This window comes from Falco peregrinus, chromosome 3 (genome assembly GCF_023634155.1).
Source record: "Falco peregrinus isolate bFalPer1 chromosome 3, bFalPer1.pri, whole genome shotgun sequence".
Taxonomy (NCBI): domain Eukaryota; kingdom Metazoa; phylum Chordata; class Aves; order Falconiformes; family Falconidae; genus Falco; species Falco peregrinus.
This window is the reverse complement of record NC_073723.1, coordinates 117952372-118017783: the sequence shown is the minus strand read 5'-3', so window position 1 is coordinate 118017783 and position 65412 is coordinate 117952372. Positions and strand designations below refer to the sequence as shown.

At 51.2% G+C, this 65412-nt stretch overlaps 2 protein-coding genes across 8 annotated transcripts; one reads left to right on the top strand and one right to left on the bottom strand.

The window, feature by feature from the left end:
• Window positions 1-1108: 1108 nt before the first annotated feature.
• On the bottom strand, window positions 1109-6827 carry RIMS3 (regulating synaptic membrane exocytosis 3). The gene is made up of 6 exons (XM_013301068.3): window positions 5397-6827; window positions 3789-3930; window positions 3547-3659; window positions 1802-1903; window positions 1545-1684; window positions 1109-1321 (listed from the first exon to the last, which is right to left on the bottom strand). The coding sequence occupies exons 1-6, from the start codon at window positions 5614-5616 to the stop codon at window positions 1109-1111; spliced, it is 930 nt and encodes a 309-aa protein (XP_013156522.1). The 5' UTR covers window positions 5617-6827.
• A 14768-nt stretch (window positions 6828-21595) lies between these two features.
• On the top strand, window positions 21596-58723 carry NFYC (nuclear transcription factor Y subunit gamma). 7 transcript variants are annotated; one of them, XM_055799205.1, is made up of 11 exons: window positions 21596-21769; window positions 38170-38274; window positions 40094-40206; window positions 43963-44034; window positions 45550-45663; window positions 48036-48131; window positions 52082-52255; window positions 52574-52732; window positions 56376-56483; window positions 57232-57291; window positions 57824-58723. In XM_055799205.1, the coding sequence occupies exons 3-11, from the start codon at window positions 40102-40104 to the stop codon at window positions 57941-57943; spliced, it is 1008 nt and encodes a 335-aa protein (XP_055655180.1). In that variant the 5' UTR covers window positions 21596-21769; window positions 38170-38274; window positions 40094-40101; the 3' UTR covers window positions 57944-58723. The 7 variants fall into 7 exon arrangements, with proteins under 7 accessions (XP_055655180.1, XP_055655177.1, XP_055655176.1 ...); XM_055799202.1 differs by having other exon boundaries at window positions 38090-38274; XM_055799206.1 differs by lacking the exon at window positions 21596-21769 and adding an exon at window positions 25662-25819.
• The last annotated feature ends 6689 nt before the right edge of the window (window positions 58724-65412 follow it).

Sequence of the window (65412 nt, the reverse complement as noted above, 5' to 3'; positions counted from 1 at the left end):
GTCCTGCCGCGGGGTCTGGCAAACCCTCTGCTCCTACTTGAAATTCAGGTATCGAGGAGAGCATCCCAGCCCTTGAGCTGGCCCTGGTGGGAGGAAGGGGCTGGAAGGCAGACGATCAACCAGCATCACGGTATTCCTGCTCCGTCAGGTCACCTTCTCCTGACTTGAATTTTCACGTGAGGCATCACAGAGTTTGTATTTTGGGTCTTGCTTTGGCCGTGCAAGACCACGGTCAGTGGTGAAACACGAGGATAAGACCAGCGTATGCGTGGGTGAGGTGAGTACGCCTTTTTCTGTTCTCTCTTGCTTTGGCAATGTCACTGGTCACAGGCTACATGCTACCGAAAAAAAAAAAAAAAAAGAAAAATGGCCACCAGAAGTGCTTGCTCAGTTCAGAAAACGAACAAATGGGAAGTGACTGGCAGATGTTTCCGGACAATCCGGAGTCTCTTCGATATTGCAGAGAGTGAGTGTGTTGTTAGCACGTGGCAAGCTACATAATAGAAGATGCTACATTCCTCGGAAAAAAAAAAAATATAATAGTGCTGAGTTGGATTTTTTCTGAGGTTTGTTTTTTGTTTTTTTTTCTTTGAAAAAGCTACCGTTTCCTCAGAGGCAAGGAAATGAAATCAAAGGAAAAGAAACCTCGTCGACACACTGCTGGCAGCGGCGCTGCATGAATCGGACCGAGATGCTCTCACCGGGTGGTCAGGAGAGAAACGCGTCGCTTCGATTCCTTTCCGACGGGGTGCTGGGACGAGGTGCGGTAACAGTCTCGGGATCGGTCGGCATTCGCAGCCCTCGGTCTGCCTCATGGGGAGGGGGGTGGGTTGTGGGGTGGTGGGGTTTTTTTGCTTCTCCTTCCCCCTGCCTCAAAACACACGGCCCTCGCTCCCTCTCCGACATCCCCCTCTGCGCACCGGGATGCGTGCTTGGGGAGGAGCGTGGAGAGCAGGTTTGTTTTGGGAAGGAGATTTTAAAAAAAAATAAAAAATAAAAAAAAGGGAGGGGGTGGGGGAAAGACAGGATATTTACAGCTATCCACTAACAGTTTTGGTAGGTCAGGACGTCTCCTTTCCCCTCCCAGCCTCTCCCACCGACCCACTGCCTACGGGCAGGAGGGACTGGTGGAGCTCTCCAGGGAGGACTGGGAGAGGCGGCGCGTTAGAGGTCCGATGCTGGAGTCGGCCAGCGAGGAGGTGGGGAAGAGTTTGTACCAGCCCGTGACTGCGCTGGAGAGATCGAGCTCCTCCAGGATGATCTGGGCCATCCCCATGAAGCACTTATGGTCCATGCGCCCGTAATCTCCCCAGACAATCACCTGCAGGGCAGAGAAGGCGTTAGGGGAGCTGCCCCGCTCTCCAGGTGGGAGTTTTGGGGAAAACTCGGCGAACCCAGCGTGCCTGGCCAGAAGGACCTTGCCACCATTGGGGTAGGGAGCCTGCGGTCTGAGGGACAGCAGTGAGGATGCTGCGTCTCGGTGCCCTGTCCATGCTCCCCTAATCCCTCCCTGTCCCCAGATATTCGTGCGGGGAGTGTGTCACCTGCAGGACTTTGCCCTGGGGGCTCTCCTCAAAGAGCAGAGGCTGCTGGTACGACGGGTCGCAGGTTTTCTTCACCACCTTGGTCTTCTTCTTGGCCAGGCAGATGCCGTTTTCCAACAGGTAAACTTTCACATAGGTGGCTGCGTTGGGAAACGGGTGAGAAGCACTTGGAGCAGGCTCCTGTGACAGTCCCAGCACGGCGCCTGGCCCCATCGCTCCCCCTCCATCCCCAGCCCCCTCCCTCCCCAGCCACCTACCAGGGATGGACTTGGAGCCCATCTTTGGAATAAGTCCCCTCGCCTGGATCACCTCCACCTCCAGCTGCCCGTTCCGGTCAGCCATGCCGACATGGACATCACCTAGATGAGGGATGAGACGTGCTCAGCACCCTCCCTGACAGCCACCTCCCCCCAGGGGTGGCCGCAGCCCTGCATCCTCACCAGCTCTCCCTTTTGGTGCTGCCAAAAAGCAGGTGGGAGATGTCACCTCCAGGGCTGGCAGCCCCGGCACTCCCACGCTGCTGCCTGCTCCCCACGCTCGCCCAGCACACTGAGCATCCTGCCACCTGGTGCGTGATTTATTGGGACTTTAGAGGAAGGACAAAGCCAAGGTGATGTGGAGGCATCTGGATCTGAGCAGCGAGGAGAGAACCAGGTGAGAACCTTCCTCCTCCCTGCCAGCTCCATCCCACAGCACCCTTGCAGGAGGATTTTTTCCCTCGTGATGGGAAAAGGGGCTGGGATTAACCGGGGCTGTGCCTTGGTCAGGCGATGCCCTCAGCCGGGGGGTGACAGGCGAGACCCTGACAAGAGCAGGAGAGGCTGGGGCAGGAGGTCAGTGGCTGAGCACCCCACCAGGGCCAGCACCCACCAACCCCATCTCCCTGGGGTGCTTCACCAGGGTCTCCCCCACTCCCTGCAGAGGGAGAAAACGTGGCGGGGCACCTCTGGAGCTTGGTGTGAAGCTGTTCTCGCACTTACGCTGTCCTGCTCTACGTACCTATGTCCCTTGGCCAGTGGGTCCCTGTCACTTGTGGCCTTGTGGCCCCGGGGGGGGAGTGGGGGGCGGGGGGAAGGGGCCACCTGACATCCCAGCGGGGTTTAATAGAAGCGAAACAAACCTGGATGTTCTCAAAACACACTTGGCATTTCAACAGCAAACGGGGGCCAATGCTGGGGGCTGTGCAAGGAACAAGCTGATGCCATGGGGGGGGGGGGACGGCAGGATCCATAGGGATTCGGCATGGCAGGACCTCGCCCCAGGGGGAGCGGGTGGTGTCCCCTCCCAGGACAGATGGGCAAACCCAGAGGGGTCCAACTGCCCCCTTTCCCCTTCCCTTCCCTCCTACCGGGAGCTTATGTGGGGCCAGTGGGTCCCTGTGCTGCAGGAACTGGGGGGCCCTGGTTCCTGTGTCCCCCCCTGGGGCAGCTCTCCCCATTGCCAGCAGCTCCGGCCCCTTAGCGGGACACCAGGCAATCACCTTGGTGTGCCCTGGGCACAGCTGCGGACACGCTGCTGCTGGCTGGAAAAAAGCATGATTTTCTAAAGGCATTTTGGATTTAAAAGGGAAAACCGGACCAAAACGCCGTTTTGTTGGGTCTCGTCTCTCAGCGGGATGCTGGGAGGAGCTGGTGCACAGCAGAGGGGCAGGAGAGGCCTCGGGAAAAGGCAGAGCTGCTGCTTCCCCCCACGGGTGTCCTGCCCCAAGCCCTGCACGGGACATTCCCTCCCATCGCGCAGGCGGCAGCGGGAGCAGCAGGGGAAGGCCAGAGCATCTGCAAACCGTGCACCGAGCCGGCACGTGCTCAGCACAAGGGACACTGGCAGGATGGAGCCTGCCGCCCGAAGCCAGTGCCCTGGGGAGGAGCACGCAGCCCCCTTCCACCCCACAGCCCCTTCCCTCTGGCTGGAGCATCCTTCCGCAGTGCCCAGCCCCACGCCAGGCACGCACAGCGCTCGCTCTGTGGGGCTGGAGATGGCACCCAGCTCCCCGGGCACTCACCCATCGGTGGGGTGGCCAGTGTCTGCCGCCCCACCAGCTGGCCTGGCCCCAGCCCGTCGAGAAAGTCGCTGAATTGGCTCTCGGCACCCAGCCGGGTCGTGGGGAAGATGAACCTGTGCCGGGGAGAACAGAGACAGCAAAGGGCTTTTATGGAGCATCGGGCTGCCGGGTCTCAAGGGAGATCCCCCGGGAGCATGCGGAAGGTGCCCAGCCCCAGCTCCCGTCCCACCACGGTGCCTTACGTGCCGTCAGAGCTGTTGCTGTTGGTGCTGCCATCGGTGGACTCCCGGCTGCCTTGCCGGGTGACCCTGGTCCTCATCTCCACCGCAATGCCGGTCTCCGTGCTCCTCCGGATGTTGCTGCGCAGCTTTTTGGGGCCCCCCTCTGGAAGACGAGACAGGGGGTGAGCCTGGGAAGCGCTCGCTGCCCCCAGACCCTCCCATGGGACAGGCACCAAACCAGACAGAAGAGCCAGGGCGCTGTGCATGGCCAGAGCCTTCCCACGTGCTGCTCCCTGCCTTCCTTCGGTACGTTATTCATCGGGCAACCTTTCCCTGGGGATGGAGCCCTGCAGGACCCTGCACGGGCACGTATCCCAGTGCCACACACACTGTGCTGGAGAGCCATGGGATGCCCGCACCCCTGCCCTGTGTCCCAGCCCCAGCCCCCTGCAGCCCTCGCTCAGCACTGATGCCATCATGCCCTTGCATGGCTGAGAGCCCCACCTGCACCTTCAGCCGTCTCCCACATGCTGAGACCTGCAAGACTCAGCTCACAAATGCTGACACCATCCCAGCCCACTGCCTGGCCCATGCTGCTGCAGAGCCACATCCCAGCCTCCAAAATCCCCAGGGCACTGTCGACACATACCAATGTTCCCACACCACAGGGGACAGGCACCCCCAGTGCCACAAGCGGGCACAGCCCCAACATGGACTGATGTCTCCCTTTCTCCACGCAGTTACACCATCCCCACCGCCACGTGTCCCAGGTGGGGGCAGATGGCAGAAGGAGGAGTGTGGCATGAGCATCCACCCCTGGCATCACCAGCAGCCCTGGCATCGCTGGGAGCCCTGGCATCGCCGGCAGCCCTGCTCCGGCCACGTGAGCATGTGTGTGTCAGCACCGCGCCACGGATGCTCCTGGGGAGTCAGGTTTGTCCTGCTAATTCAGGGCTGCCTCCGTGGAAGCATTCCCTCGAGCCTGGCAGCCCCCCGCCCCGGCATGGATGCTGCATTGGCAGCCAGGAGGGTCCTGATCCTGCCATCCCCAGGTGTGGTTCTGCCTGGCTCCGGCACTTTTTGCTTGGCTTTTGGGGATAATTACGCCCCTTCAGAAACACCTCAGATGCACAGGGCTGGAGGGCTCCAAATTAACTTTTCCCAAATCACAAAATGCCAACGTGAACTAGAATAAAAAAGCAATAACTAGAGAAAAAGCCTGCACTAAAATGAGCTTTTTGCTTCCCCCGCCCTTTAAAAAGCTATTTTAAGCATTTAAATATTTCCCAGAGCCAGACCGTTTGACAAGTCCTTTCTCCAAGTTCCCTCCGTGCCCGCAGCTCTGCAGCCAGGACTGGCCGTTACTTCGGGGGGAGACACACCGAGGGCAGACCCCCCAGGCAGGCAGAGCTCCAGCAATGTCCCCACCTCTGGTCTGCAAATGGTTTTGGCACCTGGAGAAGCACCAGTGTGCCGGGGTGGGGGTGGGGGGGTATTGACAATGGGCTTTTGTAGGTGTTTTCATCAGACACGGGTGGCTAGAGCATTGCTTTGGGCAGCCGGGAGCGTGCACCTCTCCTAAAAGCAAAGGGGTGAGCTGGGGGGGCTGGCAGCACCCGGGGGGCTCACCGGTCTGGTTGAGCTGCAGCGTGCTCTTGCTCCACTGGGACAATCCCACGATGGCCACCATCTTCGCACCCAGGCTGGAGCGCCTCTTCTTGCTGGCAGTGATGGTGACAGAGTCGGCGCTGCCCCGCGCACTCTTCTCAATGTTGTACATCTCACCGCTGATGCTGGAGCTACGGACGACATTCCTGGCCGCCGAGGAGCTGGCATCCCCGTTGAACATGGTCAGCCGCTCACGCGCTCGCCGGCCCCGGCTCTGCTGGGTGGGATCAGCTGCAGGGGGGAGGCAGGGGATGTGTCAAGGCCAGCCACGCTGGGCAGTGCTACTGGCCACGGCACTGCAGCCACACCCAGAGCAGCCCCACAGGGATGGACAGTCCCCCAAGGCACTTATAAACCATGAAATTCGGGCGGCACAACCCATCGGGACCATTTTTCCCCACCAGTGTGGGCAGGAGTTGGCACAGGCTGCGGTGAGAGAAGGGGTGCAGGACCCCCGTGCAGCTGAGTCATGGCGTGGGCCCTGCCAGCCCGAGCTCTGAGAGAGACCCACCGGTGGGCAGAGGGCTCTGTGTGTCCCCAACCTGCCTGGCTTGGGAGAAGGGGACCCCAAGGCTTAGGTACGGCCCCATCCACCCCTGCTGAAGGTGTCCAAAATTACAACCAGCAAAGTTCCTCCCGTGGGTCTCCTCCTCCGAGAGGCTGCAGCATCCCTACGTGCTGCTCCGCGTGTGCCTCTGCTCCACCCCGAGATAGCTGACTGCCACGGGGGCCGGATCCTGCCCCGGCCCACCAAACCACACCGGGCTGCTGCTGGGGTCCACCACGAAGCCTTGGCAGCAGACGGTGCTCAGAGGGATCCTGCAGATGTGCTGAGGTTCCCGGGGTGCCGGGGTGCCAGGGACCAGGGTGCCGGGGTGCCAGGGTGCTGGGGACCGGGGTGCTTGCTGGTGGCAGAGGCTGTGATGTGGCTGCCAGACCTCCCGCACAGCACAGCGGTTGCTGCCTTCCCTTCCCCATGAATATTTAAACTCCAGCGGGATGGGAGCATCCATCTTCCAAGGAAAGGTGAATTATTAACTCCAGGCCAAGTGAAGCCACTTTATGATAATGGATGGAGGCAGCGCCTGGAAAAATATTTCTCTTTCAAGGGAGAGAGATGGCTGCAAAAGTAGAGGATAAGTTATGGCTGGGAAGAGGGGAGTGGGGCAAGGGGGGGGCTTCTGCTGCCTGTTGCCATCAGGGGAGGGAGTTTTGCAGGGACACAGTTGGCCTGGGACCCAACAGGAGCCACGGGCTTGGCTCCAGCGCTGCTGAACTGAATTGATTTATCAATTACAGAAGGGATGCAAACAGGGGCAAGTGGGTGATTAGTCATTAATATCATTAATGAGCTCCCAGAGAGCAGCAGCCGTCCCATGTTTCCCTTCTGGCTGGTGTTTTCCTCCCCTGCTCTGCCCCTGGCTCCCTCGGGCGAGCGTGTGGTGACCCACTGCTTTCACCCCCACTCCTCACACCCAGCCACGCTCATCCCTGCGCAGGACCCCGGCATGGCCACGTGCATTCAGCAAGATTTGGGGTGCAGCACGACCGTAGCACATGCTTCCCCTCGTGCACACACATGCACAAGGGATTTTTTCGCCTTTGCTGCTGAACAAACAGTTGCACGAAGGCCCAAGCCCCTTGGATAAAGCTGTGGGCATGGGGTGAGCACCGGCTCCAGAGCCACCCCGGCAGAGCCATGTGCCGGTGACAAATGATGCCAAATTCACAAGCTGAGACAGGCGAGAGCAGCCAGCAGCACTTGTCGTATACTGGCATCTGCTCGAGAGTGGGGTCGGTGCCGAGCTTTGGGATCCTTTGGGACCTTAGGGATGAGCATTTTCTGAACGCCACTTGCCACTCTCCAGGCACCCTCCAAGCTCCAAACCCGCTGCAGCTGCTTGCAGGGGCCAGGTTTTCTTTTAGGAAGCGCCTGCCACAAGTAATGGATCCCAACCGCCTCCCCAACCACTTCCCCAAGGCCCCCTCTGTTGCACGCCGCTCCCGTTCCCCATGCCTCAGTTTCCCCACCTGCAAACCTGACGTTAGACTGTGCCTAAACAAACACACATCCCTTTGCACGAGGGCTCAGCTGGGCACAGCACCCAGCTCGGGCCTCTCTACACAGCGTTACGGGCAAGAAAAGCTGTGCCACAGCCGAGCCCCGTTATTTGTACAGCCGGGAAAACACACCAGGCTCCTGGCTGCTGTTTTCCCTGCTCGATGCTTCAGTCACCCAGAGAGCACCCGGCTCTGGTGGAAGCAAATTAGATCAGGAGAGCACCGCGCTAATGGGATCATTTCCAATGCAACACACATAAAGATAATCCACCGCAAAAGAAGCGGAGCGCACGCTCCTCAGCCCAAAGGAAGGATTTTCTTTACCCTGCCTGTAATTTCACCCCTTATCCCTTTTCACAATCTGCTTCTGGCCTCTGTGGAGAGCGGGTGCCAAACAGGGCGATCAGGGAGGTGCCCAGCGCTCGCTGCTGAGAGCAGCTTGGCCGGAGAGCGTGCCCAAGCACCAGAGCCCATAGCTCCCACAGCCGAGGCGGCCTCAACACCACGACAGCATCCTCGGCAGGCACAGACGGCCCTGATGCTGCCTCTGCCCCCAGCTCCCGTTCCCCAGCAGTGGGTGGGGGATTCAGGGAATGGCACCAGGTTTCCCTGCACCTCCCACTCTGCATTTCATCTATTTTCTATACTGCAAAACACCTGGATTCCCAGAGCAAACAACCGCGACACTCCAGCAGCGGCTGGATCGCATGCAAGCCCCCTCCTTCCCTGCCATGGAAGCACGTCCCCGAGCCGTGGGGTGGGGGGCAGCGCCCACAGCCCCCACCAGCGCTTACCGCTGTCACACTGCAACGACAACAACCACCGCGAGTGCCGAGAAGTTCTCCAGCAAGCCAGCCCCGTTTTGCCACCGGGCTGGGATGGCTGCAGGATGCACGGAGCCAGCGGGCACCGGCTGAGCAGCTGGGAGAGGTGTCATGGCTGTAGCATCCCCCTGGCTGCTCCGCTGCTTGGTGGACACGCAGCCAGCCCCTGATGCTGATGCACAACACGCAGACAAGCACCACCAGCAAGAAAACAGCTTCCCTGTTGCATTTCGATCTCTGCTACGGCTGCCTGGGCTGAGCCCTGCCCTCCCCGCACATGGCACCCCAAAGGAAAAGAGGAGACGGAGGCATCTTACCGTCCTGCGCAGGTGGAGGAGGACTGGGCAGCGCCCACCCCGCTCTGCCCGCCGAGAAGGCTCAGCCCCCCAGCCCCATCCCCGGCTGGAGATGGAGGGTGACGGGTCTGGTTAATCTTTAAAGGGCTCTGGAGAGTGGGGCTGTGCCGATGCTGCTTCAGCATCTCCTTCAGCATCTCCATGGTTACATCGCTGACCCAGTTCTCCTCCCAGCCCCAAGCAGGGGCAGAGCGGTCCAGCACGGTGGGATGCACCTCAGTGATGCTGGGGGCATCCCTCTGCCAGGCTTTGGGTGCCTGATGATCCTGCTGGATCCCCCCAGCCGGGTGTCACGGGTCTGCCGGGGGACGATAGATCGGGGAAAAGCGGGATGCAAGGCGGCACGGAAGGTTGGGGTTGCAGGTGACCCCAGGGAGCAGATGGGGCTCTACAGCCCCACGGCTGGTGCATCCCAGTGACCAGACAGTGCCAGGGTCTGCACATAGCAAAGGACTGTCTGGGGCTTTGAGGGAGCGCTGGCCTCAAATATCCCACCGAAATAGAAATGAGGGGCAAAATATTGATGGAAAAAATCGGGTGCTTTGGCAAAGGCTCTGGGGAAGGAGGGAGGAGCCCAGGAGGGACCCCACACAGGTGGGGATGGGTCCCTGACACAGGTGAAAAGAGGAGGGTGGTGATAAATGAGCATGGTGGGGCTGGCTGGGATGCTGCCTTTGTGGGGAAAGAGGCAGAGGGATTTTAGGGACCATCTGCTCCCTCAAAGACCTCAGTGTGGGTATCCCTAGGGAATTTCCTAGGTTGGAAAGCCCTGGCAGTGGGGCCACAGGTCCTCTTGCTCCTGGGTGCCCCTGCAGTCCCTGGCCCCCTGCAGTGGGGTTGCTTCCAGCCTGGAGGGGAAGCACTGAAATGCTGCTGACATCTGGAGCAGGTAGGCCCTAAAATCAGCGGTTTGGGGGAAAGGAAACTTGCTAGAGCTGCCGCTATGAGGCCCTGCCAGTCCTGAGCAAGGCACAATGTTCTGGGGCAAGCCACAGCAGCCCAGCTTGCAAGCACATATTCCTCCTTTTATTAGGAAATAAGGCAAGGACATATTTCCCCTAAAAGTACTTAATTCTAATTAATTGCTTCAGGTTTGATAGGCTTATATAAATTTAATTGCCCAGCAAGAGGTATAATTCAGTGCACATGAGCTGAGAACTTGCAAGTTAACTCCAGCTACTGGAGTTAAGCATCTCGTGGCTCGGGCAGGGTATGGAAGTTATAGTCTGGCTGAAACTTGCTGCAGGCACAGCATTAATCCTCCTGCACAATCTCCACGGGAAACAGAAACCTTGAAATTAAAGAATGATTCCAAATGTGCTCCATTTGTAGGAAAAGTGGAGCTTAGAGAAGTTTGGATGGGGCCGAGCCAGGGCTGTGCTGAGGGATGCTGTATGAGGATGCTCCAGCTCATGCCAGCCCCTTCCCATGCACCGGGAAAAAGGCCTGGCTGCTGCACGAGTGAGGTTTAGCAAGCTTGTGCCTGGAAGGAAGAAGAGGAGGGCCATGGGGCAAATCCCATGGCATGCTCCTGCCGTGTTGTTCCAGTCCAGGTGATTCTCCAAAATGCAGGTGCCTGCATCTGGGTGGGAGCAGGAGGACAAAACACCAAAGCTGCTCACCCACCCCATCCAGCATCGGAGCTGCTCTCTGGGAGGGATGGCAGAGCAGTGCCCTGGCGTGCGGGGCTTTGCCAAGGAGACCGTGCAGCCCGGTCTGTCTGCAGAGCCAGAGGTTTTCCATCTGGATGGGAAGTGCTGGTGGTAGTTTTGTGGGTGAAGAGCTCGGTCCCCTGCCCAGATGTGGTGACAGTGGCCAGTGTTGTGGCCTCAGGACATCCCCAAGGGCTGAGTGATGGCTTCACGGAGACCAGCTCTTCCAGCAACCCAAGCAATGCATCGCACTCTTATGGGATAAGCAGTGGGATGGTATTCCTCAAGCCTGGCAGTGGCTCAGGTCTGAACAGCACTTCTGGTGCAGGTGCTCCTCTCCCTGCTGCCGTGCTGCTCCCGTGCATGGGGACGGGCTGGGAGCACCGCTGGGACCCAGAGCAAGAGAGAACTGGAGCTGCAGCCCTGCGTGGGGTCCCCAGTGCAGCAGTGACACGGAACTGACTGTCCCATGCCGGAGCGTGTGTCTTCCTCAGTCCTGGCTCTGACCAAATGCCATTACCTCGGCCATGGAAATTTACTCGCCATCCCCTTCACAAACCATGTGTCACCTCCAGCCAGGCTGGTGCCGCAGCTCCAGCAGAAGTGGCGCTGCTGGCAGATGGGATCCATCCAGGAGCACTGGGACAGGGAACAGAGTATCTCCAAGAGGAACAGGCAGGAACACGACATCTTCCAGCACCCTCCTCGCATTCATCTTTCACTGGGTGGGGGGACGGCTGCGGGAGCTGGGGGCACCCGTGTCTGCCCCTGCCTGGTGGCCAGATCTTGGGCTAAGCCCCCTCTGAGATGCCAGGATCCCAGGGCCAGCGCCCTGACCACACCGTCCCTTTCCCCCATGTCCCTGCATGACGTCTGCTGCTCGGTTAAATCAGATCTGTGCTGAATCTTATCGTTTCCTAGGCAACATAAAAGAATCAGAGGAGCAAAAGCCACTCGGCGGGACTGCGGCTGGGGGACAGCCAGCTCCTACCAAGCCCAGCCTGCTGGGTTAGCTGCCCGGCAGACGAGGGCTCGTGGCACTGCGGCAAGCACCAGGGCATCCCTGATGGTCTGGTCTCATCCTGCAGACATGCTGCCTGGACCAGGCTCCCGCAGGGCAGAGCTCAGTGCCACCGCGTTGGCTGCACCCTGGTGCTGGTTTTGGTCATGCGAGGCAGCTTGGGAGGGAGCAGGACCTCACTGGGGACATGCGTGAGCAGGCACGTGGCCGCTGCCAGCAGCCACCTTGGGTACCATGATGCTGCAGCCATGTGGCCCCCAAAACTGAGGCACTTCCATGGGGAGACAGCAGGGATGTCCGAAACCAGCCCAGGGCCTTTGGTGTCCCCAGGGATGGGTTGGGGATGGCATCGCTGGCGCCCAGACCCCAAACCTTTGCCTGGTGCTTGAGCACTGAGGGTCTGCACCACCACGACAGGGCCAGGGTTGGTACCAATCTCCACCAGCATGGAAGGGCTGTGGAAAGGAGCTTTTCCTACCCAGCAGCCGCTGCCTTCCCAGCTGCACAGCTTCGAGTTCTGCAATGCAGCTCACACAGCTCGTCTGCTGTGTGTGAATCCCATCAATATTTCATGGAGCTGCTTCCTCCAGGGGAAGGACTGCTATCAGCTCTGGCTTTCTGCTGCTCCTACTAGCGCTCCTCTTCTTGCAGAGAACATCTGATTTCCTTCCATTGGCGGCCAGCACCCAACAACACCCCCTTTCCCTCCCCTTTCTGCATTAGCAAATGCTGCTTTACCTTTCAGGGACTCTGTATCCCACATGGGCCAAGAGCTCTAAAGTCCTCTTGGGTTCAAATCAAAGTACTGACCACATTCTGCCCCGTGTCACTTAAGCCTGCCCACAGCAGAGCCACACAATGATACAGCCCCATGTTGGGCTCCCCAGGACCAAGCCATCAACCCCACAGCCCCAGGATGGGTGACCAAACCCACCCTGTGGCCCCTCCAGCTCTGTGTCCAGCAGCAGGATGGTGAATGTGGCCCCCTGACAGCATCCAGCCCATGGGTCCCAGCTTGCTCCGGAGCCCGGCAGGAGCCAGGGGGTAAGCAGGCTTGTTTGCAGAAAAAGTTGCTTTTTAAATGCTAAGGCTGCACTATTATAGCAAAGCTTCTTCAGGGATCAGCAGAAAACCTGCTTGCCATGGGAAGACTTCTGTCAGCCAAAGTGATGCCAAGAGACGGCGGGAGCCTGGCACTGCCCATGGCAAACACCCATCACTCTGCCATGGTCTGTGCCTGATCTGATGTGGGAAGCCAGGGCAGCTCTCCTGGGACTGGCACCAGCACCCATGTCCCCAGCAGAGCCGGGGGACAAGCCAGTGGGGCACTGGAACAGCTGCTCCCAGCAAGGCACTGCTCACTGGAGCCCACATGCCTTGGGTGGGGAGAGGGACAACGCATGAGTGTGCCCAGAGGCCAAACGCTTTTGCATCACCCTACCACCCAACAACTAAAATAGGTGCAATTTGCTATTTGCAAGCTGAGAGACCTCCAGGTCCAAGAGCCGCTTTGTCTGCAGTAAGGACAAGGAGCCCAGGGAGGCTCTTACCATGATCCCTCCGCGGCTGAACACAGCATCCCAAGGCAGATGGGGAGCCCCTGAACCTGGCAGGCAGCGGGCACGGTGTGTCAGTGTCAGGCTGTCAGTGCTGTGCTACATCTCTTCAAAATAATTATCAAATAAGCCTGTTTCCCTGCTATTTGAGATGCTGTGACAAAACATTTTAAGTGCATCGAAATGGATGCAAGGAGATGGTGCCGTGTGGCTTGGGTTTTAATAAGCAGGAAAATTAGGTATTTTCATAACCTTAAACTGCATCTTGCGTCAATGTGATGCTTCCCGTAGGGCTGTGCGGCAGCGAGAGCAGGCATGAGCCCATGGAATGCCCAGTCCACACGGGCTGACTCAGCTGAGCTCCAGGGGCAGGAGAAGCTGCAGGAGGACAGACCTGGGGTGTGTGGGGGAAGCTGGTGGGGATTTTTCCCCAGTGCCACAATCTCATCCTTTGTCTGTATCCCACAAAGACCACTGCGACCAGTGCTGCGAGGACAGGGATGAAGCGAGAGCCCAGCAGTGCCATGCCTGCGGAGTGGAGCGCTGGGACGTGGGAGGCAGCAGGAGCGTGCCCTCGCAAAGGGATGTCAGAGGAGGTACATTGCTCTTCAGGAGAGATGTGTAAGCACAGCAAAAGGGCTGGCTTTCGAGAGGTGTTGATGTAGAAAGAAATGGGCACACGTCTAAACCGGGGCTGGAGGTGAGAAGTGTGGGAGCAGTCACTTGACTGCTGGGGGAAGCGGCCGTGCGATGCAGTCAGCCATGCCAGGGCTGGTTTGGGCAGGTGGCCCCTCGTCCCACAGCAGTGGGATGACCCCAGGCTGCTATGCCTGGCAGCAAGGCCCGTTCCCATGCTGCTGGCCTAAGGGGATCCGCAGGCTCCTGCTCTCAGCACACTAATGAAATAAGCAGCAAAGCCCCGCGGGATGTTTCCTGTGCACCAAGTGATGCAATTCAGCCCAGAGCTAATGTTTTGCTCAGCCTTGAAAGACCCCTCACTATGCTTCCCAGACCCCCCGGAGTGGGCACTGGCCATCGCAGAGCCCGGCACAGCCACCACCTCCTGGGGAGGGCAACTTTGCCTCCCCACGTGGGGGCCCTCGGGACCATTTTGAGGTGCAGGGTGGCCACTGCTCCTCAGCAGTTCAGTAGACGTGGTGGCTGGCCAGGGCCATGCGCATTTGGGTGCTTCTCTGCTGTGGGGAATAAGCAATGCCCACGCTGCCCTCAGGCTTCTCCCCACTCGCTGTAACCTGAGTTAAAGTAAGCAGGGAGCAGCGCAGGGGCCTTTGCCCATCCTGGGGTATTTTTTCACTTTCTTACCAGTTCTTTAACAGATTTCCCTACAGAACCAGCCACAGCACCTGCCTGAAACACCACAGAGCACAGAAGGGTCTCTGGATTGAGCAGAGTCAAAGCAATGTACGAAGCGCAGGCTGGAGACGCTGGGAAGCCCGGGGAGAGGTGAGCGCCGGCGTTACGTGGGCTGCTGGGTTCAAGGATGACGCCCTGAGGCAAGCCCTCCCGAGGCAGGACCCCCGGCTTTCACCGGTCCCGACCCCCGGCTTTCACCGGTCCCTACCCCCGTTTGCCCGGCGGTGGGGACCAGCGTGCACGGGACGGGGTTGACGTCAACGGGCTTTCAGCGGGGATGATGGATGGTACGGGAAAGCACTCCCGTTCCCCAGCCGCTGGCTGGGAAACGCTGCCCATCGCCCCGAGCTGCGGAGGGCTCCGGTACACCGGCCCCGGCAGCGCCCGGCTGGGGACCCCCTGGGGACGGGGCGAGCGTGGCCGCAGCACCCACGCTTTCGGTGCAGCGACATTTTCGGGGTGTCCACGTCACGGCTTGGAGCCTGGGGTATGTTTTCAGGGTGCCAGGCACACCTCGTAGGCAGCCGTGGGGTGCGGGGGGAGCAGCAAGGCTGTCCCACCGGGGGTCGGGACCCTTCCTTCCTCCCTCTGCCCTCCCCGGGGCTACAGGAGCGCCCATCCCGCTCCTTCCCAGCACCGCATCCGCGACGGCCAACCCCCAAAATCGCTGCCCCCCCCCACCTGCCGCCGGCCGGGGGATGCTCCGAGGCAGGTGCGGCCCCGCCGCTGGCCGCGGGGACCGAGGCGGTCGCCGCCCCGGTGGCCCGGGAGCGCCCCACCCGCGCCGCCGCCGCGGGCACTCACCGCCGCTGCCGCCGCCGCCGCCGCCCGTGCCCGCTCCTCCCCTCGGCCCCGGCGGGCTGCTGGGAGCGGCGGGCGGGGGAGCCCCGGGCCCGGCCCCGACGGCCTGGGCTGCGGCGGAGAGGGGCCGGCATCCCCCCGAGGGTCCCACCGGGGCCCCCCGAGAGGTGCCGGCTGCGTCCCGCTCCTAGCGGCTGCACGCTGAGAGCGGCCAGCTGGACCCCAACAGCCACCGGCCAGAGCTTACACCCAGCAACTGGATTCTAGGGGCTGCTGGCTGCACCCGACACCAGCCAGCTGGACCCTACACGCATTAGCTGGACCACAAAAACCACCAGCTGGACCCTACACCCATCAGCTGGACCCCAAAAGCCACCAGCTGGACCCTACACCCATCAACTGGACCCCAAAAGCCACCAGTTGGACCTTATAACCATCAATTGAACCCAAAGAGATTCCAGCCACGCCCTACACCCATCAACTAGACCCCAGGAGCCTCCAGCCGGACCCTACAACCATCAGCTGAACCCAAAGATATTCCAGCCGGACCCTACACCCATCAGCCGGCCCCCAAAAGCCTCCAGTTGGACCCTACACCCATCAGCCCGACCCCAAAATCCTCCAGTTGGACCCTACACCCATCAGCCGAACCCCAAAAGCCACCAGTTGGACCCTACACCCATCAGCCGGGCCCCAAAAGCCACCAGTTGGACCCTACACCCATCAGCCGGACCCCAAAAGCCACCAGTTGGACCCTACACCCATCAGCCGGGCCCCAAAAGCCACCAGTTGGACCCTACACCCATCAGCCGAACCCCAAAAGCCTCCAGTTGGACCCTACACCCATCAGCCCGACCCCAAAATCCTCCAGTTGGACCCTACACCCATCAGCCGAACCCCAAAAGCCACCAGTTGGACCCTACACCCATCAGCCGGACCCCAAAAGCCACCAGTTGGACCCTACACCCATCAGCCGGGCCCCAAAAGCCACCAGTTGGACCCTACACCCATCAGCCGAACCCCAAAAGCCTCCAGTTGGACCCTACACCCATCAGCCGGGCCCCAAAAGCCACCAGTTGGACCCTACACCCATCAGCCGGACCCCAAAAGCCACCAGTTGGACCCTACGCCCATCAGCCGGGCCCCAAAAGCCACCAGTTGGACCCTACGCCCATCAGCTGGGCCCCAAAAGCCACCAGTTGGACCCTATGCCCATCAGCCGGGCCCCAAAAGCCACAAGCCGGAACCCCCACCCATCAGCCGGACCCCCGGAGCTGCCCACAGGACTGCGGGAGCCTCCAGCCAGACCTGAAGCGCTGCCAGCCGGTCCCTGCTCAGCCTGGGTGGCCGCGGTGCCTGCTCCTTCGGGAACACGTAAACCTCCCGGCTATGATCCCTTTCGGTGGCGGGTGCAAACGTGGCCCTCCCAGGGGGAACGAGGACTGAGGGGGCACTTCTTGTGCCCTGGTTCTTGCTGAAGGAGAAAGTTTGAATGGAGAGGCAGCCCTGGTTCCTGCACTGCCCTTGGACTCACCTTGGCTCCCTGAATGCAAACACTAATTTTCCTCTAAGCAGCGTCTCTTTTTACTCATGTTAAATTCCTCTAGTGCTTTCCCTGCGTTGCCTCTGCAGGCTGAGCACCGCAGCTGACATGGAGCCACGTGCCAGGAGGAAACCCTCCTTCACCGACTTTAACTCTGTCCCTCCCTAAAATAGCACTGGGCTTGGATTTCCCAGTGGGTGGGCTCCCCATCTTTGCAGTGCTGGGGGTCCCCGAGCCACTGGCAGCACCCTGGGCTGCAGGGAACCACCCAGCCCTCAGGGGTAAAGCCTCCACCAGGTTCCTCGTACTCGGGTCAGAGTCTGGGTGCAATTTGGGACCGCATCCCTGGGGTGGGCTGGTGGGTACGATGCTCAATGGGCATCCATCAGTGCAGGGAGGATGGGGAAAAATTTCCCCCTGCGGTGGGTGCTGGAGGGGAAGGGGATGCTGGGGAGAGCGGGGATGTGGCGGGTCCCGGTGTTGCGTGCGGGAAAGCTGGTTAAGGAGCAGGAATAGCTGAAAGAACTAAATATGGAAACTTGGATAAAACATCGCTGAAGTAAGGAGATGGTTTCCTAACAGAATTCAAAGCATATAAACAAACTCAGGGAGGGAGAGAGGTTGTCTGGAGGGGGCCTTTATGAGTAATAGTTAGAAAAACTAGCTGAAAATATCTCGGTAGGGAAGGCTATTTCATCAAAGCAAACTTCAAGCTTTCTGGGGAAAGTGTCAGTCCTGGGAACACATTGTTTTGGGGAAAGAGATAGTGAAAACACGTGTCTCAGCAGTGAAAAGCCTCTGCTAACTTTTTTTTTCAACTGCCACATTTCAATGATAAAACATGGCATTTCATGACAATAATAAAATAATAATGACGAAGTTTTCAGTTTGATTAGTAGGAAACTTTCTGACCTGCTCCGGTTTTCTGCTTCCCTTGGCAGGTTGCTCTGGGATCCCTCGCTGACCTCCCGCTGGCAGGGACTCCATGGCTCGCTCCTGCACATTTGAGACCAGGGGTGTGTGACACTGACAGCCCCTGTGGTAAGTCCCCCGAGAAGCGCTTCCCCAGAGCGGGATGGACAAAAGCCCTGGGCTTGGTCTTGCACTGGGATCCCATCAGGGCTCTCCTATCTCTGATGTCTCTTAATTCGTTAAGGAGCTCAGCTCTCTGGTTTGCTGGCTCTTCACCACCGTCTCCTTTACATTTTGTTTTTGCACCAGTGAAAAGGGGGTGGTTTAATGCGATTACTCCGGTAAAGCCCACGTAAGAGGATTCGTGGAGCTTGACTTTATGGTACTGCAGGGGCTATTGGCAGCATGCAGCACAGGGATGAGCGTGCTGGCTCTGGGTTAAGGGAAAGCGTGGAAGAGGTTTTGCAAGCCCTGCCACTGTAGGCACCCCAAACCATGCTGTCCCTGCAGGGGTGACCCTGGGATTTTGCAAAACCCGTGGGTGTCATGTGCTGCCGTTACCCTGCCTCTGCTGGGCAGGCATCTGCCCGTAGCATGGCTGCTGCTCGTGCTGGCAAGAGGTGGATGTAATGGGCAACAGAAAACACAAAGAAGGGGCAGAAATGCTGGGAGACTGGAGCTGCCCTGGGGCTGGGGACTAGATAGACCCAGCGTGTTTTGCAGAGGCTTCTCCAAAATAATGCTGCCCTGGGCAGGTGCTAGTCCTTGTCCAGAGAGCCAGGCTGTGGGGTCAACCCCGGGTGGGCCGAGGGGCTTGTCCCCTTGGCACCACTGGGGCCTTTGCCCATGGAGATTGATGAGCACGTTGCTGCTGGGGCTCAGGGAGGTTGTCGGTGCTGTGTCAGCTCTGCAGCTTGCTCTCTCGTTCCTGCACCATGTCCCACTTCTCGCAGAAGGAGCTACGCTGAGATGCTGTAAAATCTCCTTTCGCTGTTCTGCAAGGAGCAATCGGGTCATGTGTGCTCACCAGTATCCTGCTGGGAAAGCTAGCATGGTTGATCTGTGCTGGGCACCAGCCAGGCAAGAGGCACTAACACACCATCTGCTACTCCTTGGGATGCTGCAGGCACCGGGAAACCCACTTTCCTGCAGCGGGACCAAGCAAGCTGAACCAAATCCCAGCTCTGAGCTGGGAGCTGCATCCTCTCCCCACTGCTGGCAAGGTGAAAGCACTCACCTGGGAATGGGGTCCCCAGTTAGAGCTGGGCTGAGCATCTTGGCTCAGAGTGGCTCATCTGCAGCTCATAAGGTTTCTAGATTTCATAACCCTGGGGTTTTTTTACCCATTTCTGTCATCTCTGCACTGGGGATGGAGGGCTTGGAGAACTAGGAAGAGCATGACAGTTGTTTGGGGCCAGAAAAGGTAAAAGTGCCTTGCTGTTCTGGGAGCTGAGCTTAGACCTCGAACTACTAGAGTATAAAAGTTGCTGATGACTCACAGCACTGGGGCTGACACTAGATTGTCCTTCAGGTCTTTTGGTCCCCCAAGGAATCCTTTGGCAGCACCCAAATCATCATCTCTCTCATGTCAAATTATCCTTCTGGGGTTTTCTTTCAATGCAGAAGACAATGTTTTCTACAGGGTCTTCAAAAATATGTGTACAGGCATATACTCTGAACTTAAACATACTTAAATATCATATAGATGGTCCCCAACTGGGAGATGTACCGGGTGGGATGTGGCAGTTGTGAGCTGGGTTAGGAGCTTGGTTTGTAGCCTGGCATCAGGTGTGAACAAAGATGTGGCACAACAGGGTGGCCTGCAGGATTAACAGGACCCAAAATCTGGCCCTAAACTGCCTCTTTCTTTTTTTTTTTTCCCTCAAATCTACAAGGCAGTGTGTCCATGTCCATGCATAATTTATATCCAGGTTTTTCTTTTCTATGCCTCAAAGCAACAGCTTATTTGGGATGAGTCCAGAGGACTGATGTAATGGGAGTCCCAAGGGACGGCAGGGGGCTGAGCTGAGAAGGGCCAGGCGCGTCACCTCTGCTCTAAGAAACAATCTTCCTAAGTGTCAAACAAATTCAGCCTTTCCAAAAGCTGGCCCTGGGGTGCAGGCAGTGCAGCACAGCTCCTCGGGGTCCCACTGCCGGCACAGGAGGGAATTGGCTGAGAAGGTAGCAGATGTTGGTTAAATACCAACTTGACAAACCACGAACAAATCTATGCAAGCACCAACAAAGCAAAGAGTGGAAAAGAGCTTTTTCTTTTTTTCCCCCCCCTCTTTCTTTCTTGTTTGTCTTGGCTTCTACGTGTTTCAGGCTGACACAGAGACCTCTGTGTTTGCAGATGGCTGCGATCCTTCTTGAGGAAGCTGAGCGGCTCCAGACAATGCATCCATTGCTGCTGACAGAGCAGGTGGGGAGGAAACGGAGCATCACGGGCGCAGCGCGACGGCACACAAAAGGATTCAGCTGGAGGAGGAGCAGAGTATTGTGCAGAAACCCCTTGAGTGGGGCCTGGTCCCTGGCAGGAAAAACAGCTGGCTGGTTTGACAGCTGTGCCTGGCAGTAAAGTCAGCAGTAGTGCCGGCTAATTGATTTATAAATGAGTCATTTTGAAGAGGGGCCATATACCATCACGTATCATCACCCTTGAACGTTACAACAAAAGGAAGCTAGCTCAGAAATTGTAAGAATTAAAAAAAAAAAAAACCAAACCCAACCAACTGTAGCATGACTTTTATTTCTCTTGGCTGCCTTGCAAGTGTCCTGAGATCACCAAGTTGCAAGACTTTCAATAAAACTGCAGGAATTTGCTGCAAGATATCTCCCACTTCAGTGCCAACAGTCTTCAGGGCAGCCAAGCTCTGAAACCACAGTGTATGCAGAAATTTGTCCCATTTCCTACATTTGGGCAAATGTCACACAACAGAAAGAACTGATCTGAACTCGCTGTGTTTACAGGACGCAGAAGGGATTTTCTCCTCTCTTGCACAGGGTGCAGAGCCTGCACAGCAAAACGTTGTATCAGAAACTTCACCAGCAGCCATCACCAATTTTGGAAACTCCATGGAAAGGGCGAGGGGAAGTGCAGTAGCCACACAGGGCCCAACCTTCCTTTCCCTTCTCAAATCACATTTAAAGCACCTGTCAGGCAAATCCTTTTTCTAGTTGTAAACTGAATGCAAACGATTTGGGCACCAGGAAGACAATAAGGAGGCAAAGATGGGAGTCACTTTTCAGGATGCACTTTTTCATGGGAAAAATACTGGAGCAGCATGAGTCACGCCTCAGTGTAACATGTCCCTGAGCCAGAAAAGCAGTCCCTGGGAAATGAGATAGCTGGCTGAACTGCAGCACAGACTTTTGCTTGAATCAGCTCCAGCTCGGGTAGGATAGTAGCAGAAAAGTTATCCTGTGATGATAGATCAGAGGCCTGTGTGAAGAGTGTTGGACAGCTCACTGAGGTTTAATTTGGACAGCTCTCAGGGCCATGACAGGCTGTGCTGGAACCCTCCCTGGATGAGCCAACAGGCTAAAAAGAGGAGCAGCTCCTCCACCGAGGGCTGTGGGATGCAGAGCTCTGACCCGTCACCCCAGGGGTCCTGGGAGAGCCCTCGGGCTATGATCCCCGTGCTGCAGGGGGCTGTCGGGGGAGAGCCAGGGCTTCAGAGGCAATAAGCAACAGCGACGGCTTCCTTCAACACCTCAGGGGAGACCCCGGGAGCGAGGCAGCGGGCCCCCTGCCCAGGGCACTGCCCCACGCCTGCCCCCACAGGCCCCGCTGGCGCCCGGGCCCGCACAGGCCTAGGCCGGGGAAGACCTGGGCCAGCCCCTGCCGCACCCCGAGGCCTGGCGCAGCCCCGAGGCACAGGCCGGCAGCCGCGGGTCCCTCACGCCGAAGCCCGGGCCACCGCTGCGGCCTGCCCGGACCCCCCGCCCGCTGCGGCCTCACCCGCGCCGGCCGCGGCCCGCCCCGCCCCTGCCCGGCGCAGCTCTCGCGAGATCAGTCGCGGGTCATGCGCCTGCGCAGTGCGGCCGCCCGGGGAAAGGGGTGGGGCCCCGCGCCGCCGCCTCACGGAGCCACCGCCATCTTGTTTCTCGGCCGCTGGGCGCTCGCTGTGCTCCGGCCGCCCCCCTCCCCCTCCTTCCCGCCTCCCGCCAACCGGGCCGGAGGCAGCGCGGCCGCCGGGCGGAGGAGGCGGAGGTCGCGGCGCCGGTCGCCCCGGTGAGTGCGCGGGAGGGCGGCGGGGGGAGGCGGCGGCGGCGGCCCGTGAGGGGGCGCGGGGCGGGGGCGGCCCGAGGGGTTCCCCCCTTCTCCCCCGCCAACGGCCGCGCTGCGATTGGCGGAGACGCACCGCGCCCGCTCATTGGCCCATGCCGGGGGAGGCGGGCGGAAGGGGCTGCGCGCTGATTGGGTCACGAGGAGCGGACCGGGGAGAAGCCAGGAAACCGAACCGTTTCCCCGCGCAGCCCGGCGTGGGGGAGGGGCGGGCTCGGGGCTCGGCCGCGGAGATGGGGGGACGGGGCCTGGCCGGGCCCGGCACTGCAGGAGCTGCAGGGCAGGATGCGGGGCCCTCCCTGGCAGCCAGCGGCGGGGGTGGGGGCGGGCCCGGCCTGCCGGGTCCCGGCAGGGGGTGTGCTGCGGGAGAGGTCGGTTTCACGTGCTGGTGATGCCGTATTTTACCGGTGTCTGGGGCTTTTGCTTTGCTCCGAAAGCCTTAAGGACGCTTATCCAGAGCGTGGCCCCGACGCTGGGTGGGGAGAGCGGCGGGATGATAAGCAGTGGGTCTCTGGTAAATATCTGAGGGATTGTCTAACCTCTGCTCGAAACCCCCGGGCACAGAGCACTATGAGAATATCTGCACATAAATACGGTCTCCTTAGATGCTGCTTTTTCCTGAACTGAGAAAATGAAGGAAATGCCCCCCAGTAACCAGTAAAGCACCGTGTGTTAAAAGCAGTATGAGTATGGCATGGACAGAAGCTAATTCTTTCTGGCTGGGTTGGATTTCATTCAGGTCAGTTCATTCTCCAGCCGCATCATTAGCTGTGCGGGTGTTGGGGGCAGCAGGGCTGAGTGGTGGGCACAGGACAGGTGGGGCGGCAGGACAGCCCTTTGGTGGCAGGGCTGGCTTATGCTTCATGTTGACTGAGCCATGTCCCAGGGCTGGGTCTAGAACCTGGAGCTCTGGTAGGCTTCAGGTTGCTGACAGAAGAAGAAGTAATAATGCTCGATAGTTCTCGAACGTGACTTCATATCGCCTTTTGAGACACTTGTCTCGTTGAGTAAAGTATTCTCCACGTACTAATGAAAAACTACTTGTGTGTCTCAACAGCCGTCTGAGTACAGGCAATTAAAAGGAAAGTCTTAGCTGGCTTCACTTGTGATGCAGAGCAAACAGCCTGCAAGCATGTGGTTAACTCTTAGTCCTGCATTCAGAAAATAGACCTCCTGGGTCATCAAACATCGTTTGCTGCTGTTGCCCTTGGCAACATTGTGTGCCTTTTCTTAGGCTTAACCATGTCCTTATTTAATTAGGTTACGTTTTTGGACTAAGCTGCTCCTGCAGAATCAGTGTTTGTCTTCAGCTGAGCTGTGCTCTGGTACCAGCCTACCAGTACTGTCCCTTAGGCATTGCTTGTTGTGGTGGAACCTGATGTAGTGTCACATCTGGCGTCGCGTGCTCCATCATAACCATGCTGTGTTTTGTGTCACTGTTAAAGGGGCTTGTTTGAGATGCCGGCTCACGCAGGGGCCACTGTGATCACACCGAGTGGAAGATTTAGACACATTTTTGGATGAACACAGAGTTCTTGGTCAAAGCAAAAAGTGGTGCCTTGAAAGCCCTGCAGAGGACAGATAGCTGTTTGCTCTAAGTGAGGAGTGGGAATCAAATGCAATCCCGCTGGTTCTCAGGTTGCTGCGGGATGGCAGGGTAACCTTGAGCCCATCATTTATCCTGTACAGCCAACCTGTTCCCTCTCATTATTTTGTACTTTATAAAGATAACTGGTGTTTGCCAGTGTACGTTCTCATGCCATACGTGAATAATGTGCAGCAAGGCATTCTCAGAAATGCTGCAACTTGCAGAATGCAGCAACAGATGACAGTTCCTGGGTTAAGAGCATTCCTTTCTCCCTGTGTCTTCCCAGTGGCTTTGTAGTTAAATCTTTCAAGTGGGATTTTGGCAGTTTCTCAGTGTTAGCTCAACTGCCCCGTGTGATTTCAGAGCAAGAACAGCTGCAGTGATTGAAATAAACCCTTTAGTGTAGGGCTTCCAAGAATTAATTTGTTTTTCTTCACGATCATGAAGAATTATTAAATGCTGTGAGAGCATTAGCTGTTCCTGTGGCCACGCTGGGTCCTACCTGTGTGCAGGAGAGGGGCTCTTGCTCCGTAGGGGACTGGGTCGCATCATGATGTGAGAAGGCACATGGGAATGTGTTTGGGCAGTTGTTACTACTCGAAATACCAGCCAGGCATTCCTCTTCTCTGCAGGAAAGGCGGTGGACTGTTCTGGGTTTGTTTTGCATGCCGCCTGAAAGTACCTTGCATACCTCTAATAGTAAGCATACCGCAGCTCAGAGGCCCTTGCTTTTATCTGAGGAATGACACAGGAAGAGAACAAAGCATTGCTAAGTATTACTATTTTTTCTAAGATGTGTTTTAAGCAATTATATTTAATAAATCACCAGGAAGGTCTATTTTTAAATTAATCTCTCCTTGCTATCTGATTCAAACTAATTTAATCTGCAGGGTTAGCGAAGCGTTGGCTGTGCTTTGTAATATTTTTTCCTCTGCTGCTCTATATAATCCTGTAAGCACATTATTTTCAAGCAGTAAATTGTATCTTGGAACACGGCTTGAAATCTGTTCAGATATTGGTAACTTGCTGGAAGTGATGGGTCTTTAGAGGTTAAAATATCATCTGTGCTTCATAAACACCCCGTTCCCATCTTTCAGTCCCATCCAAGAGCTACAGAAACGTTCTTGGAGGCTCTGAGAACCGTGGTGTGGGCAGAGCGAGGCTGGTGGGATGTTGTGTGCGGGGCTGAAGCCGCAAAGGGGGAAATCTCCAGCGTATGGCCAAGAGGGGAAAGCTCTGCCAGTGCTTGCATCGCTTCCCAGAGCATCCTTCGAGGAGGAATGTCAGAGGCATTCAGCCCTAGGGAGAGGGGTCGGGCTCTGCACCAGGAGGGTGTCTTTTTGGGCAGCCACCTGCTAAACCAGGGGCTTTATCTGTCTGAAAAGCAGGCTTTGATTGATTTCCGCCCCCCCCCGGATTATTTTTTCAGTCTCCCATAGGCACCAGAGCATGCATGTGATCCAGGCCGCTATGTGCTGTGTATGTGTTCTCGGTGGCTCAGAGGTGGGAAGTGCCACCGGACCAGCCGTTACCCGCAGCTCCCGGTGGCTGTGAACCCTCCACCGGGAACAGGCCTGTAACAGCCCTGCCACACAGTGCCCCCAGTCCCACGGGCTGCAGCCCCTTTGGCTTTGACGTCCCGTGGCTCAGTCCCGCTGCCCGCTCGGGGACCTCCGCGCTCCGTTCTGCGGCGGGGCCCGCTTTCTCTTAGCGGGAACCTCCCGGTGGCGGCTCGGGCCTGCCCTCCGCACCGCCGCGGGGAGAACGGCCCTCGACAGGCAGCGGGGGGGCCCGGCCCGGGCCCGCAGTGGGCCACCGGTGCTGGACGTGCACCCCCCCGCCGTGTGCCGGTGCGGCCCGGTCGCGGCTCCCTGAGCACCCGGTGCCCCGCCGGCGGCGTGTGCAGTACGGCGGGCGCTGCTTGGAGTGACAGCGGCGCGGGCCAATCGGTGGCCGCCCCACGAGCCTCCGCTTGTTTGACTTGGAGCTGCGCGGCCAATGGGAGCCGCCGGGGAGGGCCCGGCCGCCGCGCTGCGGAGGGGCCGCGGGCGGGGAGCGCGGCGGAGGCGCCGCTCTGACCCCTGCGCCGCCTCTCAAGGTAACTTTAAAGCAGGAAGTGGCCGGCGAGGTTGCGCTGCCGGCGGCAGCCAATGGAGGCGCGGGGCCGCGCCCTCCCCCGGCGGCGCGCAGCCAATAGGCGCGGGCGGGGCGGGCCGGCCGGGCGCAGCAGGGTAGGCTGAGCGGCGGCTGTTAAAGGGGCCGGCGGCCCGGTCCGGCGGGGACGCGGAGTCCCGACAGGCAGGGGTCAGCTCAAAGACAAAGGGATGGCGGGGAGGCCCGGGGGCCGCCGCATCCCCGCCGCAGCCTCCCTGTGGCTGGCGGGCAGGGCCTGTGGTGGCCGCGGCCCGGTAAGTTGCTCGCGGCGGTCGGAGCCGCGCTGACTGGGGCGGGGGACGGCCGCGGCGCGGCCCCGTGGCGGGGGAGCAGGCCCTGGCGGCGGGGGGCTGCCCGCCCGGCCTCGAGGTGACCGGCCTTGTGCGGCAGGAGGAGGGGGAGGCGGTGGGGCGGAGCGGGGGCGGTGGTTGGGGCCCGGGGCTGAGCCCCCCGGGGCAGGCGGGCATGGCTGGGGGCAGCGCGGGGCCGCGCCCTGCCCGCAGGGCCGCGCCGGGGCCGGTAACCGGCGCTGGGAGGGGGAGAAAATGGCAGCGCCTCCCCACACACACACAGCCCGCTCCCGGGGCTGCCGCCGACCCGCGGGTGGGGGGGTCTCCCCCGGCTGCCCTTGGCGGGGGCTGCCCGGCTGCTGAGAGTGAGCACCGGGCAGAACGTGGCTCCTTGAGGCGGGGGGGTAGGGGGACAGCGGCACCCCCATCACCCCCAAACCCCCAGCCCAACTCCAGCCAAGTATCAGCAGCCCTTTGTTTTCCTTTTTATTTGTGAATAAGCACTGAAGGTCATCGGAGCCCCGCAGCCCGGCGGTGACAGGCAGAGGAACGGGGTGACGGTACCGCTTAGCTTCCAAGTTTTCCAGCCTCAAGGGCTTTCGGGGCTGGCCCGGTGACACCCCGAGTCCCGGCTGGGCTTCCGTACGGCTGCCACCGGCCGTGCGGTGCCGCAGGGAAAGTTGCCGGAGCTAGGCCTGCCTTCACTAGCACGAGTGACCTTGAAATACCACTGCTCCCAGTTTCCAGAATGAAGGACAAAGTTTGTTGATGGCACTTTGGACTGCAACAAAAAAAAAAAAAGAAAAAAAAAAGAATCAAAGTAGAAAAATGAAAACTATTCCCAGTTGACATGGAGAATAGTTTGTAGATCAGAATTAAAGTTAGTTTTCGGCAAGGAGGCAAAGCACATTGCAGGCATTCCTTCTGCTCCGCTCCTATGGAGAGATGCTAAATGGTGCTGTTGGCGTCCTTGCCTTCCCGGGGATGAACTGGGTAACATAGCTCCAGTGTCCTCAGTCCTGCTTTTCCCTTTTTTTATTGTTGTTGTTTTCCCCGTTGCTAATTGACCTTCAAAGCCCTGTTTTGAAAATTAGAGGTAATTACAGTGTGCAACTTATTTTTGTAGGGATGTTAGAAAAATGGGCCCTGGCACGTGAACCTGATCTGCACGTCGGTGTCAGCTGCTAACAAAGGACCCAGTCGTGGGGTTGAACTTCAACCTGAATGGTCTTTGAATTGTTACAGCCTTTGAGTATTATTTTGGGTATTTTAATTTAAATTAAGACTGGTGAATAGCATCACCTTGTGCTAAAGCTTATAAGGCAAAGCTTATTCAACTTCCTGTGGCCCCTGGCATGGCATACTAGTTTCTGTCTGAGAAGGGGGGGGGCAGAATGAGAAACGTCATCGTAAGTCATCTGTTAATAATGGTGGCTGCTCCGGTACGTTAGTGGAATTGCAGTAACTTCTGTAGCAGGCTGTTGGCCAGAATCGGGAGATTTACTGTGAGCGTGAAGGTCATTGTTAGCATCTTTAAGCAAAAATGAGACTTGTTAAGATTTTTGCTTTGAAATTAGGGTATATTCAGCTGCTGTGTGTTGTTAAGGGGTGGCAGAACGCGAGGGAATCTGCAGCTACGATGAAATAAGAAATACTGCAGAAATGTTCGTTATACCCAATGTTTGTCATGTTTCATTGCTGGAGCTTGCAAGAGCTTGAAGCCGTGTAAGAATAGGTGCTGCTTGGTCTAGAAAGCAGGTCAAGAGCAGCAGGAAAAAACATAAAGATTTTGGTAGCACTGTAAAGGGTTTATTATTAGCAAATTACACCGGTTCCTGACTTTTTCTTGCAGCACTGTGAGGGAAAGGAAGGTCCTTGGATCCCATTTTACACCACTGAGAGAAGTTAGTTGTGTGTTTCCTGGGCTTTCCTGGTAGTTTTACCTGCTGGGAATGCAGGCTCAGAAGACAGGCCCATCTTTTTGTTTAAGGGACTTCATGCTTGTTTTTTGTACTAACTGAACGGGCAGCACAAGTAGCGAAGGCATGAAGAACAAGTTTTATCGTGGGAAGCTGTGGTCCCTGGGTTGAACACCTTGGTGGCTGGGAGGAGGAGGAAGAGGATACATGTGCACCTGGCTGGGAGGATGGTGATGCCCGCAGGAGGTCACCTTTCGAGCCACTGTATTTGGTTGGTTGGTGTGTTGTTTTGTGTGTGCTTTTGTTGTTTTTTTTTTTTTTAATCGGACTAGTAATCTTGCGTTTATATAATGTAGCGTGACATCTGTATTTTAATAGTGTTGGCACATGAAGCGGTTTCTTAATTTCAGGGTTTACCAATCTGCCCATGTTGTAAGCGATTTAAATTTTTATGGTTGCTAACTTAAACTCTTTTAATTACTATCGTTTGATAAAGAAGGCAATTTACCTTCTATTTCAGAGGGTCAAAAAATATAGCAACTGTTACAAGGGGCACCAAGAGCAAGATCAAACTTCAGGATACGTGCCAAAGCTTCCCAGGAGTTACAGGAAGTTTTTTTTGGTTTGTTCTCAAAAACTGAGTATTTTCTACATGCTGCGATCTCATTGTGGGGATTTTCTTCTATTGTCTGTTTATAACTTGCTCTGCTGTTTGGTCACTGCCTGATAAATCAAAACAGGTTGCTTTCACTTGTCTTTTCTTCAGTCAATGAAAGCGACCCAGAAGGTTACAATTTGCTTGTTTATAACACAGGATCAGTTTTAAAAAATAAATTAAAGAAAAAAAAGGCAGGTTTGATGTAGTCCATCATGTCTGCCTGTGGAGCAGTACAGGTTGGGCCTCATTCAAGTAAGATCTGCTGATCTCAGGAGGCAAAAGACTTATAGTTTTATGAAAATATTTATGAAAATAATAATACTTTCGCAAGATGACATTTCATAATTTAACTTGAGTAAGATTAGCTTAAGGGAGTGAAGAAAGTAATAGGAACATTGGTTATTACAGTAGTCCCTATAGAAAAATAACCCGAGAACCCCCTAAAAGCAGCACGTTTATTTGATTTGCCAACCCAGGATAACAAAGTTCGCAGAAGACATGCCCAGTTATAGACTGGTACGGCCTTTCACTCTGCTCTAAAACCTCACAAGTTCTTGTGAATACCTCATATTGATCACTCATGGGTTTCTAGACTGTATGTGCTGCCGCCCTGCTTTAGTTTGAATCCTTCTTTCTGCCTTCCCCTCTTCCCTCTCCAGCAGCACAGTGGTGGTCGAGGCTAAAAATGCAGCAGAAGAGCAAAGAGACACACCACACTTAAGGCTGCATTAGAATTAAAAGCATAACTTTGCCCTAAATGTGCTGCAGCATCTGTGTAGCGCAGGATCATCATATGACGGCTGTCTGCTCCAGCTGCTGCCTGGGTCCCAGTGTAACCAGGAGGTTAATAGCAAGCACCCAATTTAGCTTTTTCAGCCAGTTGGCTGTCAGAAAGATGAGAGAACGTGAGGACACTCGCAGGACTTCTATATAAAAGAAACTCTTAATTTAATGCAGAATTATTTCTAACTAATTAAAAAATATCAACTGAAATAATATTTTAAAAAATAATAATCTCCAGGCTGAATGTCTGTTTAATCCGTACTGTGTTAACAGGCATTTTCCTCCTGCTTGTGCTCCAGAGCAGGATCTATGTATGTTGCGTGATCAGAACTGCTGCTGCCTAAAATACAAAATAAAAGAAATGGGCAAACCAACCCAAAGGCAGGTCAGACCCCTCTTGCTTTTGTGAGCTCTCGGGGGCAGCGGTCCGAGGTGGTCTCTGCGATGGGTGCCTGCGTGGTGACAGGTACCCAATAGGTACCACCGAAGCTGAAAACTATCGTTGGATCTTGAAATATTTGAAACCCTTTCTGAACCGGTGAAGCCTATCACTTGGTTAACACTGCTGATGCCAAAATAGTGCCTGTGGGCCTGAAAATATTTCTGTTGGATTTCATGTTTGAATTATTAATATACCATATGCTGTATTGTATACGTTTAGGGTGTGTGACAATCCTTTTGTTTTGTGACTACCTGATGTCACTGCAGTTGTGGCATTCCATTCCCACATGGTACAAGTCTGGGTGAGATGCCTCCTGCCTCTGAGAGCAAGGCACTGCCTTAATATTTCTCGCTAAATTTTTAAATTATTTTTTTTCCCTATAAAAGTGTAAGCACGCAACTATTCAGGACTGAGACCATGTAATTTTGTTAAGGTGAGTTTGTTTTATTGTGTTTTTTTCTTGTTATTAAGGAGTAAAACGCGTGTATACCAGTACTGGGAGATAAGTTGTGAGGTGTGTAGCTTGTAATTTCTTTTACATTTATAAAGCTGCAATACCTAATACCAATTTTATGCCAAGTTGGTGGAGATTAAAGTTTATAAGGTGAAGTACGGGACATGCAGTATTGTTTTGGTATGTGCCAACTGTTTTATCGTGTGAAGTAGACTTGACGAACTTGAACATGCTTTACTTAAAAGAGCTTTTCCATTTCTGCTGGGTGTTTGATTTAGGAGCTGGAGAGGCAGCACGATTCATTTTAGACACTTGTTACTTGTCTGGGAATTTTCTTCCTCTGCTTCTTACTCTGTGTGCTTGCCAGCCAAAATGGCACTGCAAAGAGCCACTATTTCATCGTGTTTAACTGTTGAAACACCGAATATCAAACGTGACCCTTGTGCTGTTTCATTCAAAGAAGAAAGTAAAATAACCAGTAGAAACAGAAATTCAGACCATTTTGTTTGCTTTACCTTTCAAGAAAAAAATTGGTCCTGTGCTATTTTTTGTGGTGGTCTAATATTTGCAGCCTCATTTTTGACTTGGTGCCACACTGTGGGGAGGTCACGTCTTGATTCTGTAGCATGGTTTCTGATGCTGTGCTGTGCTCCTGGTGGCTTTCTGATCCCAGCCTTTAGCTGTAGGTGTGCTCTCCAAACCCTGCCCAGAGTTAAGTCTAGACTGTGTATATCTTTAGTTTTTCTGTGCAAAAATTGATGTGGACTGCTGCTGGACCAGAGGACTTTTAGCAGTGCTGTTAGGTACTTAGTGCATTGCAAATAGAAACTCAATACTTCTGTAAAAGCAGGCATTAGGCCTGATTTTATTTTTTTTATTTTTTTTCCTCCTGAAGGAGTAAAGCCAACTGTCAATCCGCCTGCAGAAGGCTGCAGCATACCATTGTCTGCACCAGCAATTGCCTCTAACTGCTAGGTCACGCCGTCTTCTGTATTAAGATAAGAAACTCGACACGGTTTCTCTGGGTTCTTGTGTGTGTGTGTTCAGTAAAATGCCTTTGCTGTGCATTGTCTGTGCTGTAGGATATGCTCTTCCTTCCCCATGCAGCTGGAGCAGCGCTGGAGACACGGTTCTCGTTCCTGCTGAGCGTGTAGCACGTGTCTTCCTGCGAGGCCGTTCCCAGCTCAGCGCCCACTGAAAGGTACGGGCTTGTTTTGATGCAGCAACCTGCAGGATCAGGGCTGTAACTTCATAACAAACTCCCTATCGGGAAGGTTATCTGGCCCATTTGGCTTTGCATGAACAAAGTCGGGGTGGTTACTCTGGCCCTGCCACCTCCCCGCCAGAAAAGCCGGGATCAGCTCTGTTGCTCGCTCTCTTTTTTTTCTCTTGAGTGGGTGGTGGAGAGGCAGCTCTTTCCCCCAGCCTGCCAAAACCCAGCTGCCGACTCTCCGGGGAGGAGCAGAATTCCTGCCGTAGGTACTGGGGTGGAGAAGGGGGAGAGTAGGAGGCATGCCTGCATGTGATCCAGCCAAGCATGGATTGCAGTGCTCTCAGCAGCAGATCAGCAGTGGGAGTGGTGCAAAGCGGATTTGGCCCTCCTAGCTGCTGAAACCGAACGGCGCTGGTTTAACGAGTTGTCTGTGTTGGTGGAAGTGGTAATCCAGATCTCCCTCTCTGGCTTTGTAACTGGTTGGGGTTTAAATCAAATGCCGTGCTTCGCATGAATGAAAACAGAATAATGCATTAGAGGTATTAGGGAGCTAATGTTCAAACAGTGCTTTGAAGATAGAATAATCTACTGCTAAGTATTTGTAGAAAAAAGAGCTAGAAGGCACCTGAAGAGGTCATCTTGTTTGTTTTTTTCTGCCCTAAGGCAAGATCAACTCAATTTAAACACCGTTTCGCAGCATTCTCTTAAAAATCTTTAGCAATAAGTACTGAATAGCCCCCGTAGGTAACTTAGTGCAGCATTTAACTAGCCTATTATGTTCAATTTTAATTTTATCGAACAAGAGAAATCTGCAAGTACGCACCTTATCCAACAGCCTAGAGTGATTCTCCCATCAGCTGAAATCGACCACTTACGGTGCCAGCTATATGCTTGGAGGGTTGTGTGTGTAATACTGCGAGAGGGAACAGATAAAAATAAAACTGAGGAATTGCAAAAGTTTCTTATAATAGTGCACTGGGAGGAAGCACTGGTGTTTTGAATTATGTTGGTTTTACTGCAAGCCTCTTGAAATTGTTTTCAAAAAGCTGCAAGGTTGTGTTTTCATCAAGAGCAGAACTTCAGGCTTTCCTGAGTTTGTGATTATTGCTACCTCTAAAGGCTGCATTAGATTTTATAGCACTGTTTTATAGAAATGGAAGAGAATTCCTGTATCTTTGAGATAAATAAATCTAGTGTTAAAGTCTGAGATTTCTGACTTTGGCGTATGGCTTAGCTGTAACTTTTTTCATAATTTGTGCCTGTACATAATGATAGAAGTTTTTATGTTTTAATAACAACAACATCATTACTGGTGTGATGTGCTGAAATAATTCTGCTGTGTATGTAATGCTATGGATTATATAGTGAATTACATTTTATCTTTAAAGTGTTCCTGCTTCCTTTCTATGATGATGTTGAGTATTAGGGTTTGTTCAAAGCTGATCGTGTGTCCCAAAAAACCCCGTTGTGTAAATCCCTTTAAATGTGGTGTTCCCCCGCCTCCCCCCCCAGCACTTGTTCGGGTGATGTTATATAGGCAAAGCCTTTTCTGTGCTGTCTTGTTGACGTACCAAGACTGGAAATGAGTCTCAACTGGATGTGTACGTTGAAGCGACTCCTCCTTCAGAAGGCGTTTGGCATACGTAGCGATGGCAGCACATGCCAGCCCGGCTCTCTCCAAGCCCCATTCCCAGCGTGCGCATTCACTGGTTTTTCTCATGGAATCGTTCAAGGCTCATGTGTCGTAACCCCAGATCCTTGCATGCTACGGCTTGTGTCTTTCCTTTTGCTTTGGCAAGACGAGGCATAAATCTTCGTGCTTCTGTCTGTTGTAGTGCTTTGTGCCACGCTGTGGCAACATCTTTTATGTTTTTTTAGCCTTCTGTAGCGAGATTTCGGTCTTGGTTTGTTCAGCTTTTGCCACTGGTGGCAACTACCAATTCTTCATCAGGTCGGAGATGTGGGGTTTGTGTACGGTTTTGATGGGACTTTGTAACTGCGGTGCCTCGTTTCAATGGCTAGGAAACCTTCTGTAGAGGGTGATGCACTAGTTGTGTGCCCACATACCCCTGTGTTCCCGGTGGCCTTCTTCGTGTGCTCTCGTTGTCAGAAGTGGGGCAAGTTCCCTCCGCCAGCCTGAAGAGCTCGTACCGCTTTCCTGATCAAAGCTAGAGCTGTGGGGAACAGGAGGTGCGGAAAACAGAGACAACACAAAGTCCGCGGCATTGGTTTGGAAGAAATAGCTGTTCACAGTGCCAACACAACTGCCAGCATGACTCAAGTTTCTGAATTGCATTATTGGCTTAAAAATTTTACGTAACTGAGCGGGCAAGGCCTGAATATTAAGGTAGAAGAAGAAACCACTGATCTCAAACACGATTAAGAACTATTTTTATACCACCACTGCTGCCCCCCAAAGCAAGTAAAAGTAATTCACGGCTGTGGTTGTGGCACCTGTGTATTTCCAGCCACGTTGTGCGCTTGTGCTGCTTGGCCTCTGTCTAGTGAACATGTAGTTTGGACTGTAATGGAAATAAATTTGATCTTAATTTCATGAAAGGCGGCTTGGCTGAAATTATCTCTGTTGACTTGAGTAGATCTTGAAGCAGAGAAAATGTATGGTGAATTGAGGCATGGTATCTCTGTGGAAGCAATTTTAGACCATTAACATGACTTCTCCAACGTTTGTTTTTAAGTAAGATAGCACAGGGCATGATGTCATGCAAAACAAGTGCCGTTGATCTGCTGCACAGAGACAACCTCTCAGTGTGCCTTCAGCCGTCGTGATTGCTGCCGAGACCAACGATTGCTGTCATAGTCCACTTCAGGCTGTATATTCTGCATGTGATATTCTGATACCGCAGATTGTTCTAATTGAGGTAATGAGAGCAGCATCTCGGAAGGGGTGCAGGTATGTGGCTTCCTCTCATACGTGGAAGACTCGTCCTTCGCTTGCCTTTAAAGAAATGCATTACTAAATTCATTTAAAAGCGTATTTATTCTTCTTGTGAAACTAGTTCTTGGTTGCTAGATTGTTCCTTCTGATTCTGGCAGGATCAGGTGTCTGGCGCTTGCTGCTACACAGAGCTCATTCTTTAGATATGCAAGTGCGGCTCTGCACATTTTACTTTTAAATCAAGGGACAGGCTCCCAAAACAGAACGCTACATTTTTGAGAATTAGTGCATCAGACTGGGAGTATCACAGATACAATGCCAGGATTAGTATTTATTCTAAATATTAGCTTTTCAGCTTTAGGGATCTATTTTTAATTCTTCAGACTTCCAGGGTTTTTGCTAAGTGCCGTGGCATTGGTTTTTATTCTTTGCTGGTAAAGATGGTGGATTTTTAAGTATTTTATTTTTTTTTTTAACGAAAAAGAGGAACTGCATTGCTTATTTTCTCCTTTTCTGTAACACTACTTCCTAATAATTAACTTGTGAGTTTTGTGGGATAGCCGATGTTGTAAAACAACAGCATCTCAAAAAGAGTTGTGCAGGGTTTTTTTGGGGGGGTGGGAGCCTTCTAAGCTGTCGGTGTGGAGGTGGTAAGTCTGTATTTGTATGGTGGTGGAATCTGTCGGGGATCTGTTTTTGCAGTGGCAGTTTTCAGAAATATTTGCGTGTTATCCTTTTTTGTAGCTATAATCTAAGGATGTTGAGGCAAAACGTTTGCCTGAGCTTCTGTCTCTCTCGTTTCTTTTTAAGCCTCCATCTTACTTTGGATTTAGCCGTCTTTTTAAGGCGCTTGGATGGAATATGATTCTTCTGCCATGTAATACAACATTGCATAAAACGGGCTCTTTCCCGTAACGTAAGTCATGGGAATGTGACTGTACTGTATGCAAAGAACCTGACATTTCTGATATCACCAGGGTCTGTGGTACTTGACGATGTTGCTGAGTTACTGTCTCCTCCATCGAGAGCCTCGAGGCTTTTCAGTACTTCCCTCTGGTATTCACCGTTTGCATATCCCTTCAGATATTTGGATAAATTTCATTTAGATCTGCTCTCCACCCAGCTGATTTCGTTTGGTTGACTTCTTAGTCAAGGCCAGCTTGGGAATAATTTAAAAGTAGGCACATCAGAAGCTGTGACATGAGCCTCGTCGGCCGGGGAGGTTGTCCTCCGGTTCCCAAGCTCACTTGGCAAGCGGTGCTGGCAATGCCTGGGAATGTCCCGTGGCTGTGGCTGGCAGCTGCTGCTCTGCTGGGTCTGGTGGGCTGTTCCTGGCCGTTGGTTTTGCAGCTGAAGAGCTCTTGGATACCTGCTCCAGGTGGAATTGCAAGATCAGAGATCTTAGCTTTATTTGTGATTATACTGTAGCTTGTGTTTTCAATAGCAGGTTCTTGCTCAAGCGTGCAGATCATAGGCATCCAGGGTGAGACTGCTTCCCCCTTCCCACGGCATTAAAGAAGGAGCGCAAACTAGCATTGGTTTAAAAAGAAAAACAAAACAAAACAAAAACCAACCAACCAACCAAACCAAAAAACAAAGCAACAAAACAAACAAACAAAAAAAACCAACCGCAGACACCAGAGGTGTCTTCGTGCTTGCTTTGTGCTCCTGTGAAGTGGAGCTCTTAAACGTTTGTCAGCTGCCACAGGAGTTTATAAGTTTAATGTTTGTAAAAGGTGTTCCGCTCCGGTGAGCAGAAAAGCTCTAATTGCAAAGTCTTGATGTCTAGTTCTTGAGATGTGCTTGCTAATCTGCTCTGTAATCACCTCGGGGCACTTTATGTGTAAGCCTCAGCTTTTTGGCCATCAGTTTCTTTTTCCCTTAGTGTGGAAACAAAATCTTTGCTGTTACGGAGCATATTCCAGGCTGTGTGGACTGGTTGGCTGTCGTGAAGGTGGTGTATCCCAGTCTCCCCTGTTGCTACGCTCTTAGTTCTTGCTCTGTATGGGTTTGTTTTCTGGGGGGGGAGTGGGGGTGGTTGGTTATTTGCTTGCTTGTATCTCATTCCAGTAACGTGTCCATGTTGTCACTGTGTTTTGTGTGTGCATGAACCTCATCGTCTAGATCCCTCCGCAAGGGCATCTCTGCACAGATGGAGTTTTAGGTTGCAGGCTCCCGGGACTCGGGCTGGTAGCTCAGCGGAGCCGAGCTCAGCGTAGCACCCCGTTTTGCTTTTCAGCCGGTGAGATGACTGCTTTCGGTTAAGTGAGCGCTGTGCGGGGCAGAAGCGTGTCAAGCTTGCAAGGTACTTGCCCAGCTTCTGCATGGAGACGCAGCACTGCTGGAGTTGGCAAGTTATCTCTGGTTATGGTTATGCTTTGTGGCAATCAGGTGGCACGGGAGGTGGACTTGTAACTTCTATTATTCAGCAGCAAAACCGGGTCAGAGTAGCCAGTTTACTCTTAAAACCTCTGAGAGACCATACCCTGCGTTACCAGAGTGCAGGACAGGGACCTGGGGGGTCCTCAGAGCACCTCTCCCCTTCTGCACAGAGTTGTGGAGGAGGAAACCTTTAGAGGAGGAAGGATGAAGTATAATGAGGCTCTAAAATTTCCCTGCAAGCTGCATATCAAAAAAGACAAACAGGTTTAGATGCTGATACTGTGAAATTAGAGGAGCTGCCTCCCTGTTAGCTTTGGTGGGCTTATCTTCTGTTGTGTGCTTTGGATTTTTTTTTTTGTTGGCACTAATCCTGTGAGGCATTCTTAAAAGAAGAGAACACAGCTTCGCCTTGGGTGAAGGAACTTACCTAATTGTGCAGGAATGGTTTCATTAGTAAAGTTGTCTGACAGAGCCAACGCTGTAGGTTTGCGTGACGGTTTCAGTTTTTCTCTTTTCCTCAGAATTCTCCCCTAATGCTCGCAAGTACCTTCGCCACCACTCATCTATCTATATTTTAATGGAAAGAAATTACTGTAGTAACGTTCTGAGCAGTTTTAACCTGCTTAGGCTTTTATTTCAGAGTTTAAAGTGATTTCATTCTGTAAGTTTTTCAGAAAATCAGCCTGTTGGTGATTCGTTTCTACTCTTACTCAATTTCCTAACAATTATCCTAAACAGTCATTTAAAGTGGCAGTTGTCCCTTGGGTTAAGCATCAGGCTGTTCGTTTTGCGTGCTGAAATCAGTCCTGTGTTTACCTTGAAGATCGGAAAATTTTTGTGTTCATCGACAGGACTTTTTAAATTATAGATTGACTGGAATAAACCATTTCTAGCTCTTCCTGAAATCTGGATGAGTACCCCAGGGGCATATATTTAATGCGAGAAATTTGCTTTTACGTGCAGTAGGAGGAGGTAAAGCGGCGGTGGTGGAATTTTCTTCCTTTTTGCTCCATTAGCTTTTTTCTGTTTGTTTTTTGTGTGGGGTTTTTTTAACCTGTTGTTTCTTGGGGTTATGTAGAGCATTATATTCCATTACAGCATTTAAGTGGGTTGAATGCAAGTAATTTATGATTTTAAATAAAGCCTTGAAAAGTGTTTTGGCTTGTCTTCAAGATGAATTGCACCTCGGTTGCAGAAAAGACCCCGTCTAGTGTTAGCGTTGAAATACTGCCAGTACAGAGCAGATTTCAAGGATTAGCTTTTATTTATGTGCCTGAACTATTTTTTGTCTACATTTAACAATGCAGATCAAGGGGAGGGCGGGGGGGGAGAATAAACTGCCAGTTTTAACGCGCTCATTAGAATATTTATCCCTGTGTATTTTCTTACAAGTACTTGAAATATCTCAGTTTGTAGGCAGATAGTATTATAATGCGAATAGTTGTTGAAGAGTTATCAAGTAACTTGTCAGTCACTTATTTCCATAGGTTCCTTACCTGGAGTTCTTCCTGTCTTGCTTTGAGACTGAAAATACAATCTTCTGACCTCCTCTTTCATCCCCTGTCAGAATCCCCTTCGGCTCTTCCCACGCCTCCTGTGTCCTCTTCTCAGGTTGATGAAAGAAAAATACAACTGTCACAGAGTCTGCCTTGGGAAGCGTAGGCTGCAGGAGGTAACGAACTAATTGTCTGACATTCATCTCTTTGATCTGTTAATAAGATTTTATGGATCGTCATTGCTTTGGAGTAGTAGATCTTGAAATTACCGGCAATTGCCCGCTGCCTCCCATCGGTATTTTGGTGCGTCGTACAGCGTTGCTGTGCTTCCCTTCGGCTTGAAGGGCTGAAATAAACCTTTACATGGCAGATCAAAGCAAGCGGGCATTGTGCCTGTCTGTCTTGGAGCTAAATCGATCCTTGTGTCTATTCTCTGTTACACAGCAACATACAAACATCTGTGCCTATCTTGAGATCTTTCCCTATAGAAGATGCTGCACCCTTTCTTGCTGCGCATTACGAGAGGCACAGAGACTTACTGTTTGTGCATGGTGTGTGCGTGTCATTCATGGAAACTTCAAAGATGCTCTGGGTGACCCCGTAAGCGTTTAATGTCGGTAACTTGCTGGCTTCCTCCGCTCTGCTCGCTTGAGAAGTGAGCAGTGACTCTTCCGGCATCCACCAAGATGCTTTCAGCGCACGGGAAGCACCGGTCCTGTCCTGTCAGGTTGTATCTCGGCAGGTCCTGCGTGTGCTTTTGGCCCGTCTGCCCCATCCTTCCAAGCTGTGATCCCTATTGGGAATCCTGCCAGAGCCCCACGCACTCCTGTCACACGGAGGAAGCCAGCAAGGCAGGTCTTGGTGTTCCAAAGGTTTCCCAAGTTGGGCATCTGACTTCATTTTAATATTAACTAGAGCTGTCTTAAGACTTTGTCATCAAAAAGGCACAATTTGATCTAGGAGTTCAGGGAGGGGGAAGAACTGTGTCAAGCTGGAACTTGAAATACCCCCAGACAGTGCCACGTGGGCTGGCACAGTCTCGGTCACCCAAGGATGAGGTTAATCAATGCTGCTTGTCCTGACCTCTTCACCATCTTCACTGCAGCACGGTGTGGTTATAGGGGAAAGCCTGAACCCCGTTACTGTCCCTTTGTTTTCTCTACATAAGTTCCTGGTGACGACTGGTACCTCCCATAAAGCCCTTTGCAAAGATAATAGTCTTAATGCACAGGCAACGTCCAGTGTAAATTTAATCGTAGCCAGACTTGCTTAACATCCTGCAGTTGCAGAACACTAAGTGACAACCTTGAGGCTTTTTAAAAATTGTTTCAATTAAAAGATTTGCATTGTAAATCGTACTTGGTGCTTTTGACATTCTGTATTGTACAGACTGTTAATTTCTCTTTTGATTATACCCAAGGAGAAGAGGTTTTTTTAAAAAGTGTAAAGCCACAGAACTTGACACCTTTCAAATAGGTACAGAAGCAACCGTTTTGTTACACATTTAGAAACAATATCAGGCTGAGATTGACGTTCTGGTTTCAACTTGAGGCGGGTTTACTGCCACATCCCGCATTGTTGTTGGCTGTTAGAAGCAAGAAAAAAAAAAAAAGATTTTAAAAGATTTTATAGTGAATGTGCACTGGAATGCAAGCTGTGATGGGGCATCAGTTATGTCTTGTAACTCCTTGTGAAAAGGCAAAGCACTAATAGGGAAATAAGGACTACTTTTGTTTTGATTTTTTTTATGTTCTTTTTCAATCTCTGGAAAAATAAATAAAATAAAAAAACAAAACACAACCAATTCCAGGGGGTTTGAGTCTCTCTGCACTGTTGCCGTGAGACCTGGACTGGCATATCTTATTTTGACAGTTTTCCAGAGCGATAAGCCAGGCTGGCCCCTTCCTGTGTATTCCTGGGACTTGGAGAGAATCTCCGGGAGCCTTTTGACTCCTGCCATCCCTAGTTGCTAACACGTGTTTTTGTTTCTCCCAGCTACCAGAATGTCCACGGATGGTGGCTTCGGCACAGCTAGCAACAGCGATGCCCAGCAAAGCCTCCAGTCCTTCTGGCCACGAGTCATGGAGGAGATACGCAACCTCACAGTGGTGAGTGTCCCCAGCGGTTGTGTCATTTCTGATGGTGATGTCTGGTAGCAAGATAAACCTCGGCTTGCCCATACTGCTGCTGCTTATGGGATACGGCAGAGTTGGCTGTTTACACACTGCAAGGCAGCCTTAATTGCTGAATGATAAATAAACCGTTCAGCCAGGCTTTTGACTGTTGGCTACAACTGGCAGAACTGGAGGTATAAACAGAATGCAGCTAATTAAATAGTGTCGCGAGATGTAACAGTCATACCGCCAGCTCTTTCTGGGCTAAACGAGACAACAAAGTTGATTCAAAGGTTCTTTTAACAGGCTAAATGATGACCGTGGCTGCTTTCTAGAGAATTGCTGTGGAATTACCTGTTTGTTGGGGGGGGGGGAAAGGGAAGTGATTGTAAAATAGTTGCAGGTACCAGTGTAGCTGCCATGTGCTGTTGTAGGTAAGAGGAGATTGAGGGATTTGAGAACATACCTCACATTATACTACAGGGGCTGGTTAACTTCTGTGCAGATTCTGTAATATAACATGTGTGACCAGCATGTGAGGGAACCCTTATCCCCACCAAAGGGCAGGCTGCATCAGCGTGCCCCGGAGATGTTACTCTTCAAAATACAACGTAGTCTTTTCACCCCTTCATAAATTCAAACACCTGGCTATTGGCAGACAGTTACAAGTTTGTGAATGAATTTTTGGGTTTAGACTTTTGTGTAGAACTATGATGCCCTCTTCCAGAACCATCTCCTCTGACAAGCCTGAAATTTTGAAAATCTCTTGAATGCCAAGTGCATCGTTATCACATGCTTTATTAATTTAAAGCCATTTGATTAAAAAAAATCCTGTATAGGCTGAGGATAAGAATTGGACTAAGTAGCTTCTATTTTTTTCCATCCCCAAAAGAGATGTGCCTGAGAACAAGGGCATATAATAAAAATGACTTTTCAAGAGAGATTGATAGATGACTGTGATACAGTGGTCCTGAAAGCATACTCCTGTGCTTTTAATGTAACTGAAAACAAAAGAACTCCAGTTGAAGACGGGCTGTTCAAAGTGAAAACCCCAATCCACTAGTCTGAAGATAAGCTTCTTTTTTCAGCCTGTGTGCAGATAGTTGATTAAAGAAACAGATGTAGAAATTTGTATGCATAACCAGAATTAATTACTTTCCTCTTTCAGCACAGTGAATTCTTGTGTTCAAGAGCTGTAGTTTGTCTTCATCTCCACATGAAAGGGGTTTATTATGCAGCTTATCAAGTATGGGCAGCTTAATTTTTAACTGTCGTATGAATCTATTTATTGCATTGCAAGCTAGTAAGTCATTGAAAATTTAACTGAGGACAGCGAAGGGGAGTTGGAAAGGAAAAGGGATAACTGCAAAACATTCCTGTGTAGTTGTCCCCTGCGTAATCAAACCCTGGAATTTATTGTGCGTCTTATTGAAAGTGCTCCCATGGATGTAAAGCTCATCTGCATGTGCATGTACGGCATAGTGGAGGTCAGGGCAGCTGTTTGGTGGAAAGCTGCTTTGGTTGTCTGCTTTTCAGGGCACTCTCTGCCTGGTTTTGTGTTTGCCATGTGCTGCTGGTCGCTAAAATTCGGGGGGCAGTGGGGGGCAACCCAAAGGAGTTGCTTTAGAAGAACAAACCAGAGCTCCCTGCTCTCTGCCTGATGTAACAGACGACTGTAGCCTAGCTTTGGAGAAATAGGAAACAGGACTAGGCTGAAACTTGCCTTTCAGCTCCACAATGAGTTAGAAGAGGCCTGTGAAAACATTGAGACCTAATTTGGAAAAAAGAAAAGATGAAGAATTGGTGTCTCAAGTTTGTTCTGCTGGGTGGTAGCCAGTAGTGGTCATGCTTCCCTTCACCGTGGTACTTGCGTATTAATTTTGATTTATGTGACGTTTGCTTGTCTGCCTTAAAGGAATAAAGAAGCTTTCATTTTTTCTAATTTCTCCCACTGTCTCTTTTCTCTAAAGATTTTAATAGCATTGTATCTATGCATGTCTACTTGCAGTTCTGCTCTTCATAGGAGTTAATGTACTTAAGACTGTTACGAGTTTCACAAATTAGAAATTTTGTCCTCATTTTTCTTTGAGGCTTGCTCAAAGCTCACGAGGCTCTTTAAAAAGCAAAGAGCTTAAAAAAAACCAAAAAAAAAAACCCCAAAATTAAAAAAAATGAAAAAAACCCCAAAAAACAACAAAAAACAGAAAAAAAGGCTGCTTAAAAATACCTTTGGAATATTTTTCCATGCCCTAGCAACCCCTTAACTTGTTTACATGGCGGCGGTTACTGGTTGAAAATGTCACCCTGAGCATATTGTGTGTTCAAGCACAGGTCCCAGCCCTGGCTGCCCTCTTCTCTCGTTGCCCAAAATCTTTCCAAAACACAGTGTTCATCAGCAGGACGCAGCAGCCCTCGGCACTCCTTGCAAGGACCCCACACACCCCCCAAATTAGTTCTGATTTACAGCATATTACCAGGAGCACCGCATTCACATTTCTCTCCAGAATGAGGGCACAGAATGCCTTTTCAGTACATATGCCTATAAAATAATGTATATAAATAAACTTTTTATATATACATTAAATAAAATGCCCCCTGCTGGAGCGCTGGCTGGACCACGCACAACCTCTGTATTTTGCTTCAATAGAAAACAGAATTATCAGCATTTTTCCCCTCTTTTGTTTCACTAACATGTCTCGCGGTGCTTTCTTCCCTAGAGGAATGACTTTCCTTTTATTTTCTAAAACATTCTTGTGAGAAGGAAAGTTTTGGGGTGTTGTTGGTGGTTTTTTAAGTCCTTTGTGGGCAGGGCTGCTGCATTCCTGATGCAATGTTACGTAGCCTCAGCCCTTCTCCCTGTTTCAAGCAGCTCCTGGTAGCAGCACACTGGGGGTTTGTGTTTGTTTTTTTTTAATTTATTTTGTTTTATTCCTCTCTATACCTTGAGAGAAGGGAAAGCACAGTTTATAGTGAAGCTTGGCAGTTTCCCTAACCCCAGGAGCTCTCTGCAGAGGATCTCTCCAAGGGACACGTTGGTGCCTTCTAGTATGAGCAGATATTAGCTCGGTGGTGGCTTGGGTACGTGCAAACAGCTGAGCAGAGCAGGATGATTCAGTACAATGACAGCGCTCCCTCTCTGTCTCCTAAACCATCATTACACCATTTTGAGTCAGCACTTCTCTGTGCTGGAAAATAGTGAGAAATCCATAACACAGGAATGGGAGAGATTTTATATATTATTTTTTTTAACAAGATTCTCGCAAGGTTTTTAACACCAAAATTGGTATTGGACAACAGGAAAGTACAAATAAAGCAAACAAAATTTCATCCTGTGGCCCCACATAACTCCTCTTTGCCTTCATTTTCTCTTGTATCTTTTTGTAATTCAAACAGTTTCTGGGTCCCGAGACACCTAATTGAATTAGTTGCTTCAAATATAAATAGATGCAGAAATGTATAACATTAGAAACATTCTGTTCTGCAGAATGACTTCTAGCTTTGAGGTGAAATAGTAGATACAAGTGTCTGACAGAAGATTTAAGTAGAATTATATCAGCATAAAGTATGGAAAAGCAGATGAAAGTTCTCAGGCCTGGGGAGAGGCTGCCATACCTCAAAGAAAATAAGTCATTTTTGTCAATCTAATTTTAGGCAGTTCTAGATGACACAGGCTCCTTTTAACATTTCTTATCTTACCTTTGTTTTCAGTTAAGTATCAGTAAAGAGTCTCAAATGTGAATTTCTCTGCAGAAAGACTTCAGAGTTCAAGAACTCCCTTTGGCTCGTATTAAGAAGATAATGAAACTAGATGAAGATGTGAAGGTATGCTCACGGGATTTTTTTTAAGTATTTATGATCCTTTTGGTGGGTATTGTAGCTATAATTCCTTGCAATTCATTACTACTTGTTACCATTATTTATTATTGTTTCTAAAGCATATTTTAATGGTCACCTTGAAAGCAATATTAACTGGCCTTGTATAATTAAACTGAGCTGGGAAAGCAACATCACTTGGGACCTTTGAAGACTTGTGCAGTTTTGCTTTCTCCTGGTAAATACCAGCCTACTGTATAATTCTGGGGATTTCCTGGTTTTTCCAGGTCTTAACTGTCTTTTCTCATGTTTCCTCCTGTTTCTCTCGACTTTTCCTTTCACAAAACTGTAGGGTGATACCACTTCAATGTGTGCTGCACTGTTTCAAGTTTTTTTTGAAAAAAAACCCAGTAATTTAGGTGGATAACATGGCTTTGATACCAGTATTTGAGCTAAACATGTGACTGATGATGGTAACACGTGAACTGACTAATTAAAACTTACTGACATGAAAGGAAGGAAAGGGAGTCACCAGCAGGGTTTGACTCTTGTTTTTTTTAAGCTGGAAAACTGTCAAGACACTGAACTCCTAAGAGCAAAGGGAATGGTTTGCACTTTCTTCTTGTTTTTCTCAATGTGCCACCATCCTTCAGTTACGGCAACCTTTACCATTTAAATGAGATGCCGAACAAGGTGTGTGTTGCCTTCCAACACAAGGGAGCTATTCATTCAGCCTGGGGAGGGGACCAACCCAGGCTTCTGAGGTCCCAGTTCAGTGTCTGTGCCGAATTTTTGATGATGATGGGAAAGATGAGATTTTTTTTAGGGCAGGGAGGGAGGAAGTCTCTGGCCTGCCTGCAACATCATTTAGTAAGAAAGCTGTACTATTGAGTAAGCGTTACTGTTAAGCTAGCTAATAATAAAACTGCTTAATTTGAGTAAAACTTGAGTTAGATGCTTTTTAAGGAGAAAAAATTTGGTGAGGCAGAGTCTTTACTCAGACCTCCAAACCTCCTTTGTAATTTCAGTGTTCATTTCAAATTATATTGATGCTATAACTATAAAGTAAGGGCCAGGCTTTAAAATGAGCCATCAGTCTGTCCTCTTCAGTTTCCAAATGATTTATACACATGCCAAGCACTGCCAGCAGAAGCTGCTGGTTGACACCCTCTTGGTGACCGTGCCCTGATGCCATTTAGTGGCCTGCCATCGTCCAGCACGATATGAAATTGCATCTGACTAATCATGGCTTTCAAGACAAATTTTAGATGTTCAATACTCCTAATGCTGCGTTTAACGTGAGGCTGATAACTCTTTGGACCATCAGACCCATAGATACTCTGATGTGGGAATTTCCCTGCTGAAACAGTGCAAGCATTCAGCTTTGACTAACGTGATAAAGTTACTCTTGACTACCACTCTGCGGTATTAGGATACTAATGGTAAACTTTAAAAAAAAAAAAATAAATAAATAAAAAAAAATATATATATATATATATATATAAAATTTCAATGTAATTGCAGATGATTAGTGCAGAAGCTCCTGTGTTGTTCGCCAAGGCAGCTCAGATATTCATAACAGAATTGACTTTGCGAGCATGGATACACACAGAAGATAACAAGCGCAGGACTCTGCAGGTAATGGAGCTGCTCCTACCTACCCTTCAGCTGCTTCGCAAACTGTTTCCAACTCCTTGTTTCCATAATATGAGGCATGTTTTGTAGACAGTAACTTAGTACCTGTGTTTATCACTACAAACCCCTGTACAAAGCACAGCAGGCAGTGTAACTGTGCAACTGAAATGCTTTTTTGTCTTAATTTGTTTTTAAAAGAAGAACCAAACAACAACAAAGCCCAAAAAATCAAAGCTGCAGCTTTCAACTAATTGTAACCTGCTGCAACGGCTCAGGATAGCTGTAGCTGTTGGGCTTCTGGCTGATTTGTTTTTCAGTAGTAGTTCTAATGTAAGCTTGTAGATGTTAGTTTGTGTCAATTTATGTGTAGAGATGAAAACAAAAATACCCTCCTCCAGAACAGATTACTGTTTCTTCTGTTCAGGAATAGTAATTTTTTAGTGGTTCAAGAGGAAACTGTAACTCTTTAGGGTCTTTTATGGGAGGGAATAAGACAAAAGGCATTCACTTTTAGTCTTTTTATGTTGACCAGAACTACCTGAGACTATAATAACCACCAGTTCAGGCCCTCGGATCAGAGGTGAGAGATTGTGATATTTAAGACCGTGTCAGCTCTCCTGTTCTGTGGTGCAGAGATTGCTGTAGCATCAAGGAGACATGTCTGACCTCAATCCAAAGCTGCCCTATTGAGTGGGCATCCAGCCACTCGGTCCCCACTAAATTGCACGAATGCTATTCCCTTAACCCCGGGTTCAGTGCAGTTACTGAGAGAAGGGTGTATCTGATGCACATTCAATGAACAAGATGCTTCTGCAGTACAAGTGACAGCTCAGGCACGTCCTGTTAACAGTTTTCAAGCTTGGATGGATCCATTTATTTCAGGATCACACTTAAATCCTGGTCCTAATGTGTAAGACCTTGATGTCGCTCGGGTTTTCTTTCTGACTGCCTTGCCTTCCACCACAGCTGCCATCCTGGAACAGCTGCTCTCCGCATGGGCAGTGCAGCTGGAGAAATGCAGTCTGTGCGTAGCGAGTATTGGGGATGAAAATTTCGACTGGAGCGGTCTGACTTAGGGAAGTTTATTCCTGAGGAAATTGGATTGAACCCAATCTTCAGCATGAAGAATGAAATATGAGATACATCTGCTCAGTAAAAGTTTTCTTCCTGCTGAAGATACTTTTATAATATAGGCTGCCTGCAGAACAAAAGAAATGTCTCTCATGCTTTTTTTTGATTGTTGTTTGGCCATTAAATGCCAGGACAGCACAAGGTTTAGAAATGTCAGCTAGCCTGAAATGAGAGATTTGATAGTCTTTTAAATTTTACCTACTCATTAGGCAGTGTAGGCATCTTTGTCTGAAATCTTGTTCATATATATATATATGCTTTACAAATTTATTTTCAGCTAATGAGAATGAGACATTTAATAGCTTCTTGATGAGCCCTGCTTTTTAAGATGGCTTGCAAGAATTTAAAAATGACAGAGTACTTCCCCCCCCCCCCCTTTTTTTTTTATTAAGAAATTCAGCTTTTTTATCTTGGGGGTTGATTCGCATCTTAAGCAAATACATTTAAGTGATGACTTATTGCTGGGTAACTGTTTGTTCAGGTCTTTAATGCTTTGACCTAATGCTGTCCTTTAGATTTCTTTTTCAGGCAAGGTATAAAAGTAAAGTTACAAGCTGTAACTTACCTTGCCAGTTTTCCACTGAAGCTCGTTGGCTCTTGCACATCCTTTTTCTGATACATGTTTGGCCAGTTTGCTGAGTATATGTTTTAATCTTCATGCTTTCTTTTAACCATTTTGCCCTTCCACATGCTGAAGCTTGTTCTCTCAACACCTCTTGGGATTCCCCTGCCCTGCATAAGATCCTGTGATACTTTTTTTTCTTTTTATTTTTTTTTAATCCCATCCCCAACTCAATGGATTCTGCATATGTGTTGCTACTAATACATGGAGCACTCATCGTGGTCTTTCTGCCAAGTTTCTTTTCAGATATCTTTGGGATTTTTAAATTATTTTGGGATGAATTCCCCATTTTAACGTGCTAAAAGGCTTATGGCGGTTGTCGTGAGCCCTCTGTAGTGAATTTACAGCAGCGCTGTTGTGGAGAGCCTGATTAGGCCTGGTGGGTGAGTCGATGAGTGTAAAAGCCTGAGTTTGATAAGCACCTTCTTACTGCACATCTCAAAGGCCGCGCGCAGCACAGGACAGTGTTGGGACTGAAACAGAAGGGTTTGCCACCACCTGGCTTGACCGCTTGGGATCTGGAGAAGACACCCTCCCTGGACTCGATTAAAAAGCTCTAACTTCATTTATCCAGTGACAAAACAGACTTCTGAAGAATGGTTTTCTCTCTTTGTTGTTATAGAGGAATGACATTGCCATGGCAATTACAAAGTTTGATCAATTTGATTTTCTTATCGATATTGTTCCAAGAGATGAACTGAAACCTCCAAAGCGGCAGGTGAGACACAAAAATGATTGCCTTGTTGTCTGTCCTTTCCTGGGTGTGATTTCAGTCTCTTAATTAAAAGGGAGTTGATAAAGGAATACTGAATCAGATTTAAACATGAGGTTTGTGCCTCTCTCCTTGACATATTTGTTTACGGTAGTTTTCAGGTTCATCATTCTTAATCATTTTATGGAAATAGAGCTTGAGTGGAAGTTTACAGAAGGCTGACTTGGGGTTTTACTTAAGTGACAAAAACTACTAACTAGTTCTGATGCCAGATGTTGCCAGTGTTAAAAAAATGTGGGAGTGTGCTGAGTCCTCATCCTTTGGCTTGTAAAGGGAGAAACAGGCTTCTTCGCCTAAAGTACCACCTCCTGCATCCTTTGGGGCAGTCGTTGCTACTGTAAACATCCTTGACTGGAAGCTGTAAGGTGCTAGAAGGAGCTTTCAGTCGGATGTTTACAGCAGGAGGCTGCTGCGGTCATCTGAGTGTAAGATCTCTGAAACTTAGGGGCCCTTGTGTTTTACAAAGCCCTTGTTTCCCTCCAGGTTTGAGGCGATGCTGAAAATGCAGTGAGGTGGGGTTGAAGCTCAATCTTGCCACTTCAAATGTACAAAGAAACAGCTCCTGGTAGATGTAATTCATCTCCTCCTGAAAGCTTGGTGTTCTGCTCCTGAAAGTTCACCAGTTCAGTTATTACACGTCTCTCTTCGTTACAAGTTGTCTGATTAGATGGTTGGGCTAGCATCAGTACACCTCTCCTAGGGAACGGCTCCGTCTGGACAGTGCTGCACCTTGTTCAGCAACTCCTGGAATCGCTGCCCAGCACTCAACTGGAGCAATTTCTTCTGAACAGTAAATGCAAAAATTCAAAAAAATGTTCTAATAATTCCTTCAACTGGCTTTCTGATCCTGTTGAAGGTTTGCAATGTAGTTAGCCTTTGAAAAAAACCCAAGGTTAAAATAGCTTCTCTAGCGAGTGCTACTGGAGAGGCTGGCGTGCTGTAAAACATCTTTCTGGCAAATGCTTTACTTGGAATTTTTTCTTTGATGTGTTTTTTTGTATTCCAATATAAATTCTGGATAACATGCAAAAAGATACCTGCTCTGAGTGTAGAGACCAGCGTTTCCACTGGGGACTTGGATTTTGGGAGTTGCTGGTTTACTTCTTGTCATGAAGTCCTTGTGCTACTGAAGTGATGGCCAAAGGGAGGAAACTTCACCCTTCATGATGATGTCCTGAGTTGAGTTTAACCTCATGTTCTGATTTCCAGAAGCAGCGTGACTCTGGTAAATGAGGAGAATACCTTTCTGTGCCACAATATGTGCAGGAGAGTCCATTCCGCTGCCGCAGTCAGCTGCGGTTATAATTAGTAGCATCCCAAGGCTTCATTACATGTGTGCTGGCAACTCTTGTCTTCTGTACACGTAGTGAGCGTCACACGTAGGAGCATGGCACAGCTCCTTCACCGAGTTCCCCGCTTTATCCCTGCGGCAGTGCGGCAGAGGCAATTTATCCAAAGATCGTTGGTTGGGTATTAAAGAAAAAGACAAAGTCGCAGCCTGCACAGCCGCTCTCGGTGCTTTGCTTAACTGGGGGAAAGAAAACCCACGTTCAGTTTATTCAGCTGAGTAAGCTGGCTGCAGCCTGGAGTAACACAGGTTAATTCTGGCATTGCAAACTCAGTTCTTTCTCCTTTAGGTGCCTCATTCAGTTATTCTGCTCTGTAGTCCTATTTTTAGTAGTACTCCATGTTTGGGAGGGAGAACATTGCCCATATCTTTTCCTTGCCGGAGACTTTTGTTTCGCATCAGAATGTTCTGATTACAGAACATTCAAGTTCTATAATCAAACGAACACCCAAAGTGTTTTAGTAGCGTGTTAGAAGCGTATAGGTTGCCAGATTAACGTGTCGTGATGATAGATCGCGCCAGAGCTGTGTCTTTTGCATTGCACAGCATCAGCAGTGGAACCCTGTTGGGGTTTGGTTTGAAACAGGCTTTAGAGATCTGTCTCACGCTGGTACATCCGCTGCCTGTGAAAACTGCTGAATCACTAGAAATAACTTCTCAGGGCAAGAGAAGTTTAATGGAGAAAGAGCTGCGCGGTACAAATGCAGGTTAGGACTCTGCAGTGGAAAACACAACGGTGTTGAAAAGTGGCTGCCTACGGGCTGACAGCCGGCACTTTTTGGCCTGGGTTACAATCTGTGTTTTATCTCTACCACAGAAAAGACTGTTTGACAAGTTAGCGTTCATTCCGTGGAAGAGCTGGGAACGAAACTATGACTGTTATGTTGCTCTGGTAACTAATGCCATGGCTTGAAAATAAAAGATGGCAAGTGATGTGGTATAACATCGTTCAAGCAGATTTGGATTTAAAACCATTTTTGCCTGTAGCGAATGCAACTTAACCTGGAACAGATACTTACAGAAGTACTCAGTTGCCTTAATTGTTTCAGGATTCAGCTAGGATTTGAGGCTTGGAATGCTCTAGAAATAATGTATCTGAAGATGGGGCTTTATAGCAACAGCCACAGCTCTTCTATGCATGCAGTTTTGTGGTTGACAGGAGCCATGCCCTGTTGAATATATATTTTAAATTTGTTATTAATCCTGCCCCCAAAGGATTTGATGAAGTGAGTGGGAATAATCAGTGAACTACCATATGTAGGCAGTGTTTGATTGCAGTGGTTTGCAGTACCGTGGGATAGTGCTAATGTTTGCTCTGAGAGCCAGGCTTAGAAGTTGCTTCTTGATTACAGCCAACTGTGAACAGCTTAATCTTTGGGGGGGCAATTTTCTGGTAGGCTATTGAGGAACCTCCCAATAGTAAGCCTCTTCCTTAGCTGCTGTCCACCCGAGAGACTAGCATCTAAGCGAACGGGCTCATTTACTCAAGCCTGATGCTCATCTAGACAGCATATGTTGATCTCGTTTAATGTGAATTCTTCTTTTCCTATCCAGTTGGATATACTGAAGGTAATCTGTGAGCAAGTCACATTTAATGCAGGGGAGTCAAGCAGACAGACTCATGTAAGTGAGAATCTACCATGTTGTAGCACGTGTAAACATCCTACACTCTCAGCTGTGAACTCGAGGTGGCTGGGAGAGGATTGTTTACGCCTTCTGCCATGGAGTGAACGTCTGGTGAGCTGCGTCTTCCATAAAGTGCAAGATCCAACTGCTCCTCTAGAGAACTGGGGAATTTTGATTCTTGAGCGTTAACGGCTTGCCACTTAACATAATCTCATAAAATCTACTTCTTTGCCTAAAATATCGTTAATCATAAGGGGCTTTTCTCTCCTAAAGACTTGCTTAGATAAAAGAGAACAGCAGTGTTACAGCCTGTGCTTCTGACAGTGAGCTAGAGCAGAGCCTTTTGTTTCTTCACGCTGTAGAGTTATTCCTGCTACCAGCAGAGTCAGGCTGTTAAGCCATGACACAAGATGAAATTGTTACCGTTCTGGAAAAGCTGGATTTAGAGAAATAAATAAAGGCATGACAGTACGCGTCAAATCCATGACTTTTATTCCCAGGGGTTTAACATTGGAGCTAGACTGAGATTCATTTTGGGCACCTGGGCCACGGAGAGGGTTTTGTTGACAGATGAGGCTTTGTAAGTCTTCCTGGTGCATTTGCAATTCACTCCGTGTTAAGATAACTGGTGAGGATGGAATTTACTGATGAGGAGTTGCGTAGATTTCACCTACGGGAATTTTATCCATTTGCTTCTCATAATGCAATGGGTGACTACATTATTATACATAAGGTATTAGAAATGGTTTTGATTTCCATATAGCTGAATAAATGAGGAAACTCTTTTTGATTTATCATTTCAGGTTTACTTAGTTAATACCTCATTTGTAACAGTTTAAAGATCCTTTCCCATGGAGCATGCTTATGGGGGGGATGTTGATCTGTTCCCTCCCCGTTTACCTGTCTCTTACCTGTGCTGCAGGAGGAGGTGCGTCAGGCTGTGACCCCAGCGGAGCCCGTCCAGTATTATTTCACGCTGGCTCAGCAGCCTGCTGCAGTGCAGGTTCAGGGCCAACAGCAAGGCCAACAGACCACCACGTCTACAACTACCATCCAGCCAGGACAGATCATCATCGCCCAGCCTCAGCAAGGGCAGGTGAGGGATGAGCAGCGTTGGTTTTGCAGTTCAGTGGAGCCAGTGAAACCCTCTGCTTGCCCGTATATTGTGACATCCTGTTCTCACTGCTCAGAACAGTCTATAATAGTATAGAAAAGTGTTTTCTGGTCACGACCAGGTGTTCAGATGCCTTAGTAACAAGGGTTATCTAGGTCCTGGGTTCCCTCCGTGGTGGTTTAAGCATCAGCAAGTAACAGTGGGTCTGGGAAGCAGTCTGTCTATTACAGTGTCTGTGTCTTGTGGCTGTTTCCCCTGTGTTCAGTCCTTGCTTCGTCCTTATCCCCGTTTTGATTGCAGACCACCCCTGTGACGATGCAGGTTGGAGAAGGCCAGCAGGTCCAGATAGTGCAGGCTCAGCCGCAAGGACAGACCCAGCAGGCTCAGAGTGGAACTGGGCAGACCATGCAAGTCATGCAGCAGATCATCACCAATACAGGAGAAATCCAGCAAATACCGGTAAGATTTTGCCAGTAGAAATGTGCAACAGTCTTGTGAGCAAACTCTCCACTGGTGTTCTGGCATGAGACTGTATATGTATGCTTTTTTAACTGTAAGAGGAGGTTTTGGATTGAGTGGTGTGTTTCGTGCACTTAGAGAGAAAAACTAACCAGGTGTGACACAAAGGGGGAAATAAATCTAACCCATCTAGTGCAGACTGATTGCCCACCCCCAACACTTTCCCCTGAGTGAAAGACTTAGGAAGCAATAAATAAAATATTTCCTGGATAAACCTTAGTTCTTTACTTCAGCATGGTTTCAATAAAGCATAATTAACTTCTTTTGCCTTTACTTGGTTCTGCCTCTGCAATCTGAAGTCATGACCTGGCAGTCTGAGTGGGAAAGGTGCCATCTGTGAGTTATTAATAAACTTTCATGTTATAAGAAGTATTTCTGCAAAATACTTCGAGCTGGTTGGAGGAATGGTTTTGCAGAACCAGAAAATAATCTTCTTGCTTTCACGTCAGTGTAGACCTGCTGTGGCCTTAAGAATGGGATTTTGAGTACCCAGCATCAGCAGTAACATTCTGGCACGTGTCCTAGGTAAACATGTGGGGCAAAAAAATGTCACGGTTCCCCCCCCCCCCCCCGACTCTGTGACTTAGGATCACAACAAAGTTGGGTCTTTTGGTTCCCATCTGGAAAATTTCACACCTCTTAAAGAAAAGAAAAAGAATCTGTCTGTCCAGTTCTGTGTACTTAACCAGCAACCCAAAGGTCAGACCAAGTGACCAAGACAAGTATTTCACTTTGTCTTTGATTTCAGTTATTAAGAACTGCACCCACAGCTGTGGCAAAACTGATCTTTCACACAAGTTTCACTTTTCAAGATTTGCTAAGTTTCCCCCCTGTACCTCTGGCAAATGTTCATGCTTTGACACAGCATCTTGAGAAAGGTTTGAATTGTGGGTGCTGCCAGATTTTTCCAACTCGCTTCCAAATTCTTTTCATCTCTTAAGTCTTCAGCTGCTTCCTAACTGCTTGGCTTAAGGTGTTGGTCAGAAAGGAAGTTAATTGCTTGCCAGATATGGTGGTCTACTACAAACAAACTTTTTTCTTCTGTGCATTCTCCAGTACCTTTCTTTTACTTTTTTTTTTTTTTTTTTTTTCTGCCTTTCATTATGAAAGTCTCTGCAAGATACTTGTTCTTCAAAGCATTTTGGAAGGAGATCTCCACCTCCAGCCTCAGTGAATCCATTGCAACAGTACTGAATGTTGCAGCATCCTCCTTTGGCGCAGCAATAAAAGAACAGCTCAGACTTGTTTTCCAGTTGTCTCCAGTGAGTGCTGTAACTCCCTACAAGGAGGGGGCTTGGAGATTTGCTAGGAGAAAGAATTCTTTATCAAGTAGCTGTGAGGAGGCCATAACCTTCTGCAGAAAGCGACTGTTCTCCACGTAGGTTGATCCTGTTGCAAGTGGTCTCGTGTTCTAGGAATGTGAGACTGGAGACTTTTTAATTAGCGTCTGGTTTTGGCCAAGCATATGCTTCTACCTTCCTCTTGCCTGGGAGCATCTAAGAACAGGTAGTTGTGACTGGTCCTCAGAAACTTCTTGTGCTGCAGATGTGAGATGGAAACTGCCAAGTGCCAGAGTGACATCTTTAGCTTTTGGGAGCACTTGAGTCTCTCATAATTGTAAGACCACAAAACAGAGCAACTTAGGAGCAGTGCTTTAATGAAATACTCACAACTTGCACTTCTCTACCTAGCAGAGATACCGTTCTGACTGTAATTAAGTGGATTCTTAATCACAGCATGCTGAAGAGTCACAGTTTGTGCTGAAGGAAGCATCTTTCCCCTTGCTCATTTTCAGCAAGCAAAGTAAAATAGAACATGGAGCTTGCTGCGAGAGCTTTTTAGTGCTGTAACCTGGAAAGCACTTTTTGGTTTCACAGAATTGCAGTCCTTTGTCGTCTTCAGTGCTGTTGTCCGTTCTGCTCTTCTTTCTGCTGTGCTTTTCTTATTTTTCACCTTGAGTTTCTTTTTTCTCTTGGTATGGTTAGTGCTGTCTTCTGGTAGTTCCTTTTCACTCTGGTATTTGTTAGGGTTCAGCGAGGAATCTTTCATAACACAAATGTGACAGTTGGAAACACTCTCACGAAACTGGTAGTGCCTCTGGCGATTGCAGGAGTGTTGAAAAAATCTTACTAATGTGCTCTGCTGGTTTTCCACGTGCTCCTGATACTGCGTGTACTTCTCTGCTACGATTTACCATTTGCTCTAGGACCTGTGGAAAGCCGACTTACATTTTTATAAATGGAGAAAAATTGGAAGCATATACATCAATTAAATGGTAATCACTCATTTGCCCACATTAATTCCGTGTTAAATTTAATCTGTGTCTTAGCTGGACTTCATTAGGCAGGTTCTTTGGAGCTTACTCTCATTTCTGGAAGACCGCTCTTTCTAAATCGCTTTGGCCTATTCAGTTAGTAGTGTAGTTGCAATCTAAGCAGGCAGCCCCCAGCATGGAAAACGTGATCTGTCGGCAGATCTCTGTGCAGAAACAAATTCTTTATTGAAATGTTTATGCTCATGTGGAGTTTATTTGCTCTTGAAATAATATTGGAGCTTATAGACACAGCTGGTGAAGTCAGCAGCGTTTGTGTAGATGCCAAAACCATGTTCTAGGCACTTGAACCTGTGTCAGCGAGCAGTTTTTAAAGTGTTTTCTATGTCCTTCTTTCCCCTTTTGAAAAAGAGGAAAACTCAGAAACATTTTTTGTATATAATTAACCTTAAGACGGTGAATCTAAATGGTCTAAAGTTAAATAACACATAATGAAAAAATTCAGCAGTAGTATCAATCATACTGTGACCTTTTTATTGCTTCTGGGGTGTATATTAGCAGTATTAGCTGTTTGCATCGCAGGTTACGATGGTGACGTTGTCTTCATATCCCACACCCCCAAGCATCTAACCTTGCAAGCTCAAGGCTGTACAAAAGAAATTTACATTTCAATGTTATACACAGAAGTATTGACCTTTTATTTATATAAATTTATTTATTTATATAAATATAATTATATTTAATTATCGGCCTTTGCCAGGTGGGGGTTGACATATATTGGCAGAGAGTTGCACTGTAAGCCTCCAAATATATCCTTGGGTTTTGCCATCTCTGCCGGCTTTATTTATGTGAAAATTTCCCATATATTCTTTAATATTTTTTGGCACGCTCTAATGGCAGTGTCGTTACGTGTGGCTAGCTCGTAACAATTTTCTTTATGTGAAATGATAGATCAAAGTAGTAACTTGATGCTTGTAACCAAACGGAAAAATAAGCATTCTCAAAGCTCTCTGAAATTTAGCAATTAATACGCTTTAGCTACTAACTGACCACTCCCGTTCTGGAGAAAGGAGTAATGTTGTGCTTCCTCGGGGTTTTACTTCAAGAACCTACAGGAGTTCTGTGGACTTCATTCTTGCTTTGGCAGGGTCTGTGGTAGTTACTCATCTAAACTGTGAATCAACTGAAGCTTCCCGGTGTCATCTATTACTCCGGCTTCGGTTATGGAAATAAAGAAGGCAAGTTTGTGTGTTTCAGGTTACACAGTTACCTGTTTAATTTTCTTTCCCTGCCCCCTCCACTTGTCTCCAGGTTCAGTTGAATGCTGGCCAGCTGCAGTATATCCGCTTAGCCCAACCTGTGTCAGGCACCCAGGTAGTCCAGGGGCAGATCCAGACGCTTGCAACCAATGCACAGCAGGTATGCACTATAACAGCAGGGCCGACATGAACCGGTAAAGTGTTGTTCCCTAGCTCCTGAAACTGCAAATTCCAGTCGAATTTACCAACTCTTGGGCTAGGATTCCTGCATTTCTTTTCTTCCTGTTGCTTTCATCGGAATAATAAAGCAAGGAGCATAGCGGAAGCCTCCTTTACCTATACATGAAAGGTGCATGCATATATGTACGCGTGTGTGTGTGTGTCACTGTATAAAGCTCATGCTGCTTCTGAGCTGATTGCAGGTAAAACTTCGGTTCATCAACCTTCTCTTTACTTCTGCTCCTTCTGGCTGGGTGAGGGAGGAGCAGCCGTGCAACCTCTCAGGAAAGCTATTGCAGAGGTGAAACATCAAGACCAGCGTTGCTGCCAGCAGGTTGTCTCATGTTCTTGTTGAGACTGGTCGCTAAGGGATTCTTCTCTGCCTTCAGAGGATAGGAAGGCTGCTGCTTTTCTGTGATCCTGGAGGCCGCCTTCTCCTCGTGAAAAGTCAGAGAGGACAGGCTTGTGTTTGGTTTGGAACAACTGAACCCCATGTCCTTTGTTCTTGACTCACGGTTAGCACCAGCATGGCTGCGGGCTGGCGGCATAAGCCATGTCTTACCACGTGGTGGGATAATGAAGCTTGAAAGAGTCTAAAAGCTCTTGAAAGGCAGCAGCAGAATGTTGTTAGTGGGGTTCTGACCCTCTGCGAAGTGCTGGCAGTGACCATCCTTCTCTTATCCTTCTAGATAACGCAGACAGAAGTCCAGCAAGGGCAGCAGCAGTTCAGCCAGTTCACAGACGGGCAGGTAAGAACTTGGGGTTCGGTGGTGCTGCGTCCCCTTGAAGTCAAGGACTGGAAGGACTGGCCTGAAGGCTTGCGTGTTCTGGAAAATTGGCTTCTCACAATAAAGCCCCCTCTTCTGCTAGCAAACCTGGGAGCAGAACAAGTGAATGCTGTGCCAATCTTAATTCAGGTGGATTCTTTGTGTTCTGCTGCCTTTGCTCCAAATTAGTCCAGTCCCCTGCACTCTGCACTCCCTGTTGAGGAATAAAGGTCTTAACATCTAGTTATTGATGGCTGTGTAAGTAGCCTGAGCTCCATCTGGGCATCAGAAACCTGTAACTTTGTTAGGATTTACTGCAAATGTCCAGAGGCAATTTGTGGTCTGGGTGGTTTTTTTGGCGGGGGGGTGGACACGACAGATTTTACTCTGACCTGCGAGTTGCTGTTAATGCTGCCACTGAACTTCTGGGTTAATGCACAGCGTTGCGCTCAGAGGGAGCTGGTGCTGGCTGCGATGAGAACTGACAGTTGTTTCTTTCCCCTGTCTCTGCCAGCAACTTTATCAGATCCAGCAAGTGACCATGCCTGCAGGCCAGGACATCACCCAGCCCATGTTCATTCAGTCCACCAACCAAACCTCAGATGGCCAAGCCACACAAGTGACAGGAGACTGAACAGGGACGTTGTAGCGAGTCTTCCCTCTGCGTGGAAGCGAACACGTACCAGCTTGACGCTTGCCATACCAACCTGGTCTGATGAATACATCTGCTTCTGTGTATCTGTACTTGATATTAAGCCTATAGTAGGCTGCAATCTCTGGTGCACTATACACCTTCCTCTGGTGGGTATGAGAGAATATCCAACAGACACTGACAATAATGCAATATTTTTATTTTTATTTTTAGAAATCAAGATTTCGGTATATTCAGCTGCCTGTTCAGACCCATAAAGCTGAAAGAGAACTAATCAAAAGGAATTTGTAGCATCTCATTGAACAACGTGTAAAATATTTTTACCTAGTACAATTATTGAAGGGTGCTGCATCTGGTTTGTTGTAAGAGCTTTATTCCTGGTATTCTGTTTGTAATTTTTCCTCTGAATAGAGCTAGATTCAGTCCTCCCATCTCAGTGGTTTGTTAGGTAGGGGTGTATGGGGGGCATGTGTGTGTTAGATTTTCCTCTCCTGCCTCCTTTTTTGGTAAGCATTGGCTGTATGCAGCTTGAGGGCAGGGAGTAGGGGAGGAGTAATTAAAGTGAAAACAAAAAAAAACATTCCTTGTATCATGACTGTATTTTCTAAGGGCAAAAGATTCTTTAATTTGGCCTGGTTTATTCCAGAAACACTAATGGAAGTCTGGACAAAACCCAGCCCTGCTGTTAACTGTTGTACTAGCTTCAGGCAATGCATGTAATATAAGCTTCATAAAGTGAAATAAATTTCCTTTTTAAGATAATGTGTGTGCTTTCTTTGAGATCCAGTGCCTGGTGTCAACCTGTCAAGCAAGGAGCGTCCTGAATCCCTGGAGAATAGTACACCTGAAGTAGTGAAACTAGCGCCAGGGTGTAAGGGTGGCCTGGAGAAGGGGGTGGACAAGGGTCGGTGACATGGGTGGTTAAGATGTCCTACAGGGATTAATTCCACAGAGCACAGCCCTTCAGCGGTGGGTACCTGTACAGTGGGTACCTGCAGCTTCCACGTGATGTCCAGCTGAATCGGCCAGGAGGAGTTTGGGGCAGGTTTGAGCAAACTCCAGAGGTCAGGTTTAATGCAACACGCCGCAGGGATCCCGGCAGTGTTAAGCCCGGTTTAGGGCTTAGCTAAAAGTGGGGTGCAAGTTTGTAACAGAACCTTTGTGCATCCAACGTCGAGCCGTCTGACATAGTTGGCGTTTTGTCCAGGAGAGGCTCCGTGCCTTTGTGCAGTGCTTGGCAGAGCTGGGAGACAGCGCCGGGGCCGGGGCCAGCGCTGGCACTTGCTTTGCGCTGGCAGGAACGTGGCGTTTGCCGCGGTTTTGCAACGAGGAGAGGCTTGGCCATTCCTGCACGTGGCGTGGAACCCGGTGCCCAGGTGCCGGCTGCTTCACCCCTGGAAGTGCTTTCCCTGGCAGCATCCTGCCCGGCCATGCAGGATGCAGGCGCGAAGCTGGCCCTGGTGCGGGGAGCTGCTGCTGGGGAAGGAAAACGCTGCCTCAGCACTTGGCTGGTGCAAGCTGCTAAATGAGGGCATGGTTGTTCCAGTCAGGCAAGGGAGCTTGCTGCATTACCTGCGTCTCCTGGGCTACATAAATGTCAATTTTCTCCTTTTTTTAAAATTTTCCCCATCCTGTAGTTCCTGGGAGCCAGCAGTGTCCTGCAGCGGCACTGCAGCCCAGCACCTTCCCAAGCATCACCCCCGTGGTACCACAGCCTCGTGCGTAAGTAGCCTGGAACATCAAAACCCACCAAATCACTTTGTTAGGATTTAGCAGCACGTGGTTAGCAGCCGTTTGTGGGTTGGGTTGTTTTTTGAAGGGGGGGCGGATTTTACTTGGACCTGTGAGTTGCTGGTAACGCCACCAGGAAAGTTGTGGAGTTAATGGGCGGCGTGGGGCTGGGTGGGAGCTGGGGTTGGGTGCGATGGGAACGCACGCTTGTTTCTTTCTCCCACTGCTGTCTCTGCCAGCAGCTCTACCCACCCAGCAAGCGGCCGTGCCTGCGGGCATTGCCCAGCCCTTGTGGCTGCAGCCCACCGGCCCGGGGCGGGGGTCCTTGGCAGGGCTGGGGATGTGCTCTGGAGCAGCATCTCCTCCCTTGCAGGGAAAAGGTGGAAGTGGCGGAGGGGAAAAAGAACCTCGTGGCGGGGAAAAGCACCTTGCGGGGAAAAAACACTTTGCGTGGAAGGTGGGAGCGGCCACGAGAGGGCGCCCGTGGGCGGTACTGCCCGGGGAGGGCTGGGGGGGGGGGATACCCCGGAGGAGCGCGGGGCCACCGAGGCTCCGACCCTCGCTGCCCCCTGCCCAAGCTGCCGTCGGTGCCAGCAGCTGGGTCCCACCCGAGCCGAGGTGCTGTGGCCGGTGCTGGTGCTTCCCACCCGCCCTCAGCAGCACGGCGGGAAGGGATGCGCTGCCTCCCCCGCAGCTCGGTGGCCGAAGCGGCGTTTTTCCTTGCGCCGAGGAGCGGAGCTGGGGAATTGGCTCGGAAGGATGGAGAGAGACGTGCCGGCTCCTGGAATCGGGAGCAGGGGTAGCAAGCCAGGCTTTTCTGAAGGAAAGCTCTTTACCCAAAGCAGTTGTGTTTGCTTGAAATAGTTTAAATTTGAATGGGAATAAATTGCTTAAAAGACAGAAAATAGGAGGAACACGTGGGATGCTGCTCCTGAAAGGAGTTTCCAGCAAAAGCCTCTGTCGAAGGGGAAGCTGGTTTCGCCACGCTCGCTGTTGTCTTGATGGTCGCCCAAAGCCTGATCTCATCCGGGAGTGTGGGAACGTAACAGACATTAATACTGAAGCTGATTGTGTTAATATTTAACTAATAATGGAGATAAGACGCTGCCTGCGGTGCCAGAGGAGCACCCTAGCTGCCTCGAACAGGAAGGCTGTTTTGAAGAGCTGAAGTTTGTTGGTCACAGGTGCGATAAACCTGGGGTGTTAATGAGAGCCAAATCCTCCGGATAAAGACACGCACCTTCATTTGATCTTCCAAGGGAGCGTGAGGACAAACCGAGCGGTGCCACATTCCCCGAGAGGCTGGGTGAGCCATGGCACCCACTGGGGGGGGGCACCGGACCCTCTGGGCAGCTCAGCGAGTGCCCCCAGGCTTTGTACGATGTACGAAGGTGATAGAGCCCATCGCACCTTCGGGGACCCGGGGGATGAGGGGTGATGGCGAAGCAGCGCTTTCCTCCCAAGGAGCGGTTGGAGATCCCGTTTCTCCTCCCGTTTGGGCGAGCGGTGGCTGCTGATGCTCAGTCACTGCGGGTTTTGCTGCTGACAGCTGCCCTTCCCGGAGGGCTGCTGCATCCAGCCCCCCTCCTGCAAGGAAAAACTGGCTGCACTGAAGGTCACGCTGCTGTCGTGGGGACCAGGAGCCCTGAGGGTCACCGGGTGTGGGAGCCACTGGGCACGTAGGGAAAGGGGCTCAGGTGAAGCAGCCTCTCCTCGCGTGGGCTCTGTGTCCGCTGCCCGCAGCCAGCCCCAGCAAACCGTGTTTCCTCAGGGAAAAGCTGCCGCCCCTGCGGGACTCTCCATCTTCACAGGGACCCCACACTGCTGGAGGGATGTGGCTGCCAACCGCCCTGAGGCTGCCGAGCCAGCGCTGGAGAGCCCAGGGGTGCAAAGCTCTCTTGAAGTCTTCGTCTGTTCTTTATTCCTCACCTTTGGAGCTGGGAAAAGGAGCCGAGTCCCTGCCCCGTCACACTCCCTGCAACAAGCAGCGTCACGGCAGAGCGAGGTGGAAGCACTCCTGTTCCTCCCGGGGGGCTGCTCTGGGATGCGCCCCAGCTCCGAGCTCAGGCTTCGGGCAGGCCAGCGCCGACACAGCCACGCAGCAGCGCTGGGACCCGGGCAGGGGGCTTGCCCTGGCTTTGGGGCTGAACAGCCCCCCAGACCCTGGCCCGGAGGGTTCCCCATCGCAGCAGGAGGGAGGGAGCCAGCCCTCCGAAGCCAGGACGGGGTGTCCCAGCCACTTGTTTGTGAGCAGCGACGCCAGATGCTAATTGCCCTGGGCCAAGGCCAACCCTCCAGCAGAAGCAGGTGCTCCGCAGCGCTCTCCCGTGTGTTCCCGGCTCTCTCAGGCCCTCAGCAGCAAATGCAAGTGTTTGACCTCTGCTCCCGCAGGGAAAGAACCAGGCAGGACTTTTGCTGCTGGCCCTCACCAGCCCTTGGCCACCACAGATCGACCTCAACAGGGCTTGGGCTACCTGCTTGCCAAGCCGAGGAAATGGCTCCAGCACTTTCTGAGCTCTGACGGATGCCAGTGGTTGCAAATGCAAACGTCCAGCCTCTGCTCCTATGCAGAAGGCGCCAGGAGTTCTGCTGCTGGCCCTCACCAGCCTTTGGCAGCCACGGACCTGCTGCAACAAAGCTTGGGCTACCTGCTTTCTGAGCCAAGGAAATGGCCCCGACGCTTTCTCAACTCTAAGGTCGCCCACCGGCTGCAAATGGAAATGTCTGGCCTCTGCTCCCACACAGAAGGTGCCAAGCACGAATTATGTTGCTGGCCCTCACCACCCCTTGGCAGCCACGGACCTGCTGCAACAAAGCTTGGGCTACCTGCTTGCTTTCTGAGCCAAGGAAACTGTTCCCCGCGATGCTGCCCGCTCCCTGCTCCGCTGCCGGCGCTGCTGGCTGTCCCCAGTGCTTGCCCTGCTACTGGGGTAATGCCAGCCCTGGGTCCACTGAGGCCACCGGCCCCTAGCTTTGCCTGTCCTGGCCACCCAGGCTCCCTCGCACAGAGGGGGCTGGTTGCATCTTCCCTGACTAATGTCACCCTTAGTTCTGCCCAGGACTCCCCAGCATCCCCCCATCCAGGCAGCCAGGCTGGGATTTTGCTCCGGTCCTGGTGCCCGGGGAGGAGTGTTGGCTCCCCCCGGTCCTGCCTGCCCCTCTCCTCAGCCCCCAGCCCTGGGCTGCATACCAGGGCTGCAAAACTTACTGGAAATCCTGTAGATGCAAATCCCAGCCTCCCATCCGTGCCAGGAACTTGAGCTGCAATCCCAGGAGGGCAGCCGGCTCCAAGCACACAGGCCTCACCATCACCCAGCCTTGGAAATCCTCTTTAAAGGAATATCTTTAAAGGATAAAAAAAAATCAGGGCTGGAGGACACGAGCGGCTCTGCGGGACCCCCATGGCCAGGCAGGTGGGGGGCAAAGCCAGCAGAACCCGGCACGACTTCCCATAAACCTCCGCTGGTTCTGACGGGTGGGTCGGTACCGTGTTGATTCAGACTCCCTGGCTCCATCCCAAAACCTCCCAACTCCAGGATCGATAGAGGTTCCCAGTGTCTAGGGGGAGGGGGGGCAGGTGATGGGACCTGCCCCTTCCCAACATGTGGTGACCCACAACGCCAGCTCGGTGCCAGCTCCGTGTCCCAGTTAAGCCACCCCTGGGCATTCAGCCCAGCCTGGAGCAACCAGCATCACTGGTCTGTGCCTGCAGCCTTGCAAAATCTTACACGATACCGGGGGGCTGCTGAGGGTCCAACCTGCACCAGCAAAACTGCAGGAGGCCAGAAAGTGAGAGTAACTGGGGGGGGGGGGGGGGGGGGCGGGGAGCACACCTTCTCCCCTAATTTATTAGCAACTCGCTGATTCCAGCAAACAATTTAGAGAAGTGACGTCTTTGTTTTAAAAAAATCAGCAGTTCTTCACTTACAAACAGCTCAGCCGATGCTTCCTTGGCAAACCCAGGACATCAGGCTGGATGTTGCCCATCCAGCTGCGAAGCAGCAGCAGGAATAAGACAACTGCCCACCTCCCCCAGCTCCTCTCCAGCCAGCGCCCACCTTGGGCAAAGTCCTTTCCAGGTCACCTTAACCCTGCCCCCTCCGCAGCTCGGAGGCTTTAATCAATCGCCAGGTGAAACCTAAACCATGCAACCGAGGGGAATACACCGAACCAAAGGGCAGCCAGATGAAGGTCGAGGCCGCAGCGCCTCGGCTGCAGGGAGCATCTGTCGGGGGGGCGAGATGTGCGGGGGGGACCCTGTGCACAGCTGGGGCCATGCTCCAGGGGCTGCATCCCCCTGGGGAGTGCGGTCAAAGGGACCCAAAGGGGTGAGAGCTGGAGGGGAGCGTGGAGGAGACACCGCGGATTCACTGGGGAGAATTTGGTTTGGGTTTAGAGGATTTCAGCCTCCACGGACACGGCTCTCGGCCCCATCTCGCTGCCATGAGGTCTGCGTGGGGGTGGGAGGGAGAGGGCATCCTCGGAGCGGGGGTTTGCAGGCTGGTTCCTGGGGTGGGTTTTACCAGCACCATTTCCCCCGTGCCCCAGTAACTACGATCGTCTATTTATTGAGTGTGTTTCCTGAGACCTACCAAATACCGCAGTGCTCACGAGGGCCCGCGCCGGTGCCAGGATCTCCAACCACCACGTTAAATAATTCACTGGCCAAAGCCTTTAACTTGCTCTCCTCTCCATGAGCACAGGCCCTGGGCACCTGTGTGGGGTGGGGGGACCCAGCTTCTGCAAAGCTGTGGAGACCGTGTGGATACAGCTGGGACGGGGAACCGCTGCCCCTGGCTTGCTTGGAAAGGGGATGCCCAGCAGCGTGCCTCAGTTTCCCCATCTGTTAGTGGGAGCCCAGGGCAATAAGGTGGAAGAGCAAATGGCTGTGGGTGTTGGTTGGGAAACACTTGGAGCCTGGCTCGAAGCTGAGTCTGCAAAGGATGGATAGGTGCGGGTGGGGTGAGCTCTGGCTGCTGCAGGGACACCAGGGGGAACAGGCTCCTGGCCTGGGATGGGGAGGATGAGGATATGTCCTTCCCAAGCAACGTGAAGCCTCTCTGTAGGTATTTGGTGTTCCTCTACACCTCGGTGCCTCCAGCAGTTCCTAGACCTAGAGCAAGGGAGGGGAAGGGGGGATGCCCTGCCCTGCGGTGCTCGCTGCCAGGCAGCCTGGCAGGCTTGGTGCTGGCTGCCTTGGGAAGCTCGTGCCTGGGATGCTGCGAGCCTGGTGGCCGGGGGCAGCTCCAGAGATGCTCGATCCTGTGAGGTCTGGGAGGCTTGTGCCCAGGATGCTCCATACCCCACGGTTCAGGATGCTCACTCATGGGATGCTCCGTCTGTGGTTTGGGATGCTCGTTCGCGGGATGCTCCGTACTCTGTGGTTCGGGATGCTCACTTGTGGGATGCCCTGTCTATGGTTTGGGATGCTCGCTGGCGGGATGCCCTGTCTGTGGTTCGGGATGCTCACTGGTGGGATGCTCTGTACCCCATGGTTTGAGATGCTCACTTGTGGGATGCTCCATACTCTGTGGTTTGGGATGCTTGCTGGCGGGATGCCCTGTCTGTGGTTTGGGATGCTCACTGGCGGGATGCCCTGTCTGTGGTTTGGGATGCTCACTGGCAGAATGCTCTGTACCCCATGGTTTGAGATGCTTGCTCGTGGGATGCTCTGTACCCGTGGTTTGGGATGCTCGCTTGCAGGATGCTCCACACCCCGT

Coding starts and splice junctions, on each gene's coding strand:
- RIMS3 (XM_013301068.3), bottom strand. CDS start 5,616: ATGTTCAACGGGGATGCCAGCTCCTCGGCGGCCAGGAATGTCGTCCGT. Junction 3,931..5,396: donor GCTGCAGCTCAACCAGACCG/GTGAGCCCCCCG, acceptor CTCGTCTTCCAG/AGGGGGGCCCCAAAAAGCTG. Junction 1,904..3,546: donor ACTGGCCACCCCACCGATGG/GTGAGTGCCCGG, acceptor TCCCTCATCTAG/GTGATGTCCATGTCGGCATG.
- NFYC (XM_055799201.1), top strand. CDS start 40,102: ATGTCCACGGATGGTGGCTTCGGCACAGCTAGCAACAGCGATGCCCAG. Junction 40,207..43,962: donor AGATACGCAACCTCACAGTG/GTGAGTGTCCCC, acceptor ATTTCTCTGCAG/AAAGACTTCAGAGTTCAAGA. Junction 52,256..52,573: donor CCCAGCCTCAGCAAGGGCAG/GTGAGGGATGAG, acceptor TTTTGATTGCAG/ACCACCCCTGTGACGATGCA.